The sequence below is a fragment of the Lemur catta genome, chromosome 1, assembly GCF_020740605.2.
Source record: "Lemur catta isolate mLemCat1 chromosome 1, mLemCat1.pri, whole genome shotgun sequence".
Taxonomy (NCBI): domain Eukaryota; kingdom Metazoa; phylum Chordata; class Mammalia; order Primates; family Lemuridae; genus Lemur; species Lemur catta.
In genome coordinates this window covers 68,147,799-68,210,079 of record NC_059128.1, presented here as the reverse complement: position 1 = coordinate 68,210,079, position 62,281 = coordinate 68,147,799, and the positions used below count along the sequence as shown (strand labels likewise).

Below are 62,281 nucleotides of genomic sequence, written 5' to 3'. Positions count from 1 at the left end.
TGGAAATCATGACCAGAATATTTTGCATCTCCTTCAAATCTTTGAATCTTTGTTGCCTTGTAGCGGTTTTTATTGTTTTGACCAATAGAATGTGGCTAAAATACTGGGTGAATTACAGAGCTGAGCCCTTAAGAGGCCTGCAGTTTTTACTTCCACACTCTTGAGATATGGCCCCTAATCAAAGAAACGCAGGGTACACTACTGAATGATGAGATACCAGGTCCAAACAGGGAGTACAAGCCAGTCCCCAGCCATTTTATCCACTCCAAGTGAAGCACCAGATACGTTAGGAAAACCATCCTGGAAGTTTCAGCATCAGCCAAGCTCCCCAATAAATGCAGCTTCATGATTTTCTCCTGTAGACTCTGGAGTGGAGTATGCTGCATCTTTCCTTTGTCAAAGTGGTTAAGCTCAGAACTACAGTTTTCAGAATTCCTTTCCCTGCATGATTCTGTATTGGAGTTATCTAAAAATAAATTCAAGAGGCAGCAGAAAGCGGCAGTCATTACTCTCTGATCATTGTTACATGGATGGAGAGCTACCAACAGCTTCCAGCTTTGTTTTGCTCTCTGCCGCTCCATTCTGTATCCAACTGTTTCCTCACTGCTGAATTTGAGGATCAACAGTAGCCTCAGGCTGCTTGGCTGCAGATATATAAAAGTAAAAGCTTCACATAAATTTTTCTAACAGCTCCCCTTTCGTGACCTCTACTTTGTTGGCTAGGTGGGCTTGGTTTCTTAGATTAACTGGTTAGTGCTCTCTGTGATGCTACAGCTCTCTTTTTCATACCTTCACTTTTCCAAGTCCCTGCACAATTATTCAAGGTCTAATATCTATGGCAAATCCCTTATCCCATAATGCATCATAGCTCTTCTTTCCAAGTTGAACTCTATTTCCAAACCTAAGTCAAAACTAACAATGCTCTATCCAGAATAATACAAGAGGTGCCAGATCACCATTGTTTTTGTGGCTAAGTAAGACTCCATGGTATACATATTGCTGAAATAAAATAAAAAACTAACAATGCAGATATATTCAAAGAAGTTTTGATTTTATACCTGACACTTCAGCATTTTAACTCTATTATTCCTTCTTATTTCCCTTTCCTTAGATGTAAATTATGAATACACACACACACACACACATACACACACACACACACACACACACACATATTTAAATGCACCTCCATGGGAGTTAGATCATTTCAGATTTCTTCTGGCAATACCTCCATATAGCATCATCTAGAGTAGGTTTTCAAATTGTTACAATTTTTCTGTCTGATAGAATTGATTTTACCACATGATAGGTGATAAGTGGGATCTCAATGAAATTTTAACATATTTTCTTATCAGAAAGAGCTTGAGCATCTTTTACATAGTTAATAGCCATTTGCACATCTTTTTCCATTTTTTGCAAGATTGTTGGTCTATTTGTTCTCTAATTTAGTAGCTCTTTATGTATTAATATACCAAAGCTTTTCTTTATATCTCTCATTACAAATGAGGAGATTGAGACTCAGAATGATAGTGTTGTAGTGCATTCAGTGTAATATAACAAAGTCTTGCACGGTGATGTAAACTCAGGCCTCCAAATCTGAGACCAAGTGTTCTTTTTATTACACCAGAAGCACATAATGTAGTTTCATCAAATTATTTCTTTTTACCTTATGAGGATAAGCTGAGCACAATATAAATGTACAACAATTTTGTTAATAGAGAAATATTTAAGTAGGGCTGCCATATAAATTTTATTGGTTGATATTCTGATTTTGAAGTGATATTAAAGATTTGATCATCACTTAATATTTTTTACAGAGTTAGAATTTATAAACCGGATTTTTTTTCACTTTTTATTTGTCTTTTCTTCCATTAGTCCATAATGATTCAAGTGAATGCTACAAAATGTAAAGTCTCAAACATTCCTTTTATTATTTACTGCATAGATTTTTCTCCAAATAGGGAGACACAGGCCTTATCCTCATCCTCACAGGCCTTATTTACGGAGTAACTGAAAGAGAGATAACACCTGCAGCCCCAAAAGTCAAACAGTAAATCCTATTTGTCTTATCTTTGCTGTGGTCCAAGATAAAGGTAATTTCTTAACTCTTCCCCATCCCACCATACCCATGTCCTGTATATAAAGCACTTATAGGCAATCACACATTCTGCAATCTATCTTTAACTATGGCCAAACCAACTTGAATGTTTTAATAACTCCCACTGCAACTTGAACATTTGTTTCTTCCCCAGGAAGCAGCTGGTCTTTTTCTTGCCATGTGATTCATAAAATCAATTCATATCAATTCAGGCATTATAAATATAAAGGTCTCAAAGACATTGAGCCTCCTCCTTTCCCCAGAAATTAGGTATAGGATTCATCTAAGTTCACTCTGGAGTAATTGTCACTGCTTTCAGGAACTAGTTGAGTATTACAGAATTATGTTTGTGGAAAGTTTCTTAAAATTATCTAGATCAACCCACTTACTTTACATATGAAGAATTGGAGGCACTAATTGACTTAGTAAATTACCCAATGGCACACTCCTAGGACAAGATTTAAATCCACATTTTCTGAGGTCCCGAGTCACTGCTATTTCTGGTACACCAATTTAAGTGAAAGTTGTGCTGGAGACAGTGAATTTTTTTTTTTTTTTTTTTTTTGAGACAGAGTCTCATTCTGTTGCCCAGGCTAGAGTGCCGTGGCGTCAGCCTTGCTCACAGCAACCTCAAACTCCTGGGCTCAAGCCATTCCTCCTGCCTCAGCCCCGGAAGTAGCTGAGACTACAGGCGTGCTCCACCACGCCCAGCTAATTTTTTTTGTTTTCTATTTTTAGTAGAGACAGGGGTCTTGCTCTTCTTCAGGCTGGTCTCGAACTCCTGAGCTCAAGAGATCCTCCCGCCTCAGCCTTGCCGAGTGCTAGGATTACAGGTGTGAGCCACCGCACCCGGCTGAGACAGTTATTTTATTATCAGGTAGGTGGGAGCAAGAGAAATCTAAAAGTTTTTGGAAGAATAATGTGGATATAAAAAAAAGGGCACCAAACTTCAGAACAGAAAGCCAAGAGCAGTAGGTAGTTTCATGAGTAAATTGGGTTAGTCTTAGAACAATCTGTTTAGAATGTATAGTTACAACAGAGTTTTGAGAAAAAAAAGAGAAACAAAAGCTTGGTTTAGTGGCAAGATGAAAAGGTTTTTGTCATGAATTTTAGGTACACATCATTTCAACTGGCTTTCAGTGCACTTTGTAAAGTCTTCTCAGATCTCAGTGAGAGAGAATTCCCTAATCAGTTTAGTTCCAACTTTTGAAGCATATTATGTGATATAACTTCTTTTAAGTTCATTAGCATCTTCATTTTTTACATAAACCTGTCTTGCTTTTGTTCCCTGTGAATTCTGGAAACAGGAAGAGTTTTCTGTTTCAAATAGCGTTGGTGAAAACTGATAAATTTCAACACTTACAAAATAGCTGGCTTCTGGCAGCATGATATTTATGTCTTTCTATTTAAAATATATCCAGAAATGTACAGGTCCCCCACGCTCTAACCAGAACATGTCATCAGCCTCTGAAAACTGTATGACATATGGTGACATAAAACAAGGGTCATTCATAATATCTGCATAACCATAAGGAAGAACTAAGAAATAGAGGCCATTTCGCTTTTATTCCTGACAATCTCTGTTAGAAAATTGAAACAGATTATATTTCTCTGTAGCCATTTTCCCTCCCTTCATGTTTTATTCCTTTTCCTAGCCACTGAGAAAGACTAGCACCCACGCTCCTTTCCATAATTGTATGTCCACTAATAATCAATTATGATTCTCAAGTATTCCTTGTGCTAGACTTTCAACCATCATGAAGTTTTGAAAAAAGTTACCACTCCCTTTCCTTTCAAAGCTCATTGGCAATGAGCTGTGAAATTTTAAAAGTATTTCAAAAACCGAGGAGTAAATGTTAGAATGCCTTAATTTTCACTCCTTTTATGAATATTTGCACTTTACTTATAGGACAAATTGCTAAGTCATAAGAATTAATCTTTAATTGAATCATTTGAAACATCTGGAAAAGCTACTATCTGGCCACTGTGAGTCAGGAAAAGATACAATGGGAATGACCCAGTGGTGGCTGCCACTAAATGATTCTATGCAAAAAATCCCACTTTGAGTTTCAATGCTGTACTTTTTTCCTAGTTCTCTCATCTGGAAATGTCTGTCAATGTCCTTTCAGAAATCAGAGTGAATGGCCTGGAACAATCAGTCCACCGTGACCGAATTCATACTACGGGGTCTGTCCAGTTCTTCAGAACTCCAGATATTTTACTTCCTGTTTTTCTCCACGGTCTATGCAGCCACTGTGCTGGGGAACCTCCTTATTGTACTCACCATCGCATCAGAGCCTCGCCTGCACTCTCCCATGTACTTTCTGCTGGGCAATCTCTCCTTCATTGACATGTCCCTGGCCTCATTTGCCACCCCAAAAATGATTGTGGACTTCCTCAGTGAGCACAAAGCCATCTCTTTTGGAGGCTGCATAACCCAGATATTCTTCCTACATCTCTTAGGAGGTGCTGAGATTGTACTGCTGATCTCCATGTCCTTTGATAGGTACGTGGCTATTTGTAAGCCTCTACGTTACTTAACCATCATGAGCCAGAGGATGTGTGTTGGGCTTGTGATACTTTCCTGGATTGTTGGCATCTTCCATGCTCTGAGTCAGTTAGCATTTACTGTAAATTTGCCCTTCTGTGGACCCAATGAAGTAGACAGCTTCTTTTGTGACCTTCCTTTGGTGATCAAACTCGTTTGCGTTGACACGTACATTCTGGGGGTATTCATGATCTCAACCAGTGGCATGATTGCCCTGGTGTGCTTCATCCTCTTGGTGATCTCCTACACTATCATTCTGGTCACTGTTCAACAGAGGTCCTCTAGTGGGTCCTCCAAAGCCCTCTCCACTTGCACTGCCCACTTCACTGTTGTGACCCTTTTCTTTGGCCCATGCATTTTCATCTATGTGTGGCCTTTCACAAATTTCCCAATAGACAAAGCACTCTCAGTATTTTATACCGTATTCACCCCTTTCTTGAATCCAGTGATCTATACCCTGAGAAATAAAGATGTCAAGTGTTCTATGAGGAAACTAAGCAGACGTGTCTTTAACTCTAGGAAGACTGATCATACCCCTTAATTTTCTTCATATGCAAATGAATACTTACTCAGCATTTATCCCCCTTATTCAGTTTGTTCATATAGTGCAATAAATCAATTAGTTCATGGTAAAACTATTTCTGTAATCAACCTCAGCAGTCACTGAGTTCTGCTCTGATCATATGAAATATTGATTGTTCCTTCCCCAAAATAACATTTAGTAAGGGCATTATAAAACTTATACTCAACATTTTAGCATGCAAGGACCCATATTTTAGAATATTCAACTTTTGTAAGATCTAAGTATTTATTTGAGCATTCCTTACCTTGAGAAATTCGCATGTTTTAAGAAAGAGTATGTTCCCTCCCAGTCTCTTGCACTAGTCTCTAGGAAGAGGGAAGTGTGAAAGCACCAACAACCAGTACAGCATCCTATACACTAAAGTAACAACGGAATTTTTATTGCTGACAAGATACTAATGAATGATACTTTTAGTTGAAAGTCAGAAAGAAATAGAGGATACTTGGTAAGTAAAAATATTTACTATTTACAGCCGGGCGCGGTGGCTCATGCCTGTAATCCTAGCACTCTGGGAGGCCGAGGCGGGTGGATCCCTCGAGGTCAGAAGTTCAAGACCAGCCTGAGCAAGAGCGAGACCCCGTCTCTACTAAAAATAGAAAGAAATTATCTGGCCAACTAAAATATATATATAGAAAAATTAGCCGGGCATGGTGGCGCATGCCTGTAGTCCCAGCTACTCGGGAGGCTGAGGCAGGAGGATCGCTTAAGCCCAGGAGTTTGAGGTTGCTGTGAGCTAGGATGATGCCACAGTACTCACTCCAGCCCAGGCAACAGAGCCAGACTCTGTCTCAAAAGAAAAAAAAAAAATTTACTATTTAATATGTTGGTAACTTATCTTTGATAAGAATAATAATGAACTTTATTTATCTTTAATCTCTACATTCCATAGAGTGGGTTTCACAGTTTTAAAACAGTACACTGTACTCAAGGAAAATTATTATAGTCTTTTATATATTAAAGATTCAAAGGATCCTGGAGTCACATACAACAAATTCCATCCACAGTCCTGTTTTACAAAAGCTGACACTAAGACCCAAGGATATAGTAGCTTTTTCAAGATCATGTTACCTAGAGACAGAATCTAGTTTGTTCACCCACAAATATGAATATTTCTTTATTTTCTAAGCAGTGACAAGTTATTTTGGTGCCACGATGTTTACTGTATCATTTTTTTATCCAAAGCCACATTGTAAATAGTGAGGTCCTAAAGGATCTGAGCTGTTTTTCCCCCTGGTTAAACACAGTATTTGACTTAAGGACCCTATGAAATAGTGGTTCTTCAACATATTTGACATAGCTAAGAACTGAAGTTTTAAGAAAATAGAAATCATCTAGTCAAATCTATTTATTTTACAGATGATGAAATTGAGAACCAGGGACTAATGTTATTTTTCCAATTTCATACAGCTATTTGATGACAGTCTAGCATAGAAGGTGCCTTATCTTTATTTCTTTCTCTCTCTCTCTCTCTCAATTTCTCTTTCTCTTTCTATTAAACTAGGGCAAGGTTATCTCCAAGAGCATTTTAGTCATTGTAATTCTGAGAGCTACACATAGGAGGAATGTTTAATGCATAAAACTAAACTACTGTGACCACTAATAACTAGCCAATTGCCTGGCTTTGCCAAAGTTTGCATAATATTGAGTATAATATTTCCCTAGCCTGTGTATAGATAAAGACATATGGATATGGAGATGATTGATGGATAGATTGTTAGAGGTCAAATACAAAGATCAATCAATTGATAGGTGAATGTGTAGGGAGATAGATGAATAAGTCAATGGATGGTTGGATGTACATAGCAAATTGGTTTCCCTGATCATCACCTCAGTGCACATTTGGGAATAATACCAATTGGGTTTCAGACTGAAGTGGGGGGAGGGGGGAGGGGATGGGTGTATAACTACATGGTGAGTGCCAGGCGCACTGTCTGGGGAATGGACACGCTTGAAGCTCTGAGGACGGGGGATGGGCGGGACATGGCCAATATATATAACCTGAACTTTTGTACCCCCATAATAAGCTGAAATTAAAAAAAGAAATACAAAAACAATGATATATAGATATTTGCCAATCATAAAGAAATGATTTTATAGCTTACTATATTGACTCAATAGTTTGTATGTCTGTATAGTGAACCTATATCCATTGTAAATTGCAACTTATTTAAAATTGCTTGAAAAGTTATTGGATTGGGTAGAGTTAAAAAGATATAATCTTAAATGTTTTTCTTGTGGTAAAGTACAGTTCAATTTATGAATATGTTTAATGGCTACTGGGGAAATCTACAATGAATTAATATTAGTGAAAAAATAATAATGAAGGAATTATATGACTGTCTGAACATTATAAACCTGTCCTCCCACTTTCTCAACCCTGGTAAGGAGATCAAGTTTCTTAAATTGGGTCATTCATATTTCATTCTGATCAATAGCCTATGGTGGGTTAATCAGGGTAAGAAATGCAGTATGGTTTTTCCTATATTAAGCTACAAATTTTGTGTGCTTATTCAGCATCTTAATACACTTGCCAGAATTATAGCCAAATAAATGTCATGGGTCCCATTATATGAAAATTTGCATGTGTTCTAAAATAAAGCCATCAGTTCTAAGCTTTAGGAATACAAAGGGGAAATTTACAATGTCTAGATAGGCAGCATAGGCACCAATCTAAGAAAATTTGAGTAAAGGAGTACCCAGTCCCCATTCTAATCCCTCCATTAATGGGGTCCTCTTCCTCTCTGCTTCATATTCTCTACTGACAGTTGCTTATCTGAGCCTGCTTCTTTAATCTTTCCTTTTTATAGCCATAAAGAGGAAACTTAACACTGAGTGCCAACAGTTCATTGTAAAAGATAAATCTGGGAAACAATTTAAAGAATATTGAACCTAATTTCATGATACTATGTCTTCATCTCCAAGAGTCATCAGCCTAATCAAAACTGTCTATAGTTGGTTCTATAGAGGTATTTAATTTCTTTCTTAATTTTTTCTTCTTCAATTAATTAGATTTTTTGTTCTCCATTTACCTTCATTGAGATTAAACAATTTCACAAGTTGATCTTTAATTATGGTCTAATCAAACAAACTAGGAGTAAATGTAGGGAGATGTAAAAATACTTCATATTGTTCAGAATATCCAATGTACACACATGTAAAACAAAATTGAGATTTGCTCAGACTGGTCGAGCTTTAAGCACAGAGTCTTCAGTACCAAATTAGGTTCCTGGCATCAACGTCCCTTTAGTCGTATTTCTCTCCCTGTAGCAAATCCATTGTTCCTGCTTAAAAACTGCTTTGCCCTGCTCATCTTGGAAGCTGAGAGGCTAATCAGCAAGTGGTCTTCCGTTTGAGATGCAGCTGTGGATTTGTGAAACTTCCTCACAGGAAACTTCATAAAGAAAGAACTTGTTTGACATGCCATTTTTTCTGGTCAGTTATCACTTTGTTCCACTCTTCTTCCAGAAAACCTATTTTTAAAATGATGTTACAGTGTTTGTTTCAAAAAACTTCGATGGTTTTAGAACCAAGACAGTACAGTTTTATTATGTCACCCTTCAAGGTTTAATCTAAGCTCTGCCTCTTTAAGGAAATCTCTTCAATTCTTTTATTGATTCCATTTTACTTTCTTTACTTTTCCCAGAGCTTTTATTTCCTGCAGCATTAATTTTATACCTTGCATTATACTGTTACCTAAACAATTCTTAAGTCTGTGTCATTTCTTCTTATAATTGATAAACATTCTGAGACCAGACTTTCTCCTTGTTTGTTTTTGTTTTGCCACTGTTGTAAATTTGTTTGTTAATGTGTTTTGTTATCTTTTGCTTTGCTTTTAGTATCTGCTACAGTACTTGACTCAAGGAACAGTTAGAAGTAGTGACTTTTTACACTTTTTGAAGTACAGTAATTATCTTTTTCTAAATAAATATCCCTTTTCATATTCCTCTCATTACTATTCTACTATTCTTTGGAAATATAATATCATATTAAGCATAGATATATTGAAGTGGAAAGAATTTCAGAGGTAATCAAATGTTCCTGACAAAGTCTGCCATTGATTATGAGACCTTATGCAAATCTCTGATTTGATTAGATCCTCTCTGAGGTCCTTTCAAGCTCTAATATTCTACTCTGTAGGACTTGTGGTTTCCAATTCATTTTGTCTCATATTAGTTTAAATATAAAATTTCCTAAAAGCTGATTTCCGGGAGGAGGATTGAGAGGGTCTCAGATAGGAAAAGGTTGACAAGGTGGTAAAGGAAAAGGAAGATGATGAGATTTCCATTAATATATGAAAGACCATTAAAATAGATAGAACCACACCTTGGGTCTGTGGTCTGAAATGCAGTCACCAGGCCTTTGCCTACCAGGCTTCTACAGAAAAAGAAAAATGCAGAGAGGCATTTTCTAGCTTTTGCTATACTTTCAATGCTAAAACTGGGACATGATACCTTGTTTTCTAGCACAGAGAAGGGCAAACATATCAAGAGATACGTTACTCATCCATGGCATGGCAGTGAAAAGTGTGATAACTGAGTAGGAAATCAAGGAGACTCTATCATTCTGTTAGTTCAGAGTCTACAGAAAATAGCACCCTAGAGTTATATCCTTCAAATGATTCTACAGAACCAGAAGGTCATTCACCACATGTCTGTTCAATGACACTGAGCTTTGAGAGGAAATGGCCTGCGAAGCTTCCGAAGAGGCATGAAAACAAACTTCTTCAGGGTGGAAATTAAACTGTGCTAACATTTGACATTTGTATAATACTCAATATGCATCATACTCTGCCAGAAATGCTTAATTGTGTATTAATGTTATATTTTAATTGAATATGTATGTTTATATTAATTAATAAATTCTTAATTCTATGAAGTATATATCATTATTATAACCATTTTAGACAAGCAGAAATTGAGAAAAAGTTGAAGTAATTTAACTAACATTACACCACTAATAAATGAGGAAGCTAAGATTTAATGTAGGCTTTTCTTCTCCCCTTCCGTGCGTCCCTTCTTTACTTCCTTCTTCTTTCTATTTTATATTTGTAATATTTTAAAATAAATAATATGTCCTTACATTTCAAAAATCAGAATATGAAAAAGTGTATAAGTGAAAGTATGCTTTTCATCCCTGTTATCTTCCCTGTTCCTGTTGCGTGTACACACACACATACACCCCTGAATCTACTTTGTGAATTTATTTAATTTTTGTGACTATATCTGTGTCTTCTTTAATCAAATACAAGCAGATTCAAATATAGATCAGTACTTTACCTTCTTATTATGTAAAATGAATATTCTTTTTACATTTCTGAAGCTTTTTTTTAGTTAACAGTATCAAGGAGAGCTTTTTATATTACCACAGAGTTTCAACTCTTTTTAATATTTCATATTATTCTATGGTATTGATTATTTATTTTGTATCTTATTGATAAGTAATATTTTTTTCCTGTTTAGTTTATTTAATCAATGCTACAATAAATGATATTGAACATATGCCATTTCTGATGTACACAAACATATCTGTAGGATAAATCATTAATAATAAAATTGTTTCCAAAGTTATTCATGTTTGTAAATAGCAAATTGCCTTTTTAAGTAGCTTAACCTCCATCCAAATACCTAGATCTTCTGCTTCATATCTTACCACTCTCCCAACAAGCATCCCTTTCTTCTAAAGTGATGGATGAGTTCCAGTTCTCAGAACACACCATGCTGTTTTACACCTCCAGTCTTTCTTTTGCCTGGAATGCTCTCCCCTCACCCCCACCTTCCTAGTATCCTGCTATTCCTATTTTAAGATTCAACTAGACTATCACCACATTCTGTTACATTTATTAACCCTCCTCTCTTTTACCTGTTATAATTGACCAATCCCTCCTCTGTGCTCCAAAACTAACTTGCAGATAATTCTATTATTGCACATCATTTAATCTTTTAATAAGTGTGTGTTGAGTATCTGTGTGTGCCAAGCATCCTTTTACTTATTGGGGATAAAAAGTGAATATGGCCGGGCGAGGTGGCTCACGCCTGTAATCCTAGCCCTCTAGGAGGCTGAGGTGGGTGGATCGCTCAAGGTCAAGAGTTCGAGACCAGCCTGAGCAAGAGCGAGACCCCGTCTCTACTAAAAATAGAAATAAAAATTATCTGGACAACTAAAAAAATACATATAGAAAAAATTAGCCGGGCATGGTGGTGCATGCCTGTAGTCCCGGCTACTCGGGAGGCTGAGGCAGTAGGATCGCTTAAGCCCAGGAGTTTGAGGTTGCTGTGAGCTAGGCTGATGCCACGGCACTCACTCTAGCCTGGGCAACAAAGTGAGACTCTGTCTCAAAAAAAAAAAAAAAAAGTGAATATGACATATGTAGTTCTACCCTCATGGAATTCTAGTCTAGAGAAGAAAACAAAAATAGTCAATAAATAATAGTATGATCATTTCTAATTATAATTGTGCTGAGCACTATGAGGAACATATATAGAATAACAAAAGAACATGTAATTCTATTTTTAGCTCTTTGAGATATCTGCAAATTCTTTTCCACAGGGTTTGTACTAATTTGCAGTCCCACCAGCAGTGTAAGAGTGTTCCTATCTCTCCACATCCGTGAGGTATCATAAGAATAGAAGAATAGGCACCACATATACTCGCCATCGAATTGGCACTAACTGATCAACACTAAGGTGATCACATGGTAGTAATATTCACTGGAGGTTGGGGGGATGGAGTGGGTAAACTCACAACTAACGGACGTGGTAAGCATTGTATGGGGAAAGGGCATGTCTCAAATGCTGGCTTGGGTGAGGCAAAGTCATAACATGTAACCAAGATGTTTGTACCCCCATAATATCCTGAAATTTAAAAAAAGAATTAAAAAAAAGAACATGTAATAATGGAATCTTCCACACTTGCTGTGGTTATTGGAAGATTCCTTGGAGAAATTACATCAGGGTTAGTCCTGAGGGATGAGTAGGGCAAGGGCAGGGTGGGCAGGTGTGAGGATGAGAGATTCTGGAAAATAGCTTCAGGGTAGAAGGTGATGGGGAGAGAAAAGAATAAGAGGTAAAAGGGAGTCTTGATTGTTGAAATCACTGAGCTAACAGTTGCAAGTCAGCTCTGCATATAATCCAAGGTTCTGTATGTTGGTCAAGCAAACAAATTCGAAGTTATACAGGAGGATGGAAAGAGACAAGAAGAACTGGGATAACTTTTCTTCTATAGCTCCAATGTAGTCTTCAAGTGCAGACCATATTTTTATCTACCACAGAGAAAAATAAATAAGACAAAACTTCCTCATCAAATCACCTGAGACGTCTGTCAAAAGCTCTCACAACAGAAACTCGATAAATGTTGACTAGTTGCTTGCAATCTGCCCTCAGTTCCTCAGTGCTCCCCCATTACCTCTACAGTATGTCTGATTTCTTTACGATGGTAGCATCCAAGGTCTGGCCCCTTCCTATCAGCACAATCTCTGTTTCCACTACTAACTTCATATCTTGTTCTCTAGAAACAGTAAACCACATGGTAGCTCCTGAATTCACTGGGCATTTTATTCTTCTCTGTCTTTGTCTATGTTCCCTCCCTTGCTTACTTTACCCAGCCCTGGCACTCAAGTCAAGATTCAGCACCACCTCTGACCCCCACACTTACTGTGACTTTTCCAGGAACATTTAGACATGCCTTTTCCTAGGCTCCCATAATAACAATGCAAACTTAGATCATGGCAATTATCTTTCTTCTTCTTATAATAAAATCTCATTAAGAATAGAAATGATATATTATTATTTCTGTTTCCCTAGTACAGTTCATAGTTTCTGATATATAAAAAGGTCCAAAAAACATTTCTTGGATTATCTTTACTGAAAGGAGACTAGAGTGACACCCGTGTGACAAAGGTAGAAAATACTACTTGTAATAACATCATCTCCTTCTGATTGACTAATTCTAATTACCCTGATCTGATCATTACACATTGTATGTATCAAAACATCACTATGTACCCCACAAATATGTACAGTTGTTATGTGTCAATTAAGAATAAATTAATTAAAAATATAGGAACACTAAGAAACCAATTATACTAAACTATATTTATCAAAGGATTTTTTCAATTGTGATATAGGAACATGGATCTTTATGAACACATTGAATAAGATCTAGTGAGAATCTAATAGCTGAAATAATTTTAAAATAGTGATGATCATTAACAATATTTTGAGATTTCTGCAACAACCTTTTATACTATGAAAATATCTGTGATGACACAATCATAACTATTAATAATATTAACTGCATTCATAATTGAAGTAAATGTTAAATTTCAATTAGAGATTGGTAAAAAGTAATTGTGTAATTTTCTTCCGCCTAAGTTCATAGACCTCCTGAATTCCATCCTTAGACCTCGCCTAAGTTCATAGACCTCCTGAATTCCATCCTTAGACCTCTCGAGAATCTATGATCCACAGGTGAAGAACCCAACCCATGCTTCACTCCTCTTTGTGCTTGCACATATGTTTTAGGAGAAATAGTTTTTGCTGTTATGTGGAGAATGAATTGCAGGTGAGAAATCATGAGGAGAAAGGCAGAGAAGACAATTAGCAGGTTGTTGCAATAGCATTGACTAAGCAGTAGTCTATGTACTATCCTATAATAGCATACTGTGCAGTAGTATTACTATGTAGTGTAAACCACCTGGTCTAGGGAGATGGCAGCAGAGATGGAGAGACATAGATAAAGTCAATGTATATTTTAGAAATAAGAGAACTCTTTCATGGATTGCGTTGGGTGGTGAATGAGAAAAAAGGTAGAACCAAAATTGGCAATTTGTTAATAGCTAGATATCTATTCTACTACATCCATTTTTCCTCTCTTTCTACTTCTCTCCAGTCTCTTCTTTTCCTTGAACCTCTGACTCACCTTCCTTCTATGATGACCAGGACTCTACAGTGAATTGACTAAAGTGCATCCAGAGGAAGAGGCAAGGGTGGTACAAACATGAGAGCCATCTTCACATACTGGGATGTGTAATGGGGTCTACTACTAGAAGTTTCCAGGTAGAGATTAGGTATTTATTCTCCCGGTTCAGGAATTTATTAGACAGATGATGTGTCTGACAATGCTGTAATTAAGGGTCTATTTTTAACAATTTTGTAAACAGTATGTTCTACCATGTCTCAAAATAAATGATTCCTTTATATTTTCATAAATCTAGACAAAGTCTTTATGTCTATAGTTGAAACTTGTTTATTAATGTGCTTTACATAAAGTGAATAGATAACAATTAAATAATCACTCACTTCCCAGTTGTTTTTAATAAATCACAATATATAAGAATTTAAAGCATTTCCATTACTATCTTTTGAATGGGTAAAAGATGACAGACAAAATTCCAATAACCTTGATTTGATCTTTACAGATTATATGACTGTATCAAATCATCACAAGTACCCTGAAAATATGTACATCTATTATGTATCAATAAAAAATAAATAAATAAAAAATTTTAAAAATACATGGCTTTTTAACCATGTTTATTTTAAAAACATTACTGTGAAACAAAAACAAAACACTGACCTATTGAACATAGTGCATTTATTATTTTCTCCTTTCATGCAATCTTGGAATATATTTCAATTTAAGAAACCCCCAAAATATAATACTTCTTTTGAAGAATACAGGCATACAAAGGACAACATTAACTATAGAAATGCACCAAAGACTAATAATAATTGGTACAGGTCCAATATTTTAACATTTCTTGATAAACTTCTGCTCACTGTTTAATTACAGATTTTAAATATTTGGCTTGGAACTTGTCTTGAAGAATTTTGAGACCTTGGAAGTCTAAGATAAATGGAAAAAACTATTAATGCCATTTCTTTCTTTGTAAGGGGAGAGCTTGTGTTTTTCTCATGGTACTCACTGTTTGAGTTGATGATGACAGATTGCTTCCAAAATTCTTCTCATATACTTTAGTCAGTTCATGGAGACACAGGTCATCAGAATATCAAAGTGTCATGGAATCTAACATAGTTTTGTCACCCTCATATTAGTAATGGAAAACTAGGGAATGTTCTATTCATTTTTCTGTCATATATCTTATCAAGCTGTTGTCTTAGAGACATCCTAAAACCAGAATATAAAATTTTACATACTAGTGGTTTGCCCTAAAGAAAGTTGCTCTTCAGAGGCATACTACTTTAAAATAAAATGCATTTTTGGATAGAAGTCCAAGGGAAATGGAAATGACATTTTTAGAATCCATGACTTTCCATAAAATAGTCATGACAAACATTTAGCCTACCTTTTATAATTGCTTTTAGAGTTGAAAAAGGGATAGAGAGGTAAAGTGAATCCTCCAGGATAATACAACTAGGAAATAACAGAACCAAGATTTAATTGCAGCATCCAGGTTTGTCTAGAGCAGTGATTCAGCTTTAAACTATTTAATAGTTCTATGAATTCTCTGGACCTTCAGTTCTTTAGCTGTTAGGAAAATGGATTGGCCAACTGATTTCCAAAGGCTGTCTTGTAATAAAAAATCTATTTAATACAATCAATAATAAACCAAATTAGGGAGAATCATACAATACTTTTCATCTTTTCTTCTCAAAGACCATATTATATCACAAAATAAACATGAAACTTAAGCTAATAATATTTTGTTTTGGAAATGAAAAAATTATCATTAATTTAATAGTCAATAATTTTCCAAACATTAAGTCTTTTTAATAAATGAATTCATTATATCTATTATTTTCAGCTACATTTTGAAAGCCAATCAGATTTGAATCATTTACTTTCCATGATTTAAACTTTACAAATTGTCACTTTATTATTTTCTATATCAGTTACGAAGTGTGATAGTGATATGGACATCTATTAAGAAATTGTATTGTTAAATTTCAGATCCTTTGAACTGTTCTGTTATGTTCAAAGTTGACTCAGAACTCAATTAGACCCACTGAATCAAGATTGTTCAACATTATTCAAAACATCCCCTCACGATATCAATTTTCCCATGAAAATATTTCCAGTGTTAAGAGAAAAAAACTGTTTTTCCCAACACTCCTAATTAAAGTTCTAAATTAAAGTGGACACCATCAAGGCACCACAAGTCTGTGCAGCAGAGTGCACATGTTCTGGATTAGAAAATAAGGGAACATATTTTATCTCAGGGTTCTCTAAATAGTCTTAATCTGAGATATGTTTATAGGATTCAGGGGTCTATGAAGCCCTGAATTTATATTCACAATTTTGCTTATACGTGCATTTTTCTATGAAAACATTCTTAAAATTTCAACATATGACCAAATGGATTATAATCTCAGAAGGCTTGCAAACACTGCACTAATATTTTGGCAAGATATTGTACATTTCCCAACCCTGTCTTCTTATTTTTATGAACTTAAACATTTAAATGACTTGAAAGGTAGATTCTAAGTATAATTTTTTAGTGCTCTCAGAACAAAAGTGGTGACACTACATCTCAGATCTGTGTTCATCGTATTGGATATCATGGAATCATCTTCCTAAGATTGAAATATTGATTATTTAGTTTCTTCTTCACTGATATCTTCATTTCCTGGTTTCTCAAAGTATAGATAAGTGGATTCAGAAAGGGAGTGAAGATAGTATAGAAAACAGAGAGAATTTTGTCCACCAGGAAGTTTGTGAAAGGCCACACATAAATGAAGATGCAGGGCCCAAAGAACATTAACACAACTATAAAATGTGCAGTACATGTAGAAAGAGCCTTAGATGAGCCTGTGGAGGAGTGGTCCCTGATGGTGACAAGAACAATGACGTAGGAGGTGAGCAAAAGCAGAAAACTTATAAGTGCAATCACACCACTGGTTGAGATCATGAAGATCCCAAGAACATATGTATCTATACAAGCCAGCTGGATGACCAGAGGAAGGTCACAGAAAAAACTATCTACAACATTGGGACCACAGAAAGGCAAATAGAGGGTAAACGCTAACTGGCTTATTGTATGTAGGAAGCCCACTGTCCAAGAAGTTACCACGAGCCCAACACATACTCTTTGGTTCATAATTGTTGAATAATAGAGAGGTTTACATATGGCAATATACCTGTCAAAAGACATGGAGATCAGCAGCACAATCTCAGTCCCAGTGAAGAGGTGCAGAAAAAAGATCTGAGAAATACAACCGTCAAAGGAGATGGTCTTGCTCTGAGCAAAGAAGTCCATGATCATCTTTGGTGTGGCAAAAGAGGACAGGCACATGTCAATGACAGACAGATTGCTGAGCAGGAAGTACATGGGGGAATGGAGGTGTGAGCTGGAAAGGACCGTGAGCAAAATCAGGCAGTTGCCCAACACGGTTATGAAATACAAAATGGAAAACACCACAAAGAAGAATGTCTGGAGCTCAAGGGAATCAGCAAGTCCAAGTAACACAAATTCAGATACTCTGGAATGGTTGAACCCCTCCATTAATCTGCAGGCTCTGGTCTATAATCTTAAAAGGAAAAAAATTACAGAGTTGGAAAAATATGATATTTTTACAACTACGTATGAAAGACATATGATACAACAATACTTCACCAAAACATCAATTGCCTAGAATCCAACTAAAAACCTTCGTGGTAAAGATTTTTCTTTTTTGAAACCACTTAACAAATGCTATCAGATATCACTTGAAAAGGAAAACCTATTGGTTTCGACCAACATCAGTACATGTTGAATTGTACTCATCACATGCACACATAATTATAAACCTGTCTGAACACTACATAAGAGTTATGTAATGCATATTTATAGAGAAAGATTATATTAAATTTATATGCTCTAATGAATAAGGCATATAAATAAAAATAAAAGTTAATATTAAAAAAGTGTTGAAATCTCAAAGATTTCTCTTACACCCAAAAAATGCACTTGTATTGAATCATCTATTGTTAAATACTTGATTTAACACTTTAATATAATGATTTCAGAAGACTCATTTAATATTCTATGAGAATGATAAATTATTTACTTTGTAATTTCTTAATTCTGTGAGACAACTGGTAACCAAAAATTTTTCAAAAATATTTGATTCTCTTCATTCTATCCAAACAAAACTATTATTTTAAACTAGGGGAAAAAAAGATACTTTAAGGATTCAGAATCAATTTTTCAAAATTACTCTTTCCATTTATGTGCTTCCCAAGTTCTACAAACTTTCTTATGTGATATCAATGTTCTTACCAAATAGTGAGAAGTATGTAGAAAGCAAATGAAAAGTAGTCCTGGTAAATGAAATATAATTCTGTGACCATACAGGATTTACTCATCTAGCCATCAAATGAAATGTAAGCATTTAACTAGAGAAAGTTTAGCTGAGTTATTTGGAAAATTTTCCAGATTATTGGAAAATTTGATCAGACTAAAATTAATGAAATAAAAAAATCTAATATAGTTTCAGTTTAGGTGTTTATAAAATTCTGTATACCACCAAAATCATTTCTTTTTTTAGTTGAATACTTTTTCCACATGTAACACTATATGAGTTCCCTTGTTATTTTAAATCATTTGATAATTCTCACTTTGCACATTTGAATATTTTATCTACTTTTGATAATGATTTAACTATTAATAGATAAGGTCATATATCTAATCCTGTGTTATAACTTATCCATCTTTGAAAATATATTTTTGTTCCTTATTCTATATAAAAGTTTACAATGTACACTAAAAAAGATTAAAATATAAATATGTCAGTGAAACAAAGTGGATCAATGTCAACAAATGTTAAATGTCAGTATACTAGCATTTAACTTATAGTCAATATTAATATGAATGGGAAATAAATCATTATCATAAATTCAAAGAATCAGCAAATGGAAAAAGAATCAATAAATGAACTGTTTGATTTTTATTTCCTTAATTTCCCTCTCATTCATTTATTCCCAATGATCCCTCAAAAAGTTCTTAATAATAAATAATAATAAATGAAAATCTCACATTATGAAAACTTCACACTACTGACTATTGAAATTTCTTTAGATTATAGAGCAACATACATACATCTAGATGTAATTGTTCTGAAAATACCAATGTATTAATTCAGTGAAAGGATGTTTTATGATTATGTGGTTTCTTTTCTCTGAATTAACTGATTAGTTAATTAAATTTCCAGATTAGATGGCTATTTTCAGTTAAAAGTGATAGCATGCTTTCTAGGCTAAAGAATAAGTCATAGCTGTTTTGTTACAAAAACTAAAACAAATATTCCAAAACACTTTTGGCCTCTTTTGTGAATAATTATCACAAAGTTTTCATTGATCCCATATTCTGAGTTTAGAGTAGAAGGATCATAGCAATTCTTCATTTGCAGCAAATTTCACAGTACAGTTAGAAGTGGAAAAAAAATGAAGGCAAAAAATATCTGACTCATTTTTAATTGTTGCTGTACAGAAGGAAATGTACTGGAAATTAATTATACTCTCCAAATTATAACTCACTTTATTATTCCATCCTTAACTCACTCTGTAGTTGAACACTCCATACCTAAATTTAAGGGTAGTTCAGCGAAATTTTTCATTTAGGTGACCTCATGTTTTCCCATGTGGAGGAAAATCTAGTTACATCCTTATTTACTTGTGTATAATCAAATTGTTTTGTCAATATTAATAAATATTTTGAAATTTTGTCACAGGACAATATTCTAGAAATCTTAGAACTATTGCCCAGTGGTTAAAAGTGGTTAAGGTATTCTTGATCTTGATTATATCTCAGTACCCTCTAAGATTTGGCCTCTACTTGTGAGAATTATATTAGATAGTCTATATAAAGCTCTAATCAAGCATGAGGGGGGACATGGATGAAAAATTACTTAACAATTACAATGTACATAATCCAGGTGATGTTTACACTAAAAACTCAGACACTATTTCCATAAATGAACTAAAAATAAAATCCTAACCCCCCATTGACTGAACAGACCTCTCTTGGCCAAAGGACCCTAGAGAAACCTTAAAATTAAGTTCCCAGCCATGATGGGATGGGAGGTCGAACACACATCATTTTACCCCTCCCTAGCTAATGACCATCAGGCTTTATTTCCTAAGATCCAGACCAGCATTCTTTCCTGATAAAAGATCAATCACCATGAAGTGGTTTCAGCAGTCTACAGGACAGGCCAGAGAGTGTTTTTGTGTCCTTGTTTCACCTTTTTGACATTGAGGGTGGCCATTTTTAAACATGGACCCCATAAAAGGACAGAAAGCCCCATCACACAGGTGCATAGTTCTCTTTGCATAAATATTCGCAACTCCTATAGTTTGTTATATATGTATATTTAGCCACCTCATTCAGCATAAAATCCTGTTCCCTTTGTCCCTCCCTTGAAGCAGCTTTTCCCGGGTTGTGGCTGGGAGCCTTGTTTTCCAGCCTGCCAGAGTGGCCACCATATAAACTCAGAATTACAAATCTGATTATTCTTTTCAGTTAACACATGTAACAAAACTGCACTTGTACCCTCTAAATCTATAAAACTTTAAAATATAAAAGAAAAAAATGTTCTGAGCACATTTTCTGGGCAACATTCAAGAAATTTCTTAGGTTTAGGAAATTCAAATTTAAGAACGTTGTTCAGAAATGATCAGCTTATTCTATTTTGTTATTATTAATAATAACATGCAATAAAAATATTCTAATCTAACTTCAGCTCGATATTTAGAAAAATACTCTGTGTGACCAAAATAATAATTTCATCTTTTTGCTGTTAAATTACTTTTTTATATAAAAATGATGTAAGTTTCTTTTACAGTAAATGCATTGAAAATTTTCAGCTTATACATTTGAATATTTCTTCTATTTTCCTGATAATTTATTAATGGAAACTATTCTTATATTTAGTTATATATACATAAATATATATTTGTTTTTATTGTAAGTGAATAAATAGCTGTTAGGGTTTTTTTTCTCTTCTTCATCTCCAGAAAAGCAACTTTAACCACTATTTAATGGAACTAGCCATCTTTATGTCACTTAGTTATATATACTTCTTTACTATCCCTCCATTATTTTTGCTTTATATAATTACTAAATTTTTTTGCTACATGAAGAGCACCAACCACAACTGTTTTTCAAGTTACTACCACATCTAGCTTTTAACCTACCAGCTATACAGCCAGAATCAAAAACACCATGTCTTCCGAGATTCACAAAACTACTGAAATCACCGTGGTCTTTAGTAAATGTCAGAAGCCTGCAGTATGCATATATATTTTCTGTTGTCTTTGCATAAAAGCCTTTAGAAGGCAGTGACATTTAGGAGATCAGGGATTAGATACTACAATCTACTTGCAGTGGGAGTTATTAAAATGTTGAGCCAGCTTTTCAGAGTGGCAACAAGAACTGTGGAATGTGTCTTTGCTATTTAAAGTGAGAATGCACGTCTTTGATAAAATAGTGTTGATTACAAACAGGGCACAACTGTGACTAGCCTAGGAGAAGAAGACATTTAAGCAGCCATTTAATGAACATATGACAAGCAAAAATTATTCTTTTAGATATGGAAACATCCTCACCTTTATGCCTCAGTGTTTGAAATTCCATAGTTGGAAAATTATTTTTTTAGGCTGTGGCAATTTGTCTACAGCAAACACTTGCCTACTGGAGAATTATGTATTAAAGAGAAAAGCATGTATTAAAGTTTCTGACAAGATATTAAAAAATTAGCACAGGCTAATAGGTATGATGATAGCCACCTCATTGGACAGGTGAAGCCTAGGGAGGGGAACGTTGGAAAGTCCAACATAACTGGGAAAAGTGAAGACAGGTATTAGGCAAGTACCTTAGCAGAATGGCGTAAAAATTAAATTATAAAAATAAATATGAAACATTCAGCCCAATGCTTGGCACAGAGAAAGTACTTAGTAAAATATAGTACAAATAATAGCAGAAGTGATTATAGTAATTATATCATTATTTTTTGAAATGTCCATGACAGATCATCCAGGAAGATACTGGATGTAGATTCACAACCTGATGCCATAAACTGAAGGTCTTGCCATATTTACATGAAGGCCAATCATTCATACAAGGCTTGCTCTCTAAACATAACCTTTTCCCCAAATACCTCAGTGATTTGACCTCTTCATAACTGTCATACTTACATGACATTCCCCACAGGACTAGCTATAGAGCACAAGAAAACATTCCATAGCTAACCACATTTCTAGCAGTCTTTGAAATAAAAAAACAAGCAACTTTGGTTTTAAGATATTTTTTCTTCTATAAAGACAAAGAAAGAAACACAAAGGAAAGAAACACAAGGAAAAAAACTAACACAACACTTGCAAAGATTTAGTACAGTCATGTGCAGGGGACTGGTTCCAGTACCCTGGCTGATACCAAAATTCATGAATACTTAAGGAAGGCCCTGATCTAAAATGGCATAGTACTTGCATATAACCTGTGAAAGGAAATGAATAGTCTGCCTACTTGGGGCTTCTACGAGTTGTTAGGCCCTGTGGAAGATTGACTACGGAGACAGAGTCAGAGAACTTGACCTCTTAATTATTGGCCTTTTGTTATAGATTAACTTCCTTCCTTAATTTCTTGTTCCTGGCTCAGACCAGATAGTGCCTAAAATAAAAGACCCCTTGACTGAGATAAAAGCCTCTTGACTATTATATCCTTAATGTTGAATGTTAGTTATAGCCTTCTCAAACTGATTGCCCATAATCAATCAATTTGCTGTAACTATGCACTAACCTTGTGTGGAAAATGTTGAAATCCTTTTAAACTTCCCCAGAACTTACCTATATAAATGACCCTCAAACTTCTCCACTTTGGAGCACTAATACCATCTTTTGGAAGTTTGTGTCTTCCCGAGTGGTGGCCATCCCAAATTTTGCACTCAAATAAATTCAGTGTTTATTCATATTGTCTGAATCCCATTTTTAATGTTGACAAACCTAACCACATCCTCCCATATACTTTAAATCAACTCTAGATTACTTATAGTATTTAATATAATGCAAATACTATGTAAATAATTGTTATACTATATTGCTTTTTACTAGTATTATTTTATTGTTGTGTTGTTATATTTTTATTATTCTTTTTTTCAAATATTTTTAATCTGCTGTTAGTTGAATCTGAGGATACCAAACCTGTAGATACAGAGGGCCAACTGTAAATCTAAAATATTTGTCCTAATGTATAATAAAAAGTAAAGGTATATTATTAATACTAGAGCAATCCTGGGAAACATGTATAATCGTACAGGTATAAGCATTATTAGAGTAATCCTGGGAAAAGGCAAGAGAATTAACAAAAATAATAGAAATTTTAATAAAACACAATTCAGAAACAGAGAGCATGAGGAATTTGGAGGCATTATGGAACTTCTCTATATCTTGGCTGTGGTAGTGGTTACATAAATCTATTTATGTGCTAAAATTAATAGACTGTATACCAAAAGAAAACATAATCAATTTTACTTTAAGATAATTTATAAAGTAGAATTTTTAAAAGCAAAACCAGATAATTCAGTACAGTAGCAGTTACAAAATAAGAGAATAAAACCAATAAATTGTCTGTTAAAAATACAGCCAAAAATAACCTGTTCAGATGAGCAATGGGATATATAAAGTAAATAGGAATTTACTTAATCAGCAATGTGTTGATTCTGTGTGACAAAGGCTATCCTATTCAATAAAAAGAAAAAAAAGACTTAAATAAATTGAAATTGTGCTGTTGGAAGAAAAAAGTTAATACTGTTCTACACGTTTTCCCCATATTGAAAAAAAAAATTCAGTGGACTCTCTGGAATATTTTTCAGTTAACAAAATAATTTTCCAAGTTTGTCTCAGAAAAATCACATAAAAATAGTAAAGAATTAGAAATGATATTTATAATATGTGAAAGAATTGTAAAACTATATTTAAATAATATGAAAAAAGCATAGAAAATAATTGAAAATTAATATGAGACTTGAGAATAAAAATTCAGCACAGACCAAGCATTTATAATAACTTAGAGTATTATAATGTAAATATATTACTTGAATTGGCAAAAGGGACTTTGCAAATGGAATTAAGGTTGCGAATCAGCTGGGCTTACAATAGGGAGAATCCAGTATAATCAGGGTAAGCTCAATACAATCATAAGAGTAGAAGAAGGATTTCGTAGATAACCAACAAACTAATTCTAAAGTTTATATGGGATGGCAAAAGATCTAAAATAGCCAACATAATACTGAAGAAATAAAGATGAAATAAATAAAGATGAAAGAAATTTAAGATGAAATAAATGTGGTTATATGTGGAAGTGGAAAACCCAATAAGAAAGATAAAATTAATGGTGTAGAAGAGGGAATGGAGAGTTACCAGAGTAAATGCCTGCAGTAGGAAGGAGGAGATGGAATCTGGTACACAGGTGCAGGGGTTGACTTTTGTAGAAGTGTCAGGTCACCCTGTCTTAGGAGAAATTAAAGGAAACTTGGTCACAGATGCAGGTGTATAAGCAGTTGGAGAGGTAGGAGATTAAGGAATTTTCTGCTCCTTTTCCCAGTGAACCAGGAAGCAAGACAATAAACTGAGAGTGAGAATGGGGAAGAATTGAGGATTGAGACCATTTTTTTCTATTGTCTGAATATTTTTACCATGTACCTGATTTATATTCATAAATCTTTTAAACTTTAATTACTATAAAAAGTATTTTAAAAATTTAAATTGATCTAGACTCCCTTGCATTTAGGGTTCCAGATATCTTTTGGATGTTGCCCATTAAATGCACTCATGTGAGCTTTGAAATTGGATTAAGTTAATTAGGCGGAGAAGCACTAATAGGAAAGACTTCTGTTTAACTAGGGGAGATTTGATAGGTACACAAGGATTTTGGATCATGATCTTGATCCCAGGAACATGGCTAAATTGGTAGTATTTTTCAGACAGCAGATAGCTAAGGACAACTCCCTTGACAACCTAGGTTTCCTGTGGTATTCTAGGAGTCATATCTTGATACCCAGCCTATAATGTGCTTTTCAATTATTTTGAGAGCACCTAATACCCTAAATTAAATTGTGTTTTGTTTAAAATAACTAGAATGGCTTCTGCTTTCTGACACAGAATATCCTGATTGGTATACCAAAGGACTATTATCATTATAGTCAGAGTGAAATCAACTGGTGATAAGATCAAACATACAACTAGACATCATAAAAATTTGCTAGGAGTTACCATGAAGCTCTAGAAGAAAAAAAAATGAAATCCTCTCATGACCATTTCCAATGAAAATAATTAGCTTTCTTTTGTCTCTCTTTACCTAATTGTGGAAGAAAAATTGGGAGTTTAATTTCTGTCAAAATATATTTAGAAGTATAATATTTTCCTCTTAATGACATTTTTCAACTCTTTGATATTTTCACAGATCTTGAGTTAACAGCCATAAGCAATTTATGAACATGCAGTAGAGGAGTCACTCTGTTACTTAAAACCTTAGAATGGTTTTGGTAATTGTGGAAAAATTAAAATTCTTTATAGTTATTTTATAGACCATATATGTTTTAGACCCTATACTATCTCCAACTTTAAGTCTAATCATTTTCACATTCACTTGCTATATTTAAGCTAACTTGGACTTGATTGTATTCTGCAAATATCAAGTTCATTATTATCTTTGAGTTTTTGCACTACCTGTTCCCTCAGTCTAGAATGCTCTGTCCCCAGATGTTTATATGGTTGGCTCTGTCAGTTTATCCAGATAGGCAAAATGTCAGCTCATCAAGAAGCCCATGCTGATGACTAAAAGCAAATTGGTTACCCTCAACCAAGAGTCACAATTTTTCACTTCACTTTCCCTTATAGTTTTTTTCAGATCAATACCTCTTCCTGAAACCATGCTATTTATTTCCCATTTTAATGGCTGTCTATTTCTATTAGATAGTATTAATACCTCCAGGATAGCAGTGATTTTATCTATCTCATTAATAACTCTTTCTCCAACGCCTAGAATAGTCCTCCTCAATAAATGCTGTATTTCAGAAATAAATAAATCAATTTCAGATGAAACTTCACAGCCTTGATTTTCTTTTTCCTTTTTTCTCCTTTTTTCAGGCCATCTGCTGATTAAACAACTTCTTTATGGAAGCTTTCACTTCCTGGTTGCGAAGGGTGTAAATCACAGGGTTCAACAAAGGAAAGATCACTGTGTGGAAGAAAGAAACCACCTTGTCAGCTGGGAAAGCCCTGAACGGGCGAGTGTAGATAAAGATGCCAGGTCCAAACATAAGGAATATAACAATGATATGGGTGGTGCATGTGGATATGGCCTTGTTCTTCCCCTCAGAAGAAGACCCTCGTACGCGGCAGAGAATGACTGCATAGGAGGCCAGAAGACCCAGGAAGCACAGAAGGGTCATCAGGCCACTGTTGAAGACCATCAAAAGCTCCACCACAAAAGTATCAGTGCAGGCCAGCTTGATGACCTGTGGAACATCACAGAAGAAGTTATCCAGCTGGTTTGGGCCACAGAAAGGCAAGCGGAGGATGAGGGCCACCTGGATAACAGAGTGGACAAAGCCCCCAAGCCACAGACCCAAGAGCATTGCATAGCAGGCTCTGGGCTTCATGACAGAGGAATAGTGCAAAGGCCTGCAGATGGCAATGTAGCGGTCAAAGGCCATTACAACAAGGAGCAATCCCTCCCCTCCTCCAAGGAAGTGCAAGAAAAAGAGCTGAGTGATGCAGCCTCTGTAGGAGATTACCTTCTTCTCAGAGAGGAAGTCCACCAGCATCCTGGGAGCCACAATGAAGGAGTAGGATGCATCCAGGAAGGCCAAGTTGCCCAGGAAGAAATAGAGGGGAGCCGTGAGCCCTGGGTCTGACCTGATGGTGAGGATGATGAGAAAGTTTCCAGGGAGGATGATGAGGTAGAAAAGTAAGATCAGCACAAAGACCAGGAGTTGCATCTCTTGAGACTGGGTGAGACCAAGGAGGATGAATTCTGTCACCACTGTGTTGTTCTCCCTGTCCATCTCCCTGGCCTGCACATCAAAAAGTAGAGTTTATTGCTATTGCTCTGTCTTCCATCTAGATCCCAGTTCTTCTCCAGCTAAAAAGTATTTCACACTCAATCATGTCAGCTAAAAACAACACTTCTCAGCCCACTCCTATCCTGGGTAATCTTCATACCCATCATTTCTCCAAATTTACACTGAAAACCAAAAATAAAATGCTGTTCCCTAAGACACATTCTTATTCTCATTCACGCATGCGCTTCTACAGAATTGTTTCCCACTTTAGGAATCTAGCATCCTCCACTTTGGGATTTTTACCTTCTTTAAGTCATATGAGAAGTTTCCTAATGGAGATACGATCTAACTTCAGTTATTAAGGTCTTTGAGATTTTGTGGTTATACTGTGCTTGAGGCTTAGCTCTTTTCTTGGGATTAGACCTTTTTCTTCTCATCCACACAATCCCAAAATTTTATTAGTTATTTATTTCCTTCATTTCCTGTGTAACTCCCAGTTCCTAGCTGGTACCTCTCTTCCTCTGTATTTTCTCATGAATTTGCATCTGGTTGTATCCCCTGTGCTCTGATATCCTTGCATACACCGACCCCCAGCTGTTCACCAGGATCCCAAGCAATAGCTCTACTTCTCACCTAACATAAAGACAGTGCCCCAGTTGTAACCCTGGTTGAGCACTGCTCCTCTGGCCACTCCACACCTTCATGTAACTTTATCAGCACAATTAGAATTTCAAATACTAATGTAATACTAACACATTTCTTTCCATGTTCCCAGTATGATATCGAACGGAGAGCCTTTCAACAAACAATATGCTGTGATATAAAAGTTGCAAGTATAAAATTTAAAAATTCAATCATCTCAATTCATAAAAGCATAGAACAACTGTAAGTAACCATAGATATTGTAGTCTAACTCCTTCATTTCAAAGAGGAGAAAACAAAAGCTACTGTAGTTATGTTACTTAAGTTTAGAATGAGTTTTATATTTTGCTCTGATGGATAAGTAGTACAATAATGTAAGTGTGTACTATTCAGTTTAAATAAAGAAATTTTTAATCACAGCTTTAATTAATGAATGCTTCTTTTCATGTACTTGAATAATTAAAAATAATGTTACTAGCCTAAAATTACTCCTGTACTGGGTTGAAATTTGGACATTCAACCCTGTCTAAATAAAAAAATATATAGTGCATAGTGGGGACAATTTAGATTTAAAACCCAGCCTTTAGTGGGGTGTGCTCATGTCAGAAGGTGCACATGATGATCCATTGAGATCTGAAAAGAAGATAGTAATTTATATATATATATATAGTGGATGCATATCATTATATATACCACAGCATTTCATTTTTTTCAAAATTTTCCTTTTTAATATTTTTAATGCACAATGTATTAATAAAAATTTTACTTTCTAATGTTTATAATGTATGAGTACTATGGTATATACATATATATATACTTTATAAATATACATGCATGTATTTAAGGTACATACCCCAAAATATTTTATTACAGGAATAAAATTTTTTTAAAGTTTGAAAATTGATGGCTTACAATGAAATACAAAATGCAATATACAGCACTATTCCTTGTACTATTTAACTAAATGGCACATTTCTTTTAAATAAGTGCTGCAGAATATGAGGCGCCGAGATGGGAAAATCTGTGACAGAAAGTGCTACTGGGTCAGTACCTAAAAAAGAAAGACAGCAAGAGAGAGGGATGAAGGAAAGAAGGCGGAAGAGAGAAATAGAAAAGAAACCAAAAAACAATAGCAAAAAATATATAATGGCTTCTTAGGGTACATATTTCAAGAAACATTAAAACTATCTGCCTTATGTACCCTTAAGCTGAAGAGTGTGGCTAATAGAGATTTCCAGGTGTTACTAGAAGCCACGGGTAGAATTCATGAGAGTCATACTTCAACACATCAGGATATGTATGTACACAAACACCAAGTAAGAGGAGGGGCTGGTCTTGCTGTCTCAGGGGTGACAGAGGCAGAAGAAAGTCCTTGTATAAATGACCTCCGCAATTCAAACCTATGTTGCTCAAGGGTCAACTGCACTTGCTCTTAAGTATTATGCATACCACATGCTCACACAGAGTGATTTCTTGATGTGTCACTGTTTAACAATATCTCTGAGACACTGGAGGATTTCTGAAGGTCTTTGAGACTGAAACTCTGCCAGTTTCCTATCCTCACTCCTGGTTTTCCACTGCTGCCTGACAGATGGGATTCTGTACTACTTGACATATTTGACCCACTTGCTTCCCCATCCCATACCCATCTCCAAACCTTCTCTATTTTCTCTAAATAGTGGTTGTCGTAGACCCAGAGACTATGCATCAGATGAACATTCCTCTAGGCAAAATAAAATAAGCTTCTACCAAAAAAAATTCAGAAATTATGGCCCTCATCTGAGTAAAGCTTTCCACTTTAGCCACATTAGCAGGGAAAGTGCTGTCAGAAGAAGCTGAAACAGAAATCCAAATCCTCCTCACTGTATCTCTAATCTTCCTTGCCATTTCAACTCGGTAGAAATCCATCTGACTCTGCTCATGACACACTACAGGGGAAGGGAAGATGGAGGAGGATGGCTCACCACATTGTTAAGGTGGAGACACACAAATATCTTCAGGCAACACAGTGTGTGCACGCCTGGAGCCCAAACCGTGGTCAGACCAGCTCCTGCAGGCAGGTGTGTAGCGATCCAAGGTGCTTACTCCCCCATCTCTCTTTGAAACAGTTCCTCATGCTTCCTTTCTTATTTTTCCTTTTTCCCCCTTTCTTTGTTTTTTCATTCATCAACAATTTATTTTCTTAAGTTTTCTTCTAAGTTTGATTGTGATTTCTTTTCCCCTATTAACTTACCTTTTTTTCCCTCTCATTTTCTTTCTTTACCTATTTATTTTGCTTCTCTTTAGATGTCGTCTTTTCTGATTATCTCTTTTTTCTCTCTGAAGTTTACCCATGTTCTTTCACCCTGAAATTTTTACCGCTACACTTTGTCCTTTAGGTTCATTGTTACGCTGTTATACCTCAAGCCTGCCTTGTTAATACACCTAAAAACAAAAACCAAAAATCTCATTGTTCTTTCCTTTTCCAACAAGACTGAGCAAAGTATATGCTGCCCACCATCTTTCATTCTAAATATTTGATCTACAAAATAAAAATATGTAATTCACTGCACTAGTAACCTTTTACTTTTAAATGGTATTTTTCTTGCAATTTGCCAAATGTGAGCCACTCTTCAATTCCTTCTCATCCCATTATAAATATTTGTTTTTGCTTGTAAGTAAACCTGATAAAATGTGATGATTCACCTTTCTAAATCTCGTTAGTATTCTGTGAACTCAAATAAAATCTTAACTCCCCAGCGGACTGAATGGACCCTCTCTTAGCCAAGGGGACCCCAGAAATGCCCTAAAGCTGAGTTGCTGGCCATGAGAAGGGAGATCAGACATGCCTCCGTCATGCCCGCTTCCCTTCTCAGAGATATCCTTTGTAAGTCATTAACAGATCTAAGGCTGCACAAGACACAGCTTAAACCATACCTGCAGACCATTAATTTACTCAGCAGATCACTTGAGTTTCAGTGGCTTGTCTCTGATTAACAGACATCCTTATCTTAGGTTGAAACATCCCAAGCCTTTAGACAAAGCTTCATTTCCTTACCCAATTACAAATCAAAGATTCTTTACACCCACATATAACCTATAACTTCACCCCGCCTTAGGGATATTCCACCTTTTGGGGCCAAACCGATACCAATGTGTGCCCTCCATATATGGATTTAGGGTCTCACATGTAATTCCTGTCTCTATGAATGTGTAAAACCAAACCATACAGACACCAGGGTACATTTTCTCCAGACTTCTTGAGCCCATGTGCTCCAGGCCAGGTACACACATTTGGCTCAGAATAAACTTCTTTAAATTATTTTACAGAGCTTGGATCTTTTTCCATTAACAATTCTCATGAAATGAATGTATTTAAAAAAGATTCAAAAACAGAGGTGCAATGTCTGTCACTATACTGATTGAAGTTTTTGAGTTATTTAAGTATAGAATAATAAGCTTTACATGTCCTAAAAAATATGAATCAGACTGAAAAACATAATCAAATATTTAATTTATACTGATGCTGGATGCATAAAGCACTACCAAGTTTATAATACTCAGCCAGAAAATGCCTTCATCAATAAAATGCAATGTCTACATTAAATGACTTCTAAATTCCCTTTAAGTGTCAGCTTTTCAAGTTGTGTAATAACATAGATCCCTGGTTTGGGAATCATTTTTCTGATTCTCATGCCTTGCATTGGCAACTCACTTACAGTGTGATTCTGAGAAAGTCACTTAGCTTTCAGAAGCCTGAGTTTTCATCTGTCAAATAGAATGATGTATTAACTATTTCAATCTGATGGGGGTAACATGAGGATCAAATGAGGTAATGATGGTATAAATGGTAATTCATTCAAGTATGCTTAAATCAAAGTTAACCCTGACAATATTTAGATCTTAGGAGGCAGCTCTACTGAATGGACACAATGCCACTAGATCTTCTGTCAGTGTCTTTGGGTAAACCCTGAGGTGACCGTAGCTGCATAAATCTGAGTAATAGACTAGATTGTGGAGGTTCAGTAAAGCCATCATATAAAATTGCCTGTAGAGCCAGTGGTTTATATATCAAGCTTTTCTCAGTTTCACAATATTCTTTCCCTCAAAGCCCTAAGGATGAATGAGAGAAACATAGGCAACCAAAGAAACTCTCATACCTGCTGAGTGTGGAAATGAAGAGGTCAAGGACTTATCTTCTGCAAAATCATAAAATCTGTTAAGTTTTTCTCTGAAATCCTAAGCCTGGCCTGTCTGCATCTTCCTTCTTTTCCCCTGTACTTTATAAGGAAAGTAATACATAGTGGTCGTTTGTATGATCCTCGGTTTATAACACCAGATGTCAGCTCACCCAAGGAGATGGATAATTCACTTTACTATGATAACAGAATTAATGGTTTTGTCTGCCATGAAAGCAATTCCAAGAATCAAAAGCACATGGAGATCTATTGGGAGAGATGATAGCTAGTGCTCCACTGATGAACTTAGACCTTAACCTTTGGCTATTCCTGCAGGTACTCTGACTTCTTTTCCCCTGCAATCCAAGGTAACAGATGAACCAGTAGAATAGTTGCAATATTTTTCTATTTTCCCCTTTTTCTTGTTTCTTGTAAATATGAAGGTACTCCAGAAATTTGAGATCCAGGGGTTTTATGCTATTTGCACAAAGTAGCCATCCTCTCCTTCCTGATGAGAGGGTAACTGACCATTGCCATTGTTTATAAATATTTGTAATCACATAGGGAACTTCAGATTATGAAAACTACTCTCTTTATGTTGTATTGGAGAAAGTGCTTTTGGGATTTGAAGACTGTCACAACCACTGAATGCTTCCAAAGGGAGTTATTAGATTAACTATATTAGCTATCAACTGAATTTGGCAAAGGAAAATACCAGAGCTTTGTAAGAACTAATTTTTACATAAAGCATATACCACATAATACCACACTGGGTTAATCCCGAATTCTAAAACCCAATCTTATCAGTGAATAAAATAGAACCCTAGAACGTTGGGAGAAGTTGATCTCCATCTTATAATATAATTCAAAATGAGAAAAAAATTAAATAAATTATTAGAGAATACTGAAATATATCAAGAAAGAAACAAAAGCCAGGATGAGGCAAAAAATATGAGTAGACTATCAAACTTTTCAGTAAAGACTTCATCAATATTATTTATTCTTCCTGTTGCCTCAGGTTCCAATATGGTTCAACATGGCAGTTACTAATCCTGCCTTTGTTTAAAGTTTGGTATTTTGTTCCTCATGGAGTTTTAAGTTAATTTTGATTTTTTATACAGAAGAAATGAAGTACATATAATTTAGAAAGGAAAAAAGAATTAACATAATGTCTTCCAGGGTCATTTATATTGTCACAATTGTCAAGATTTTCTTCTTTTTTATGGCTCAGTAATATGTTATTCTGTCTGTACCACATTGTCTTTAGCCATTCATCCATCAGTGGACACTTAGGTTGCTTCCATATCTTAGCTATTGCGATAAATGGCTAAAGACAATGTGGTATAGACATAATAACACTGGAATTCCATAAAAAGAGGAGAGAGAGAATGGGACAGAGAAATGTCTAAAGAAATACCTGCCAAGGGTTTCCAACATTTCATAAAAACATCAACCCACATATCCATATGAGCAATATAAATGCAAGTAATACCACAGATACAGTTGTACTAGTGAAAGATGACAAAATAATTTTAAGATCAGCTGGAGCAAAAAGACAGATCAGAGGAACTAAAATAAAAATGATGGCTGACAAAAGTTAGAAACTCTGGAAACCATAATGAAATTGCATTTTCAAAGTTCTTAAAGAAAAAAAACAAAGTTTCCTGTTACAATTCTATACTCAGTGAAAATAAACTTCAAAAATAAAGGTACAAGGACATTCTTGCCTCTTTTTATGGAATTCCAATTACATATATATTTAACTATTTGATATTTCCCCAAAGAATATTTACACTGTTCATATTTTTAAATATTTTCTTTCTCTCTGTCCTTTATTTGGTTATTTCTTTTGACTTATCTTCACATTCATTAGTCATTTTAATGAAGTTCAGTTCATGTAAGTAATTTCTTTTGATTTTAAATATTATTATTTCAATTCTAGAATATCCATTATATTTAGTTTGCTCTGTTTCCCTAATAGTCTTGTCTTCTCAATTTATGTTTGTCACTTATTCAATATATTCATAATAGTTTTCTAAAGTCTTGGTCTGATAATGTTTTTAGGTGACTCAACCACTCTCTTAAGTTTTTTGTTAATAATACTCTTTTTTGGTTTTTCTTTCAGTTTTTTTTGTCATGGATTCTGGTTTTTTTTCATATTCTTAATACTTTGGATAAAAATCTCAGTGAAAGAGGAAGAATAACTAATGGATGTGATGAGCATTGTAGAGGAGAAGAGCATGCCTCTAATCCTTGCTTGGGTGAGGCAATGACATAAAATATATCCAAAATGTTTGCACCCTCCTAATATCCTGAAAAAAAAATTAAATTAATTAATTAATGTTTGTCATGTGCAAAAAAGAGGAAGAATAATATTTAATTTTATTTTGTGTAATATTTCAGTGAGTGAAATCCTTTTACTCTCTCTAGAAGTTAAAATGAGGATCTAATCATTCAGATTTCTCCAAAGGTCCACTTGAGTTAGGGTTTGTAGTCATCTTTAATTAGGTTGTATTTATCTTTGGTTAGTCTAAACCTCAACATCTGGCATCACTGTCACTAGGGAACTGATTATATTTGATCTTGCCCATATTTGAGCTAGCAGGGTTGAGCTAGAATATTGAGTCACAATTTAGACAGTTTTCTTTCCCTTTGGATTCAACTGTGTAGCCCTTAACATCCAAGTATTGCAATAACAGCTAAGACTGTGAAAATTCCTTCTGACCTTCATTTCTTCTTTCACTGCTCCTTTTCTGGGAAAATTATTGGTATAGGTATTAATGGGGAGAGGAGGGAAGAGATTTCTAAAAGTGAGGTATTTGATTTTCCATTTGGAGCTTTTCCACATTTTAATCTGTCTGCATTCCATGTATCATTAAAAGCTCAGCTTTTTTCCCCTCATCTCTACAATATATCCCAATCTATGTTACAATCCCTCCTCCACTTGTCCAGATCAGACTAAGCTCTTGCACACAGGTAGGGAAGCTGCCATAGCTCTCTGCTCATATAAAAACCTTGCCCTTTCCAGAGCTCAACAGAATAAAGCTTCATTGCTTCTTCTCCTCTTTTGATAGTCTCCTAGAAAAGCGTAATTTTTATTCTGTACTTTTATTTGGTTGATAGGACATAAGCAACATTCTTCTAAATGCTAACCAGAATCAGTGGTTTTTATTCATGTGGTTTATTTTTGAGGGTAAAGTTATTTTTAAATTTATAAACCTTTCCATCTTTCCTTTGTTAATTGCCTATTAGACTCCATTGCTTATATTTCCTTCTGATATGTAGTTATTTAATATTTATTTATGAAAATTATTTATGTATTAAGTTAAATAACCTTTTGTCATGTACATTTTACATTTACAAGTGCAATTTCCTTAGTTCATATCTCTTTTAGTTTTCATGCATGGATGCTCTCTTGTACAATACTAGGGTAAGGAGAGAACATTTAATTCAATTTTCATTCAAACCTATAATTGTGCAGAAAATAATCTTCAGAAACATTTAATAGGCATATTTTCAGCACTCTTCTCTCTTTTGCCTACACATGAATTTTTATAATTTTTATATGTCAAATATAACTGTGATTTTCTTTCCATTCTCTAGTTTGTGTGTCACAAGCCTTTCTCACCTCCAAGACTGTAAAACTTTTATCCTATATTTTACCACCACTTTGTCATTATTTTGTTTTGTTTTGTGAAGATACTGTCAACATATAAACAGATTTGGCTGGAATCTCTGCAACTAGCATTCCATATTCTATCAAATGTATTCATATAAAACTTGAATTTTGAGGAAAAAAAATAATTGTAGAGAGAAACAATAATATGAGAGGCACTCTCTATCGTTCTCCTCATCCCAGACATGGCTAATGTATGTGTTCCTGTAATCAAGACCTGGGAAAGTGACTTTGGGTCCTCCCAGTCTCCTGGCTATTGCAGGGACAGGTCACGCAGCAAGTTAGTTCTACAATGTTTTTCTAGCAATCATTTCTGGATTCCGAGTATAGAGAATGGCCTTCTACCCTTGAAAAGATTTTACAAGTACCTAGTTTCTCACACTAAACCTACCATGCGTAAAATAACTTGAGTGATTTATGAAATCTACAACATAATCTGCAGTACTAAATATCAAATAATAATCACAAAGCTCTGAAAAAAAATCAAGTGAAATAATTTCATGACATTTTTCCATGAAACCAGTCAGCTCACTTTCTTATTTCTCTACCAAATTGTTTTTTTTGTGTGTGTGTGTGTGGGGGGGATTGTGTGTGTGTGTGTGTGTGTGTGTGTGTATATATATATATATATATATATACACACACATATATATATATATATAGACAGAGAGAAAGAGAGGGAGACCTTTTCAAAACATACTTGGGACATAACATTTGGCTTTTGATGTTTTACACTTTATTAATCTCTGCCTAGAATTTTGATAATGATGCTCTAACCTCCAGAGGAAAAAATTATAGATTAGCCACTCCCTTACTTAAAATATTAAAATATATTTTACTGTAATTAAAATATAATAAATATCCTTATCTCAGCCAAGATCTTAGTTATCTGACCATGACAGATACAAAAAATTTAACCCTCTAATCTCTCTCACTTACTCAGTATATCCTAACCACTCTAGGATTTCTTTTATACTCTTTCAATGTAAAAGATTAACTTCTCATTATGCATAAATCTTCTTCCATTGCTTGCAATAGTACCCGAATAATGAGAGGTACTCAGTGAAAAACAGTATTTTTTAAATGAATGAATGAATCCAGCCAGAATTCTCCCTTCTCAATTTGTCATTATAAAATCCATTCAGCAGACCACATGCCGACTCAATAACCTCTTCATGGAAGTTTTCACTTCTTGGTTTCGAAGGGTATAAATCACAGGGTTCATCAATGGAAAGATCACCGTGTGGAAGAAAGAAACCACCTTGTCAGCTGGTAAGGCCTTAAAGGGGCGAGTGTAGATGAAGATGGCAGGTCCAAACATAAAAATAATAATAATGACATGAGTGGTGCATGTGGACATGGCCTTGTTCTTCCCTTCAGAAGCTGACCTACGAACATGGCAGAGAATGACTGCATAGGAGGCCAGAAGACCCAGGAAGCACAGAAGGGTCATCAGGCCACTGTTGAAGACCATCAAAAGCTCCACCACAAAAGTATCAGTGCAGGCCAGCTTGATGACCTGTGGAACATCACAGAAGAAGTTATCCAGCTGGTTTGGGCCACAGAAAGGCAAGCGGAGGATGAGGCCCACCTGGATAATGGAGTGGACAAAGCCCCCAAGCCACAGACCCAAGAGCATTGCATAGCAGGCTCTGGGCTTCATGACAGAGGAATAGTGCAAAGGCCTGCAGATGGCAATGTAGCGGTCAAAGGCCATCACCACAAGGAGCAATCCCTCCCCTCCTCCAAGGAAGTGCAAGAAAAAGAGCTGAGTGATGCAGCCTCTGTAGGAGATTACCTTCTTCTCAGAGAGGAAGTCCACCAGCATCCTGGGAGCCACAGTGAAGGAGTAGGATGCATCCAGGAAGGCCAAGTTGCCCAGGAAGAAATAGAGGGGAGCCGTGAGCCCTGGGTCTGACCTGATGGTGAGGATGATGAGAAAATTTCCAGGGAGGATGATGAGGTAGAAAAGTAAGATCAGCACAAAGACCAGGAGTTGCATCTCTTGAGACTGGGTGAGACCAAGGAGGATGAATTCTGTCACCACTGTGTTGTTCTCAATCTCCATCTCCTCAGCCTACAGAACATCAGGGAATAGTGAGTTGTTTTTTTTTCTGTCTCTTTCATCTAGTTCTTGAACTGAAAGTGAGATATGCCATATTTATTTTATACCATCTCTCTCCACAACCTAAAAAAATCTCTTCTACTTTTATGCTTCTATATTTCAAAAGTGACAACTGACTCCACAGTCTTTCTCCTGCTTCAGTCCTGTGCTTCTATTTAACTGTTCTGTCGTGTGGGACCCTGGGAGGCCACTGCCCTGGATTTGTTCCTGATGTGCACGAGGCATATCAAATTTTTTGTAACTTTGAAAAAATTTAACCCTAGTTCTCAAAGTTTTCAGGGCTTTTTGGAATAGGGAATGCGATGGGATTGACAGCAAAGAGGAATAACAGCACTTTTTAATGTGACAGAAATCTTCCACTTTTTATTATAATTGTTATATGTGTCTATTTATTTGCCAAAATATATTGAACTATTGAACTCTACAGCAATTGGTACAATTTATTATATGTGAAAAAAAACCTTAGAAATGTTGATCTAAATAATTTTTGAAAAGCTGTACTTACAAGAAATATTTCTATTTTTTCTCTAGAACATCAACCCATCAGCCTGGCCTAAATGAAAGACTCGTCACTCTGGAGAAAACAAATCTGAGGCTTATCTATATAGTGGTTACCAAATTGAGAATGTGCTCACTCTAGAGGCTGTACCTCATAATTTATTGGTATCAAAACAGTAATTGTAGAATTTCTATACACATACTAATGTATCCCATTCTTTGAACTTCTATTTTGGAAAGTTTTATACTTAGGTAGAAACATAGTATAATTGAATACAAAATATACAAAGAAAACTCAAATGTTTCTGGAGCATGATTGAAAATAGCATGTGGTTGAGATAAAACAAATTTAAAAGGTAAAGACCCTTAAGCTAGAATTAAACACTACAGTGTGATACAGAACAAAATTTCACATGCTTGCAGTTACACAGCACATTTATTTTAAAAAAATTTTGTAGAATATAGAGTGTAGAGTGGAGGGAAAGAGGGTTCATTAACTTTAACCGAAATGGGAGACAGAATTAGGAGAGGGAAAGAAGGAAAAGAAAAACAAGTAAGTCCCAAATTAAGAAATTAAAGGAAACATTTGCAATGGCATATCTATTTGAAACATCAAACTATCTGCTTTTGTATATCTAACTTGAATAGATTAATTAATAACAGAGGTTTTCATGTATAGTTAAAATTGGTAATTGTGAAAGAGAAATGCCTTACATCACATAGACACATATATGTGTATAAAAACGCACATGAATGCACACACACACTGTATGCTAAGGAAAACCGAAGTATAAAATTTTACATATGGTGTTATCTTTCTTCTTTTCTTTCTTCCCTTCTTTTTTCTTATTTTTTTTTTGCATTTAGCCATGTTTTAAATTTAATATTTATCACTTCTGTCCATAAAACCTGCTGTTAGAAAGGCAAATCAGGAATCCTTCTCTAGTTACTCCTAAGTTGTGTAAATCTTTCAATGTAAGTATGCAATTGATTATTTCACACTCTCAAAAATTGATGATGTATTTAGGTCATAGAAGAAACTTTTTAGTATCTCTGAGGTTATAGGTTATAGGTTATATGTTCTTGCACTGTGCCTTGTATTTTATTCTCTATCATCCACTTCCATTCTCCTATTGAGTCCTTAACGTAAGGGACTCACTACCTTCAGACACCTTTGATTCTCTCTGCTCCTTTTGTGTACTTTCCTCTGTGCTCCTTTGTGGTACCCGTGACTCTCACATCATGCTCATCAAGGATGCAGAGACTGAAGGTACATAGACATAAGATGCATATTCCTCAAGGTAAAATGAAATCCCTGCAAAATAAAAGCACAGAAATCTTTGCAAAGACAAATTTTCTGTCCTAAGTATATAAAGAGAAGGACTGCTGTTAGTGGAAATTGAAATAGAAATCTGAATGCTTTCCACTACCTCTACCCTACATTTTCATTTCAGCTGATACCAAAATTCATCTGATGTTTTCAGTGCTGGAGCAGCACAGAGGAGGGAAGAGTGATGGAGTGCACACACACATGCCATGTAAATGCTGCACTATGATCATGCTTGGAGTCCAGGCTTTTGTTAGGCAGCTTATGGAGCCATTGTTTGGAGACTTGATCCCCATCCACAGGCACTAACTCACCCATTTTTCTTCTTTATATTTCCTCATGTCTCCTTTAAAAATATTTCTTTTATTATCTTCCACTCTCTTCTCACAAAATATTTCTATACTTTATTTATATATGTGTATTTCATTTTCTTAAGTTATACTTTTATATTCGAGTTGACTTCTTTCTCTTTCTTATGTTATCTTTTCTCTTTTTTCTCTCATATTTGTTCTCTAACTATTCTCCTTTGCTTTTCCCCCATCTCTCTATCTTATATTTTTTCTCCTTTGTTCCTTTAATTTCTCCATATTCATTTAGTTTTCAATGTTTTTCACTCTCTTTTCTTGTCTTCTCTATTCATTTCTCCTTTATTGGATCCCATGTTTGTCTTCCCATTTGTTATGAGAAACCTCACTATTGTTTTCTTTTGAAACAATAGTGAGAACAGTAGATGAAGTCCTTTCACTTCAATTATTCTAATGATTAAAATGTTTAATTCACCTTTCAATACCAAATCATTTTTCTTGAACAGTATCCTCCTTAAAATGTACTTCATATGACCACTTAATTATTTCCCATTCCCTCAGATATTTTGTCTGTTTGTAACTGATCTTAATAAAAATGGAGTTATTTACCTTTATGCCTGAAAGCAATTTCTCATTAATCCACCCTACCAGTGAAAATATGTTTAACTAACTTCCCCAAATAAGACTATGATATCTATTAATATGTGCTATTTAGTTTGTAACCCACAGGCATATGGAATTACTAGTTTCTGTATGTTCTGCAAATTTTGGATGAAGTTAAAAGAGAATCCTTACATATTTAGCCGATACCAATGTCATTGATAGCTCTAAAAGGCACTAGACAAGTATATGGAATTATTTAGCCTCTAAAGCTCTTTAATGCCATGATTTCTAGGCAAAGTTATAAAGGTCATAGAGAAATCCCTCATTTAGGCATCTCTCTATCTGGGTTTAAGTTCTTCCTCCTACAATTTTTTAACCATAAGAACTTGGAAATTCAATCAATCTCCCTTAGTCTGATGAAGTTTTTTAGTATTATTATCTTACTGTGTTGATTTGAGAATCAAATGAAATGAAGATGATAATAATAAGCAGCATCTTCAAGTCTGGCTAACAGAAAACTAAACCATGGAAAATGTAGATGTTAAAAGGAACTTTGGTTTCTGGGAAGTGATATAGATCCTCGGTCCCTGCCTTTGGAGTGAATCCCTGGGGTAATGGTAGCAGTGTAAATCTCAGAGATTACAGTATAGGAATTTATGGAGGTTTCACTTCAGCCAGCTACCAAAGCTCCAGATTTGTATATGGCAGTACTATTTTTAAAATGAAAACTTCTTATCCCAACAAGTGTAGGAACTAATTAGAGCTAGTCTGCAAAATTGTGAAGTTGGTGAAGATTTTCTCTGCAGCCCTCAGCCTGGCATTTCTGCACTGATTATGATGCCTGTCCCCTCACTTCTTTCAGTTAATATATCATATGTAAATTTTGAGACCAATTATTAACATTCCTAAGGCAGTTTTGATAAAGGCATTATATATTCCCAATAAAATAATTCTGTATCAGGAGGAACAAGAACTATATTATTGAAAACAAGTAAAAGATGCTGCTGTATTATTGAATTCAGACCTCACATAATTGTCTATTTCTGCTATGATTCTGATCTTTGCATTCTAAGGCAGCAGGTGTACCACACGAACAATTGTAATACCTGTTTCCATTTCTTCCTTCTTTCTGTCCCTTATAAATATGAAGAATAACAAAAATATTTACCTCTCTAGCAATCCAAAACTACTCTCACACAGCCGACATTACTTCCTTCTAATGGAAGGAATAATAACTGATTTTTTCTGCCTTTTCTCTTAAATATCTCAGAGGAGTCTCTTACACTTTGAAATACGCAACTGATTTGTGATGCAATGGAGAATGTACTTTGGGAATTTGAAGGCTAACAAAGCTGCAGAACACTTTCCATGGGAATTGTTATAATGCCAAGATACAGTCAAAGAATGAGACTGGAAACATGTTAGGTACAAATAGTCAACTATATATCAGTTAAAGAGCCACTATGTCACTTGTGAGTTCTAAAATCAACATTCTATCAGTTGCAGACATTGTAGAATGTTATTAGGTCTGTGTGGGTAGAAATCCAAGGGAGGTTACTTTATTTCTTACATTATAATTATAAAAGAGAAAAACTATGTAACTGATAGTAAATCACTGATACATCAAGAAAGGAAGTAATATGATCAAGTAGGTAGTTGCTAGATTCAACATATTTCTGGTGGCAAAGAGGTAGGCAAAGAGAAAATAAATGATGTTCACAAAGACTTCTTATTGTAGGACTGATTAATTCCTCAAGAGAAGGTGTCCTCCTAAATAGACCCCACTGTATTCTTGGCATTTGTTGTTTTCATTTTAGGAGTAAGTGTCTCCCATGCTCCACTAAATCTATAATAAGGAACTATGAATATTTTTAATTATATATTACTAAACAGAAGAAAATTAAGAATCACATAGTAGAAAGCAATGTAATTTAAATTTTAGTAGATTTGTTTTTGTTTTAAAGAGAAAGATTTTTCTACTTCAAATATTAAAATACTAAACATAATTTTTAAATAAATACAATGCACAATCAGACATATTTTGTTCTAACTTACGTCCAATTTGGAAACAGAGAAGGAGAAGGAGTGGGAAATGGGAAAAAAAGAAAAAGAAAGCAACTCCTTTGAAACTGAGATATATTGAGAACTTTTTATTTTGTTTTCAATGTCTCTTAATCTCTTTCACTTTTTTTTCTGACTCATTTTGTCTCTGCCCTGCATAGTTCATTTCCTCAGCTCTATATTCTAGGTTACTGTCTCTCTCTGGTTGTGTCTGATTTATAATTAATTACGTTTATTGAATTTTTAATCTGAATCCAAAGTTCTCCTTGTTTTTCTTATGATTTTCTTATTTTATAGTATCTTTATCCTTATTGATATTTTCAATCCCTTCTTTATTTCTTCAAATGTACTGAGATTACTTAATTTATATTCTACAGCTCTTTTGTGGGTTTGATCTTTCTGTCTGTTGTCCTTCATGAAGTCTTGCTTTTTTGTGTGCTCACTGATGTCTGACTGTAAGCTGTTATTTCCTGAAAGTTTATCTGTAAAATATTTTGAGTCCTGAAATGAACACAGGATCCTCCTGAGGATGTTGGTGTTTCCTTCTGTCAGGAGGCATTACAAATCCAGAACCAGAAACTGAAATTATCAGCTCGTAGTGAAATTCAAAATAAAAAAATATGTGTGAGCCCACTTGTGGTTCATTAATTTTCCTTTTTTCTCTTTTGTGTCTTTTGGGTGATGGACTTTTAAAAAAAAAAACTATCTCACCACTATGCTGAGACTATATCCTTTGGGACATCAGCTAGTTTTGGACTGTATCACTGGGTGAACATATCACTGGGTGAGTTCTGGGCTCTGTCTCCTATTCATCTCTACCCCCACCTCCAACTCTTGTGGGCTTTTAACAAAACACATATCTTCACAGTAAAAGCTGATTTCTGTTCATCTATTTCTCTGGGTTCCCCATTTTATTTGATTTTTAGATTCTCAATATTCTATAACGTTTGGGAATTTTTGCCAGCTTATAAAAATATTTCAAAAGATATTTATCCAACATGTGTATTTGTTCTTAGTGAGAGATCCAGGAAAGCTGTCTCATGTGCTGCTGGATGGAAACAGCGTGCACTGCTATGGTTTCTGCATTGTTGCAGCATACAGCACTTCATATGGCTCTGCCATGCGAATCCTCACATTAGTTTTGGTCTTAGGTGTATAGTTTAATATAGTTTAATAAATTTAATATTATTTTAAATACAGTAATTCCCCCTGTATCCACAGCTTTGCTTTCTGCAGTTTCAGTTACTTATGACCAACTGCTGTCAGAAAATATTAAAATAGAAAATTCCAGGAATAAACAATTCATAAATTTTAAATTGCATGCCATTCTGAGTAGTGTGATGAAATCTCGACCTACCCTGCTCTGTCCTGCCAGGGATGTGATTCATCCCTTTGTCCACATTGTATACACTACCTGCCCGTTAGTCACTTAGTGGCCATCTGGGTTATTATATCAACTCTCATGGTATCACAGTCCTTATGTTCAAGTAAACCTTATTTACTTAATAATTGCTCCATAGTGCAAGAGTAGTGATGCTGGCATATTGTTATTGTTATTCTATTTTATTATTATCTATTATTTTTTATCTCTTACTATGTCTAATTTCTAAATTTAACTTTATCATAGGTATGTTTGTATAGGAAAAAACAAAATATATATAGGGTTTCACGGTACCTGCAGTTTCAGGCATCAATTGGGGGTCTTGGGATGCATCCTCTGCAAATAAGGGAGGACTACTGTATCATATGTTTAGTAACCAGACTTTTGTCTTAGGTTTTTAGTCTTCACACAGTTGACTAAAGTTTGTTTTCTGATAATTTTTTCAAAAAAGTTCTTGGAAACAACATCCTCAGATTTTCGTTGTCTATTTAAAACTATCTGTAGCTTTTTTTGTTTAAATAAATGCCAGTTTTACTGGATATAAAATCTGAGGGCTATGCTTACCTGTCTGAAGAATTTTGTAGCTTGTGCCCTACCCCCACCTCCACTTACTTAATGACAGTGGGTTACATTATGGAGTAATGCATGATAGGCAATCAGCCTGCCTCCAGTAGGGCAGAGTGGTGAGACTTTATAACCCTGGTTAAAGGAAACCCCCAAATCCCTGAGAAAAAGAATGCCAGTGGTATTTGGGTTTTTTTTTCCTTATATTTTCATACATTTTTAACTTTTAATGAACACATATTATTTCAATAATTAAAAAACAGGAGAACTTTAATTTTGCTTAGATGATAAGGTTGTTTTTTTACCAGATGTAATAGTAAAATCCATCTTGTTAATGTTGAGATTAGCAAAAAAAAAAAAAAAAAGAAACACAAGATGGATGCAATGTGAGTTCTAACATCTCACACAAGTCTGTATATAATTGAAAGTATAATCACAATGTTGGGCTAAAAATAATTCATTCAATCCAGATACAGCTACTTTTAAAAATGGAACCTCAGCATCAGTTTTGGAAGGAAGTAGAAATAGAAAAGACCAAATAAATTAAAAGACATTAGAAGTAACCAAGAAGAAATATAGAAGAATTATGTGGGAAAAAGAAGTTACAAGGCAAATTTGATATTTGACTTCTGAGGATACTGCTTTGAGTGTAGTACTGGAGGTGACAAAATTGTGTATGAGGCTGTTTAATGTCTCCTTCTCCTACACAAGCCCGCCTTATCCCTGCTCATTATTTAATTTGTGTCAGAATTTCTCAGTCTGACAGAGTTCTTCAACTTTGGCACATTGAGCCAGAGAATTTGTGAGTGTGTGGAGTGGGGCGGGAGTCGGGGGGCTGTCCTGTGCCTTGTACGATGTTTAACTATACAAGCTGCCAATAACAATCCCTAGTTGTTTTTTTTGTTTGTTTGTTTATTTTTACTCCCTCCCCTCCCCTCCCCCATTTGAACAATCCTTAATTGTGACCACCAAAAATGTCTCCAGGCATCGCCAAATGTCCCATGGTGGGGTGGGCCAGTGAAATTGCCCCAGTCCTCATTCCAATCACGTTCTCCATGAATCAGGCTACATTACTGCTTACTGGTTAGAAAAAAGTTTTCCACTTTTCTACCAATATTAGTTTCTAATTTCAGATAATATTTCTAAGTAAGCAATTAGTTATCATGCTACTGTTTTTATGCTTTTTTCTTTTTTATACCTAACTTCAATATTTTGAACAAACATCCTCTGTGGTAGCAGTATACTGGTATTTGAAGAGCGTACCAAGTCAGTGGTCTCTTTCCTAAGAATATTAATCCTATTTAGATGATGAATAAGTGACAAAATGAATAGAAATCTTGCTGGTTTTGATATGGAAAAATGACAATACGTTAATATAAGAAAATCTAGAAACATAATTCATAATTTTTATTATATATATATATCTTTTGTACTTTACATTTTTATGCTATGTTACAAAATATTAGAAAAGTCTACTATTTTATTCATTTCCAAGTGATGAGAAGTCAACCCAAAATTCAGGAACCATAACTTCAATTTGTGTCTTTGGGTTCCTAGTAGAGAAGCCACATAGCATTGGAGATGGAAGAAAGTCTTCACAGGGACAATTTCCCAAACATTATGTTCCATCATTCCACCCTGTGTGCCTGAGGTACACCAGGACTGGCACGAATCACCTCCTCAATTAATAAACAGAATCTCTGTAGATAAATAGTAACTCCAAGACTATTTTTGCCATTTATTTATGTATATTCATTCCTGATGTTGACAAGAATCTATTTCCCTCAAAGTCTAGTAATATTCCATCATCAAATCAAATCAAAGACTAAAAGGCTCAATGCACACAAAGTGCTCTCGCCCTTTGGTGGAAAGACTCCCTAGTTTTGAAACCGAAAACTTAAATTTAAGTATTAACAAATAAATATATCCTATGAACTCAAATGCTCTAATCCACCTTTTACAGTCTGAAACATGGTGAATAATTGAGTTCTTAGTGTCAGGAAATAGAAATTTAGTCTCTAATAGATAATTCATTAGAGGATCACGGAAATCAATGTATCTAGGTCCCTTCCATGTGCACTAAAAAAAATGACCATTGGGAAAGAACTCTGACTTTAAGTACTAACAAAAGCAGCACCCTACTAATTTAAGTTTAACATTAGAGGCAGAATTAGCAAATACAGAAAACATACAAAAGTGGCAAAAGAGATAATAGTTTTTAAAAAGCTATTGGTATTTGATTGCTGAGGATATTGGGTTATGTGAATGTAGTACTTCTCCTATACTAGCTTGCCTTACTGTTTGTTGCAGTCAATTTAGAACCTTTCCTCCCATGGCTGCTTTCACTCTAAAGGATGCAAGGAGAGAGCATCTATAAAAACCACTACTTGGTTGGAGGCTTCATCTGGAATGAGAGGAATTTCATGTAGTAACCAAACTAATCTGTGTTCTGAATTCATAAAAATTGTTTCCATAATGTGATAAAATCTTGAGTTCTGTCACCAATACTGCTAAATGGCTACCACCTGAAATACTAGTTGAAATATCTTGTATAATGAATCCTCAGTTTCCATCATTAACTCTGGGAAAAGAAAGAGATAAAGGACAAACAAATAAACTGTTTTTCCAGGCCCAGGAAGATGATTTACCAAGCACCATCCCACTGGGCTAACATTGAAATATGACAACAATATTTAACTTGCTAATTTGAAGCTAAGCATTTATTTGCTGGCCACTTACTTCATGTTTATAATGAACATGTCTCCTAGGTCTTACTTATTTTTTTATTTCTCAATACATTCTCCTTTCAGCCAGAGCCTCTCCAGGATAGTTATTCAATGAACAACTAGTGAAAATGTGCTTTATCAGACCATTATTATATTTCAAATTCTGATAATGATCTGCCAGAAATTTCAGGGTGGGTACAAGTAAATTTATTTTCATCTTAATGCCTTTGGTTTTTTGTTTTTTTTTTCCTATAAAGAGGAATAGAGGAAAATCATAGTGAAATTTTAAAAACCCAGATGAAAGGAAGTGAACATAGCATTATTACTACTTCAAAGTCTTCCTACTTTAGGGTAATGATCCTCAAGAGGATTATAAAATATAACATTTATCTTTCACTTCTCTTTACGTAAAATATACCTATTGACCAACTTCCTCATGGCTGTCTTTACTTCCTTGTTTCGCAATGTGTAGATGATAGGATTAAGTAAAGGGAATATTACGGTATGGAACACAGACACCACTTTATCTAGGGAAAAAGAGTCAAATGGCCGAGCATAAATGTAGATGGATGGTCCAAACATTAGCACCACAATGGTGATATGAGAATAGCAGGTGGACATGGCCCTGTTAGTACTCTCACCTGAGCCTGAGTGTTTCTTGAGCATGGCCAGAAGGAAGGCATAGGACATTAACAGAGCAATGAAGCACACCACGGAGATCAGACCACTGCTAAAGATCATCACTAACTCCTCCGGGAAGGTGTTGGCACAGGCAATCCGGACAACCTGTGTGATGTCACAGAAGTAGCTGTCTAACTCATTGGGGCCACAGAAGGGAAGTCGAACAATGAGAGCCACCTGTATTATGGAATGAATGAAGCCCCCCGTCCAGGAGAGAGCCACCAGGATACAGCAGAGACGTCGATTCATGATGGTAGCATAGTGGAGGGGGCGGCAGATAGCAGCATAGCGGTCAAAGGCCATCACTGTGAGCAGGAACATCTCTGAAGCCCCAACAAAGTGCAGGAAGAAGAGCTGTGCAATGCATCCTCCAAAGGAAATTATCTTCCTCTCCACAAAGAAGTCTACAAGCATTTTAGGGGCTGTGATGGAGGAGTACCAAATATCAAGGAAGGCCAGATTAGCCAACAGGAAATACATGGGAGAAGTCAGATGGGGGTCAAGCCTGATGGTGCAAATGATAAGGATATTCCCTGGAAGAATGAACAAATAAAAGGATAAAAATATAACAAATAGGACTAGTTGCACCTCCCGTGTTTGGGATAGACCAGTGAGAATAAATTCTGTCACCATGGTATAATTTGCAGGTTCCATTTCTTCAATTAACTTTTTTCATAATATTGCTATGAAAAATAAAGAAGTTATAATTATTTCAAGTAGCATTTAACTTGGGTTATATCACTGCTTTCAAAATTGTCATCTGTTCCCTATTATTGATTGCATATGGATATATTTGATCATCCCATTTTATATGTGATAAACCAAGATACGAAAAGAGTAAGTGATGACCCTAAAAATTAGAAACATTAAAATATATGAAGTATGACACATATCTGAAACCCAAATCTCAGCTTGTTAATGTCATAAAATCCTATTTTTTATGAAACTTGGCAATGCACTAATCCTTCCCCCAAACATCTACATTCGTAAGCAACATATGCAGCTACTTCTGAGTTTAGCCACATTTTAGACTGGCAATCAGAGATGAAACCTGTTCTTTCTAGATCTTTTTTGTTGGGAAATCTTACCACCTTGGAAACTGGCAGTCTAATATCACATATGTTGATCTGGCAGTATTCCATTGTAATCTATAAAAGAGATCTCAAGACTTCATGAGTAGTGAATAGACATTTTTTTCCCGTAATCAAAACTTTTATAGCTTAATCCTTGGTAATAAGTAACCAGCCACAATAAAGAGCAATGCAGGGCCCTACATGAAAATAGATCTTCTGGCTGTGACCAGATCCCTCAATACGCAATACTACCCTGACCAAGAAGTTTCCCCATGATATCAGGAAAGTAGGAAAAGGTGTGGTGACCTAAGAAATGGGTATGCTGCCACCCAAGCTGACCCTATACTGATTGACTCTGCCATTTCAAAGTGGCAGTGGGAATAAGGTTATTTCTAAAATTTTGCTTAAGATTCAGTATTGAACCTGAAACTGCTAGATAGAACAAGACCTGTCAAATAAAAAGGAAATAACCATTCACTTTACCAAATGTGCTTCCTCTTTTAAGTAAAGTTAAAAACTGCCATACCAAAGTAAGTATTTATTGTAACCAACAGCAAATACAAGAGAGTTGCTTGTTTTCTACTGATGTGATATTTTATAATATTGCCTCTCCTCAGTGTTCCTTAAAAAAATTAAATATTAAAAAAAAAACAAAAAAAGTTAAGGATCTATAAAACGAAATAGATGTGACAGTGTCTGGGCACTCGTGGATGCTATGCATAATTTTGACTAAAGAAACAGAATGTTGCTTCCTTGAAACCTATGTGCTCAATTTGTACATGATTTTAACAAACATAGACATATGACTTCCAATATGTTATAGAAACATTGTATTATGAAGAAGGGATGGCTTATTAAAAGTTGACATGTCAAGAAAAGACCACTCGTGTCCAGGAATCTAATAGCAAGAAAATAGGCAAAAAGAAACACTCAGAAAGTCAGAAGTGTGGGGCTATTTAGAAAAAGAGGCAAATATCTCTACGCCCATGAATTGCCCAGTGTGGGCCTCAGTGAGTTGATTAATCATGTTTAGTAAGAAAGAGAAATTTAAAATTTGGTTTAGAAAGAGTTTAATGAAAAGAAAGATAATGCTGCCAATTTTCGATACTTAACTTTCTTAAAAACTTGGTTATCCAGAATGACATATTTCCTAAGATTCTAGAAAGCAATGGTTTTACTGTACTTATCTGGAGGAGGCATCCCATAGCCTTCATAACAGCACAGCAAGTACATAATTGTAAACTTGCAGCATACTAACTCATTCCATTCACTGATGAGTAAACTCTGAGTTTTCGACAGTTGAAAAAATCTCTACCAAGAGCATTTAGAATATTATGATTACTCAGTTCATTTGTACATTTTGCTATATAGCTTTTGAACAGGTGGAAGTGATTAGGTTATTTGTTCTTAATTGAATAATTGTCCTCATTATTGAAAGGAGATGAGTATTTCACAGTAGTAACTACTATTATACGACCTTAAGCTTTTCTCTTTATTTTCATGGATGACAGCAATATGATGATTCCAAGTATTGTCATACAAGTCACCCCTTTCTCTTCTGTCCTATTCTGTACCTATCCCACCAAAAAGGAAGTGAAAAATGGCACTAATCTAGAAGGAAAGAATTTAAGCAAATGAGTGCTGTCTTGGAAAAACAAATACTCATCAGGTATTATGGAATAGAAAGGGTCATTTTACCAGAAAGTGTCAAAGAGATTTCCTTTTTTACCTCAATGTTTAAGATATGACATAAAATTGGAAAGTAATGATACATACTTTACATTAAGAACCAAAACTAACCTCTTTTATTCTTTATGAAAAAAAAAAATGCAGAGCATTCAGCTCTTCTCTTTCCTCCACTCCTCACAACCATCAAGTTGGAAAGAGACATTTTACTGGAGCATCTCAATCAATAATCAGGCAGGCAATCAAACCCCCTATCCCCCAAGCTAGCAGTGCCCAGCTGCTACTCACAACACACACACACACACACACACACACACACACACACCACTAAACAATACCACTTCCTCAATGAAGGACAAATACATATTTTTCCTACATTATCTTGACACCATGGCCTGAAATATCATAAAACACACAGTTCTGACTGGCCAGCATTTGTCATTTAACACATGTCAAAAGAAAGCTCTCTACACATGATATTCAAGGCTCTACCCCAAATGTATAGCTTCTGTGTCACTTCTATGAGTTATTCATTTGTTTATTCAACAAATATTTAGGGAGTATCTGCTATGTGTTAACTGCTGAGACTACAACAATGAACAGGAAGATCATTTCTGCCTTATTAAACTTCCATTCCAGAAATACAGACAGATAAGTAAACAAACAAATAATAAATAAATAAAATATAAATAAGTAAAATAAAATAATTACCACTAGTGATAAAAGATAAGTAGGAAAAAAAGAGATTAGTATAGAGAGAAAATGGTGGTGGAAGGGTGGTGTGTAGTGAAGGAGTGTTTCAGAAAAGCTTCTCTCTGAATAGGTGACGTTTCATTGACTTTGAAAGTTCGGAGGAAAGCATTTTAGAGACAGAGAATAGCAAATGCAAAGGCCCTGTGGCAGGTAAGAGTTTCTAGGAACTGTAGGAAACCTACACCTAGGAAAGGCACAAGAACAGAATAAAGAGACAGCCAAAGACAACATAATGTAGTCCACAATAAGACAATTAGATTTCAATGGGTTCCAATATATTTTAAAATAAAACCCAGGAAATAGTTTAACAGGATTTTCAACTTAGAAATATCACCCTGGCTACTATGTGAGTAAACTCGAGTGAGACAAGATTATAGGAAAAAATTATGTCGCTTAAACTAAAGATATAGCAATAACTATTTAGAGAAATGCATAGTTTGTTTAGAAAATATTTATAAGATGCAACTGGCAAAATTTAATGGTGGATTATGTTTCTATTATCATACTACCAAAGCCAGCTGGAAATTGAGCTCTATAATGGCTTTTAAAAAATGTCTTTATATCTTGTGTCTAAAATGAGGTTCATCCAGCACATTCCAGATGCTTATTAAAATTTAGCTGAATCTATTATACATATTTAGGTATGCCCTGTCACACTCTAAGAAAGGCTGGGAATTGTGCCAGGAAAACCCAGAGCAAGAAATTATGTTTGTGGGTAACTCTTGGGGGAGATAAGCCATCCATGGGGACTGAGTTAGGGAATTTCTTTCTAGGGCTGCCATTTAGGAGGGGCTATCAATTCCCAATGAGTGCTTACCCTTGGAGCAGATAGATAACTTGGTTAAGAAGGTTTTATTTTATCTTACATCCGCTCCCCTAGTCTTCCCAAGTTTCTGTATGCAAGCCTGCTCCTCTTTTAATAACATCTAGTGAACTCCTATTCTTAATCTGCAGGGATGTAGTGTCTGGAGGATGCCTGTGGAAATACCTAGGCGTACAGGGCCCTCCTTGTAGGTGAGTGAACTGTGAACTCTCCTCAAGAGAATCAATGCTTTGGGGGAAAACAAGAATCTGTATGATGATGAAAAGGTCATTCAACCTTCCTCTACAACAGTTTCTTCCTAGCAACATGAGGGATTTTAACTAGAGTTTTAAGGAATATTCTAGCTCTAAAATTCTATGATTCTATGAAAATAAAAGTAAATTGAGAGTAAAAGTCCCAGAAAGGTACATTAAAAATGATGTGGATGACAATGTAGAGAAACAGTGATAGAATATATGCATTGTGGATACATGCAACACCTGAAAGAAATAACTTGGATTTTCCTATTCTTAAGATATCAAGCTCACCTATCTTATTCTGTGATCTGGTAAGGAGGGAGTGTACAAAAGCATTTCCACCATATACGTGGGTATATGGAGACCCAAGGACCTCAAATCTCATAAACAGACTAATAGCAGAAAGTATCAAGATGTAGCAATATTGATTTTCCGTATATATTTTTCCCACAGTAAACTAGGCAAAAAGAAAACATTCAGATCAGAGAAGGGCTAATCTCAATATGAGAATTTTTTGAGGATCATTTGCTGCTTATTTCTCTTATAATAAACTTAGATATGGAGTGTTAGTGCCTTGGTTCTAACCACAGCTGAACCCATTATTAGCTGTGTAACCTTGTGCAACTCATTTACCCCTCTTTGCCTCAATGTGTCTCATCAGTGAAATGGAGATGATAATAGTACCTACCTCAAAGGTATTAATGTAATGATTAATGCATTAATGCATGCAAAAGTCAGAAAAATACCTTGCACATAGCTTATACTTAATAAATAATAATTATCATTATTATTTTCCTTTGTAAAGCAGTAAGTTCAATCGGGAAATTGTCATCCTAACATGATTTCCAAAATACTGGCCTTTAATATCTGTTCACACTTCTCTACCCCAACTGCTATACTTAGATCTGGAAAGCTAAGAACAAGTCTAAGAAATAGCTTGGAGAGGAGGACGAGAGCCTCTGACTTCTAAACACCACCATCTCCCCACGTTTTTCCCAGACCCACACTTCTATGTGACTATTGATAAATTACTATTATTAAATTCTCCAGCAATTCTCAGAAGGCCTTCTTTCTAAAATGTCTGGAATTCTGTATGAATTTTTTATGGATAAGCTCCATAGAAATGTCATATTTTTATGCCTCCATAGTAGTACTCTGTTTACACTTCCAGTAAAAGCTTTAACTCATTATATTGTAATTTTTCAGTTTATATATATGACAGATATATATTTTTTTGAGATAAGGTCTCACTTTGTCACCCCAGCTAGAGTGCCGTGGTGTCATTATAGCTCAATGCAACCTCCAACTCCTGGGCTCAAGTGATCCTCCTGCCTCAGCCTCCCAAGTATCTGAGACTCCAGGAGCATGCCACCATACCCAGCCCTCAGTTTGTATTTTGATGAAAATATAACAGAAACTCAGAGCCCTTTGAGGTCATGGAACATGTCTAATTTATAAATCTGTCTAGTGCCTAAGGTAGCTTTTAGCACACTGTGGTCCTCAATATCTGTTTATTCAATAGATGAATGAATGAGTGAATGATTAAATGGACTTTTAGATGAATAAATAGATGACTGAAAAAACTGTCAAATACTTCTAAACTTAATTGTTTTATTAATTTGTTTAATCTTTCCTGACTTTGCTTCATGACTCCCGATTTTGTTTCCTGGGATTCTCTTTTTAAAATACCTATTCCACCCACGTTACTTTCAAGCAAGAGTCTCTTTGCTTTTAAGTTTCTCTTTTGTTTTTCTATTCATTTTCAAAGTTGTTACTCCTACCAACTCCAATCCCTTCCAAATGAAACATCTCAGGCCCCACCTGTCCCACTCCCTTCCCAGGGCTCAGCCTGAAGAGCCATCGTAAGAAGTAACTAAAGATCTTGGTGTTTTTTCCTGACTTCTTTTCAGGGGTGATAGGATTCAAAATTTTAGTTTATTTTAATGATTTGGCAATATCTGAAGACCCATAAATCAAAACAGCCTTCTCTTTTTGAGCTTGTTTAAGAATGGCTCATTCTGTAAGTATCAGATGACCAAGATATCTTCTCAACACCCTATTCACCCCTGAGTTTAAAATGCTTTAACTGTTGGGATCAAGCCAAAGAAGGAACAGTTTGTCCACCAACTCCATGGTCAAGACCTGCTATGCTATTACCACATTTCCCTAAGATATTTCCTTGCATGAGGCTTTCTGCTTCTTACCATAGTCTCTGAGCATTTTACATAATCATTACCATCATTACATTCATCTCATTGTCTCAAAAATAAAGTGGTTTATGTAAATATTTTAACAACATTCCACCTACCCATCACTGTGTCAGTCTTGGTGTTGTCAGGGACTGTGGGGAAGGGATAGAAGATGCCTCTTCCCCCGTCCACAACACAGGGCTTTCTCATCTGTATTTTGGTATACATTAGTTCCTCCCCTGATGTAACAATGAGCTAACTAGCACCATGGGCTGTAGCTGCAAAAGTCACTTCTCTGGAGGCCAGGGAAAGTCAGGTAGGAATAAAAGCCCCGAGGGAATAATTTAAAAGTTGGAATGTACTTTATCCAAGGAGCATAGAAACACAACTTTTGGGTTGCACATAACAAAGAAAATGGCTAATTTCCCAGGATTAAGGGTGGAAAATGTTATGATGTGCAGTATACCCTCTAGAGTATGACATGCATTTCCAATTTTACTGTCCCAAAGGATTGTATCATGTAGAGATGCTGTATCCTTGGGAAAATGTAGATCTGTCCAAATCCAATATTAATACTTCATACATTGCTTGAACAGTGTACCCACATTTGCAAAGAAGGCCATAAGGGCTAACCCATTAATCCAAACTATATTCCTAACTTTATTCAGTGTCTTCTACATGTGCCTAATGATTACCTACTATACATCAGACACTATACTAGGCACCAGAAAACAATGATGAACAAAAGAGAAACAGTCCTTATTCCCATAAACCAACCTACAATTGACTCTCCCATCTAATCCATATGTAGTAAAGTACGATTTAGTTCATCACACATTCACTTAATATTTACAGTATTAAGTGCAAATAGTTGTCTATACCTCTCACCTAAAAATAGCAGGTTTGTACTGGCAATTACCCTTATATGTGTGAATGTTGTGGATCCTAAACTAAATCAATTGCAGGAAAGCAGGAATTTTGGGGGGCTAATCACCACAGTGACCATAGTAAATAGTACGCTGTAAATATTAAGTGAATGTATGGTGAACTAAATTGTATTTTACCCCATATACAATCGTCAATCCCACAGCCTCACACATTTAATGATTCTCTTACAGAATCTACTGTAACAAATTAAATGTTCTATGATAAATAACATTTGGTTCTATCTCGATTTTATTCTATCAGCCTGATCTCCCATCTCTTTTATAAATTGCTCTCCTAAAATTAATTGTGTATTATACTCTCAATGGCCATACTTGAAGGTTGTGAAGTAAAGACAACAGAAGTACTTATTAATATTTTTTCTCTTTTTTTAAATTCAGGATATTATGGAGCTACAAACATTTTGGTTACATGAAATGCATTTGCCTTGCTCAAGCCAGGGCCACAAGTGTGTCCTTGCCCCCTACAGTGTACTCCATCTCCACTAGCTGTGGGTTTACCCATCCCACCCAGTCTACCCCTCACCCCCCTACCCCTCCTACCTGACTGGCATCCAATGAGTATTACTCCTATGTGAGTATCTTAGTATTGATCATTTAGTACCGATTTGATGGCGAGTACATGTGGTGCGTGTTTTTCTATCCTTGTGATACCTCACTTTGAAGGGTGGGCTCAATCTCTGTCTAGGGTAATATAAGAGGTGCTACATAACCATTGTTGTTTGTAGTTGAGTGGTATTCCATGGTATATACATATATATACCACATTTTATTAATCAACCTATGTATTGATGGGCATTTGTGTTGTTTCCACAACTTTGCAATTGTAAATTGTGCTGCTATAAACATTCGAATGCAGATGTCTTTATTATTGAATGACTTTTGTTCCTTTGGATAGATGCCTAGTAGTGGGATTGCTGGAGCAAATGGTATTTCTATTCTTAGCTCTTTGAGATATCTCCAAATTACTTTCCACAGGGGTTGTACTAATTTGCAGTCCCACCAGCAGTGTAAGAGTGTTCCTATCTCTCCAAATCCATCCCAGCATTTGTTATTTTGGGACTTTTTGATAGAGGCCACTCTGACTGGAGTTAGGTGATATCTAATTATAGTTTTGATTTGCATTTCCCTAATGATTAGAGATATTGAGCACTTTGTTATATGTTTACTGGCCATTATTCTGTCTTCTTTTGAAAGGTTTCTGTTCATGTGCTTTGCCCATTTATTGATGGGGTTGTTTGATTTTTTCTTGTTGATTTTCTTAAGTTCTATATATATTTTTGTTATCAGCCTTTATTGGATGTGTAGAAAGCAAATATTTTCTCCCATTCTGTAGCTTGTCTATTCACTGTAAGGACAGTTTCCAGGGCTGTGCAGAAGCTTTTTAATTTGTTTATTTTTGTTGCTGCTGTGGTTGCTTTGGGGGTCTTCTTCATAAATTCTTTACCTAGGCCAATGTCTAAAAGAATCTTCCTCACATTTTCTTCCAGAGTTCTTAAGGTTTCACACCTTAGGTTTAAGTCTGTTATCTGCCGTGAGTTGATTTCTGTGAGAGGTGAGAGGTGGGAATCCAGTTTCAGTCTTCTGCATGTGGATATCTAGTTTTCCCAGCACCAGTTATTGAATAGAGAGATTCTTTCCCCAATGTATACTTTTGCCTGTTTTGTCAAAGATTAGATGAAACTATGAGGATGGTTTTATATCTGTGATCTCCATCCTAGTCCGAAGGTCTATATCTCTCTTCTTGTGCCAGTACCATGCTGTTTTGTTTACTATAGCTTTATAGTAAAGATTGAAGTCTGGCAGACTAATGCCTCTCAATTTGTTCTTTTTGCTTAAGATTGCTTTGCCTATACGAGGTCTTCTCTGGTTCCAGACGAAGTGTAGAATTATTTTTTCTAAATCTGTAAAGAATGATGGTGGTACTTTGATAGGGATTGCATTAATTCTATAGATCACTTTAGGTAGACTGGACATTTTAACAATATTGATTCTACCAATTCATGAGCATGGCAGGGATTTCCATCTGTGCACATCTTCTGCAATTTCTTTTCTCAGTGTTTCTTAGTTCTGCCTATAAATATCTCTCACCTCCTTCATTAAATATATTCCTAAATATTTAAATTTCTTTGATGCTATTGTGAAAGGTGTTGCATCTTTGATTTCATTTTTGGCTTGACTGTTATTGGCATATATGAATGCCACTGATTTGGGGGCATTAATTTTATATCCTGAGACTTTACTGAATTCGTTTATCAATTCCAGGAGTCTCTTGGCTGAATTCTTGGGATTTTATAGATATAATAGCGTATCATTATCAAAGAGTGAGAGTTTGACTTCTTCTGCCCCCATTCAGACACCCTCAATTCCCTTCTCTTGTCTGATTGCTCTGGCAAGGACCCCCAGCACTATGTCGAATAGAAGTGGAAATAGAGGGCGACCTTGTCTGGTTCCAGTTCTAAGTGGGAATGCTTTCAATTTTTCCCCATTCAATATGATATTGGCTGTGGGTTTGTCATACATGAGCTTAATAATTTTAAGGAATGTCCCATCTATGCCTATTTTGTTGAAGGTTTTTATCATAAAAGCATGCCAGATTTTATCAAATGTTTTTTCTGCATCTATTGAGAGAATCATATGGTCTTTGTTCTTGCTTTTATTTATGTGGTGAATTACATTTATAGATTTGCATATGCTGCACCAGCCTTGCATCCCTGGGATAAAGCCCACCTGGTTGTGGTGAATTATTTTTTTGATGTGCTGTTGGATTCAGTTTGCTAAAATTTTGTTGAGAATTTTTGCATCTATATTCATGAGGGATATTGGTCTGTAGTTTTCTTTTTTTGCTACATCCTTTCCTGGCTTTGGTATCAAGGTGATATTGGCTTTGTAGAATGAGTCGGGGAGGGTACCATCCTTCTCAATGCTTTGCAATAATTTCTGCAGTATAGTATATGTATGTTTGGTAAAATTCGGGTGTGAACACATCTGGTCTGGGACTTTTTTTTTTTTTGGAAGATTTTTTATTGCTGCTTCAGTGTCTGAGTTTGATACTGGTCTGTTCAGAAGTTCTATTTCCTCCGATTAAGCTTAGGGAGGTTGTGTGTTTCCAAGAATTTGTCCATTTCCTCCACATTTTGTAGCTTTGGGCATATAGACTTTTATAGCATTCAAAGAATGTTTTTTATTTCCATGACGTCTGTAGTGACCTCTCCTTTTTCATTTCTGATTAAATTTATTAAAGTCCTTTCCTTTCTAGTTCTTGTCAATCTAGCAAGAGGGCTATCAATTTTGTTTATCTTTTCAAAAAAACATCTTTTGGTTTTATTGATCTTCTATGTAGTTCTTTTATTCTCAATTTCATTTAGTTATCCTCTAATTCTGGTTATTTCCTTTCTTTTGCTAGGTTTAGAATTAGTTTACTCTTCCTTTTCCAGTTCCTTGAGATGGCTTATTAGTTTGTTGATTTGTGAACTTTCTGTCTTTTGGATGTGAGCATTTAATGCTATTAGTTTTCCTCTCAGGAATGCTTTTCCTGTATCCACAGATTTTGATAGCTTGTATCCCCATTATCATTTTATTCAAAGAATTTTTTGATCTCCAGATGAATCTCTTCCTTCACCCAACAGTCATTTAGCAATAGATTGTTTAATTTCCATGACTTTGTGAAGTGGTGAGCATTTCTGTTGGACTTGATCTCTAGTTTTATGCCACTATGGTCTGAAAAGATACATGGTACAATTTCTATTATTTTAAATTTGTTGAGGTCTGATTTGTGGCCTAGGATGTAGTCAATTTTGGAGAAAGTTCCATGAGGTAATGGGAAGAATATATATTTGGCTTTATTTGGGTGGAATGTTCTGTAGATGTATGTTAGACCCATTTGTTCTAGAACTCTGTTTAAGTGTATTATTTCTTTGCTTAGTTTTTGTTTGGGGGATCTGTCCATTTCAGACAGTGGGGTGTTGAAATCCCCTGCTACTATGGCATTACTGTTTATCATCCTATTTAGTTCATACAGGGTTTGCTTTATATAGCTGGCTGCTCCTGTGTTGGGTGCATAGGTATTAAGAATTGTTAAGTCTTCTTGTTGGATTTTTTCTTTCACCATTATATAGTGACCATGTTTGTCTTCCTTTACTTTTGCTATTTTAAAATTTATGCTGTCTGAAATCAGGATCACTACCCCCACTCTCTTTTGGTTTCCATTTGCCTAAAAGTTTGTTTTCCAACCTTGTACCTTGAGTCTGAAAGCATCTTTGTGGGTTAGATACATTTCCTGGAGACAGCAGATACTTGGCTCATAATGTTTTATCCACTTGGCCAGTCTATGTCTCTTCAAAGGATGATTCAAGTCATTCACATTTATTGAGAGGATTGATATTTGGGGTAAATTTCTGTTCACATTGTTGCGTATGTCCTTATTGTTTTGTTTTACCTCTCAAGCCATGTGGAATACAGGTTCTGGGCTTTAACTCTTGAATGTTTTTAATTTGGTGGGTGTCTATTGCACTGTTCAGTGTATAATACACTTCTGAGTACTTCCTGCAGAGTAAGTCTAGTCTTCACAAATTCCATCAGTGATTGCTTGCCTGGGACAGTCTTTATTTCTTCCTTGTAAATGAAGCTCTGTTTTTCCGGGTAAAGAATTCTGGGTTGGCCATTGTTCTGTTTAAGAATATTGAGAATGGGTCCCAGTCCCTTCTGGCTTGTAGGGTTTCATTTGAGAAGTCTGCAGTTAGTCTGATAGGTTTTCCTTTGTAGGTTATCTTTTATTTTCATCTTACTGTGCAAAGGATTTCCTCTTTTGTGTTCACTTTGTCTAGTCTGATAATTATGTGACGTGGTGTTTGCCTCTTCATCTTGAGTCTCCCAGGAGTTCTGTGTGCTTCTTGTATCTGGATATCTAGATTTCTGGCCAGGCCAGGCATATTTTCCTCCAGTATTCCAAGAAATAGATTTTCCAGCCCTTGTGTATTTTCTTCTCTCTCCAGGATGCCTATGATTCTTATATTTGGTTTCTTTGCATAATCCCACATTTCTTGTAAGTTCTGCTCTTGTCTCTTGCTTCTGTGTCCTTTTTCTTCATCTGATTTGTTTAGCACATAGGCATTATCTTCAAATTCTGAGATTCTCTCCTTGGCTTGATCCATTCTATTTTTAAGGATTTCTACTGTGTTTTGAAGTTCCTTGAATGCCTCCTTCATTTCCAAGATTTCTGTTTGGTTTTTTCATAATATTTCAATTTCTTTAGAGAATTTTTCATTCATTTCCTGTATTGTTCTTGTGGCTTCTTTGTGTTGGGCTTCTATTTTCTCTTCAATTCCAGTGAGTTTCCTTACTGTCCATATTCAGAATTCTTCCTCCATCAATTTAATCATTTCATTTCAATTAGTATCTGATTTTGAGGGTCTCATGATTTCTTTTGGGGGTGACTTTTCTCTTTGCTCTCTCATATTCCCTGTGTTCTTTTTCTGGTTCTTTCTCAGCAGGGTAATTCATTGACAACTGGGAGCGCTAGGACCAGTTTGTGCCCTTGCCTTCAAGCCCCCAAAGGATATTCCTTAACAGCGGTGGGAGGAGGTGCTTTGGTCTTGTATTGCCTTAGAGGTATTTTGGCAAGTTGTGCTACCTCTGTCCTATTGTCTTCACCTCTTGCCAGTGGAGATTAGTGAGTTTGGTCCCCCAGCTTAAGATCCATGTTATATTCACACCTGTGTGTATAACTTCACTTCTACTAAAAATAGAAAGAAATTATCTGGACAACTAGAAGTATATATAGAAAAAATTAGCCGGGCATGGTGGCGCATGCCTGTAGTCCCAGCTACTCGGGAGGCTGAGGCAGTAGGATTGCTTCAGCCCAGGAGTTTGAGGTTGCTGTGAGCTAGGCTGACGCCACAGCACTCACTCTAGCCTGGGCAACAAAGTGAGACTCTGTCTCAAAAAAAAAAAGAAAAAAAAAAGTAACATATCTGAGTATACTAGAATTTAGTAGGTAACAAACTAGATATTGGCCTCTTAAATTAATTTGGAGATGATAAATTATGCAATAAATTGTGTTGGAATAAACTATGCATATGTATATATACATATAGTCAACTAATTTTCAATAAAAGCACCAAGAATATACAATGGGGAAAGGATAGACTCTTCAATAAATGGTATTGGGAAAACTGGATATCTACATGCAGAAAAAGATGAAATTGGACCCTTCTCTTGCAACATTCACAAAAATAAATTCAAATGCATTAAAGAATTAACATAAGACTTCAACCCATAAAACTCCTAGAAGTAAATATTGGGGAAAAGTTCCTTGACATTGGTCCCAGCTTGACTTTTTTTGTTGAAAGGGAAACCTATGTAATGGGAGAAAATATTTTATATTGTTTATCTGAAAAGAGATTAATATCCCAAATATATAAGGGATTTATACAACTCAATGCAAAAAAAAATCTTTTCTAAAAATGGGCAAAAAACCTGAATAGACATTTTTCCAAAGAAGTCATACAAATGGCCAACAGGTATATGAGAAAATGCTCAAAATCAGTAATCATTAAGGCAAATCAAAACCCCATTGAGATATCATCTCTCACCTGTTAGAATGGCT

General features: G+C 35.4%; 5 protein-coding genes across 5 annotated transcripts; 1 reads left to right on the top strand and 4 right to left on the bottom strand.

The window, feature by feature from the left end:
• The first annotated feature begins 4,217 nt into the window (after positions 1-4,217).
• Positions 4,218-5,187, top strand: LOC123621610 (olfactory receptor 4K3). The gene has a single exon (XM_045527476.1). It carries the CDS (start codon positions 4,240-4,242, stop codon positions 5,185-5,187), a length of 948 nt encoding a protein of 315 aa, XP_045383432.1. The 5' UTR covers positions 4,218-4,239.
• An 11,557-nt stretch (positions 5,188-16,744) lies between these two features.
• On the bottom strand, positions 16,745-17,689 carry LOC123631847 (olfactory receptor 4K2-like). The gene has a single exon (XM_045541921.1). The coding sequence runs from the start codon at positions 17,687-17,689 to the stop codon at positions 16,745-16,747; it is 945 nt and encodes a 314-aa protein (XP_045397877.1).
• An 8,607-nt stretch (positions 17,690-26,296) lies between these two features.
• LOC123621631 (olfactory receptor 4N2) lies at positions 26,297-27,227 on the bottom strand. The gene has a single exon (XM_045527510.1). It carries the CDS (start codon positions 27,225-27,227, stop codon positions 26,304-26,306), a length of 924 nt encoding a protein of 307 aa, XP_045383466.1. The 3' UTR covers positions 26,297-26,303.
• Positions 27,228-36,840: 9,613 nt separating this feature from the next.
• Positions 36,841-37,767, bottom strand: LOC123621625 (olfactory receptor 4N4C). The gene has a single exon (XM_045527499.1). The coding sequence runs from the start codon at positions 37,765-37,767 to the stop codon at positions 36,841-36,843; it is 927 nt and encodes a 308-aa protein (XP_045383455.1).
• Positions 37,768-47,597: 9,830 nt separating this feature from the next.
• LOC123621617 (olfactory receptor 4M1) lies at positions 47,598-48,723 on the bottom strand. Its single transcript, XM_045527486.1, has one exon. The coding sequence runs from the start codon at positions 48,622-48,624 to the stop codon at positions 47,683-47,685; it is 942 nt and encodes a 313-aa protein (XP_045383442.1). The 5' UTR covers positions 48,625-48,723; the 3' UTR covers positions 47,598-47,682.
• Between the last annotated feature and the right edge of the window lie 13,558 nt (positions 48,724-62,281).

What these genes read in the sequence shown, in the direction of transcription:
- LOC123631847 (XM_045541921.1), bottom strand. Translation starts at nt 17,689, where the DNA reads ATGGAGGGGTTCAACCATTCCAGAGTATCTGAATTTGTGTTACTTGGA.
- LOC123621610 (XM_045527476.1), top strand. Translation starts at nt 4,240, where the DNA reads ATGGCCTGGAACAATCAGTCCACCGTGACCGAATTCATACTACGGGGT.
- LOC123621631 (XM_045527510.1), bottom strand. Translation starts at nt 27,227, where the DNA reads ATGGACAGGGAGAACAACACAGTGGTGACAGAATTCATCCTCCTTGGT.
- LOC123621625 (XM_045527499.1), bottom strand. Translation starts at nt 37,767, where the DNA reads ATGGAGATTGAGAACAACACAGTGGTGACAGAATTCATCCTCCTTGGT.
- LOC123621617 (XM_045527486.1), bottom strand. Translation starts at nt 48,624, where the DNA reads ATGGAACCTGCAAATTATACCATGGTGACAGAATTTATTCTCACTGGT.